The 69,009-nt window shown below is 42.6% G+C and overlaps 8 protein-coding genes across 10 annotated transcripts in view; 5 read left to right on the top strand and 3 right to left on the bottom strand.

Annotated features, from left to right (window-relative positions):
- Positions 1–11,501: 11,501 nt before the first annotated feature.
- On the bottom strand, positions 11,502–23,866 carry gata2a (GATA binding protein 2a). 3 transcript variants are annotated; one of them, XM_084542312.1, is made up of 6 exons: positions 23,681–23,866; positions 19,507–19,901; positions 18,195–18,758; positions 15,470–15,615; positions 13,331–13,456; positions 11,502–12,664 (listed from the first exon to the last, which is right to left on the bottom strand). In XM_084542312.1, exons 2-6 carry the CDS (start codon positions 19,733–19,735, stop codon positions 12,371–12,373), a joined length of 1,359 nt encoding a protein of 452 aa, XP_084398438.1. In that variant the 5' UTR covers positions 19,736–19,901; positions 23,681–23,866; the 3' UTR covers positions 11,502–12,370. The 3 variants fall into 3 exon arrangements, with proteins under 3 accessions (XP_084398438.1, XP_084398437.1, XP_084398439.1); XM_084542311.1 differs by lacking the exon at positions 23,681–23,866 and adding an exon at positions 20,152–20,238; XM_084542313.1 differs by lacking the exons at positions 19,507–19,901; positions 23,681–23,866 and adding an exon at positions 19,031–19,268.
- Positions 23,867–32,107: 8,241 nt separating this feature from the next.
- Positions 32,108–37,020, bottom strand: rpn1 (ribophorin I). Its single transcript, XM_084542300.1, has 10 exons — positions 36,667–37,020; positions 35,859–35,923; positions 35,190–35,496; positions 34,888–35,097; positions 34,603–34,795; positions 34,391–34,490; positions 34,159–34,297; positions 33,534–33,653; positions 33,140–33,385; positions 32,108–33,054 (listed from the first exon to the last, which is right to left on the bottom strand). The coding sequence occupies exons 1-10, from the start codon at positions 36,904–36,906 to the stop codon at positions 32,872–32,874; spliced, it is 1,803 nt and encodes a 600-aa protein (XP_084398426.1). The 5' UTR covers positions 36,907–37,020; the 3' UTR covers positions 32,108–32,871.
- Positions 37,021–41,015: 3,995 nt separating this feature from the next.
- rab7a (RAB7a, member RAS oncogene family) lies at positions 41,016–45,843 on the top strand. The gene is made up of 6 exons (XM_084542320.1): positions 41,016–41,338; positions 42,793–42,855; positions 43,021–43,147; positions 43,712–43,930; positions 44,073–44,201; positions 44,315–45,843. The coding sequence occupies exons 2-6, from the start codon at positions 42,803–42,805 to the stop codon at positions 44,408–44,410; spliced, it is 624 nt and encodes a 207-aa protein (XP_084398446.1). The 5' UTR covers positions 41,016–41,338; positions 42,793–42,802; the 3' UTR covers positions 44,411–45,843.
- Positions 45,844–45,868: 25 nt separating this feature from the next.
- On the bottom strand, positions 45,869–48,431 carry hmces (5-hydroxymethylcytosine binding, ES cell specific). Its single transcript, XM_084542317.1, has 7 exons — positions 48,195–48,431; positions 47,873–48,078; positions 47,321–47,464; positions 46,996–47,217; positions 46,547–46,701; positions 46,276–46,468; positions 45,869–46,198 (listed from the first exon to the last, which is right to left on the bottom strand). Exons 2-7 carry the CDS (start codon positions 48,059–48,061, stop codon positions 46,013–46,015), a joined length of 1,089 nt encoding a protein of 362 aa, XP_084398443.1. The 5' UTR covers positions 48,062–48,078; positions 48,195–48,431; the 3' UTR covers positions 45,869–46,012.
- A 475-nt stretch (positions 48,432–48,906) lies between these two features.
- LOC311486444 (tubulin monoglycylase TTLL3-like) lies at positions 48,907–55,342 on the top strand. Its single transcript, XM_084542299.1, has 13 exons — positions 48,907–49,542; positions 50,675–50,778; positions 50,887–51,073; positions 51,167–51,222; positions 51,325–51,453; positions 51,534–51,648; positions 51,922–52,026; positions 52,124–52,316; positions 52,404–52,552; positions 52,631–52,874; positions 53,853–54,112; positions 54,259–54,434; positions 54,536–55,342. Exons 1-13 carry the CDS (start codon positions 49,437–49,439, stop codon positions 54,983–54,985), a joined length of 2,274 nt encoding a protein of 757 aa, XP_084398425.1. The 5' UTR covers positions 48,907–49,436; the 3' UTR covers positions 54,986–55,342.
- A 477-nt stretch (positions 55,343–55,819) lies between these two features.
- On the top strand, positions 55,820–60,961 carry uqcrc1 (ubiquinol-cytochrome c reductase core protein 1). The gene is made up of 13 exons (XM_084542309.1): positions 55,820–55,957; positions 57,157–57,297; positions 57,425–57,511; positions 57,604–57,733; positions 57,967–58,165; positions 58,302–58,381; positions 58,489–58,604; positions 58,867–59,010; positions 59,648–59,808; positions 59,903–59,988; positions 60,077–60,165; positions 60,254–60,329; positions 60,426–60,961. Exons 1-13 carry the CDS (start codon positions 55,895–55,897, stop codon positions 60,488–60,490), a joined length of 1,437 nt encoding a protein of 478 aa, XP_084398435.1. The 5' UTR covers positions 55,820–55,894; the 3' UTR covers positions 60,491–60,961.
- A 3,280-nt stretch (positions 60,962–64,241) lies between these two features.
- On the top strand, positions 64,242–64,619 carry LOC311486461 (urocortin-3-like; the record flags this gene model as incomplete). The annotated part of the gene is made up of 1 exon (XM_084542323.1): positions 64,242–64,619. One exon carries the CDS (start codon positions 64,242–64,244, stop codon positions 64,617–64,619), a length of 378 nt encoding a protein of 125 aa, XP_084398449.1.
- A 2,475-nt stretch (positions 64,620–67,094) lies between these two features.
- Positions 67,095–69,009, top strand: part of cidec (cell death inducing DFFA like effector c) — a 5,983-nt gene continuing 4,068 nt past the window's right edge. Inside the window, exon 1 of the mRNA XM_084542319.1 lies at positions 67,095–67,138. The gene's annotated coding sequence lies outside the window, so the exon portion shown is untranslated. The remainder of the gene's footprint in view (positions 67,139–69,009) is intronic.

The raw sequence follows: 69,009 nt of genomic DNA, 5'->3' as shown, positions 1-69,009 counted from the left end.
CCTGCCATTTCACACCTAGTAGACATAACTGACTAATAGCTAATAGATTGCCAGCATCATTTAAATGTGTTATATGACCTACATCACATACTGGGACGCTAGATGCTATCAATTAAGACACATTCTCATAGTTTGCACATGGATGATTGAAAGTTATGCAGTAGCTGTTTATTGGGAGTTATGTAGACATGGCTTGGCTTGGCTGGGACGCCCCACCACCTCTACCAATCCATCCCCCAGGGAGCCCTGAAGGATCAGATAAGACCTGGTTCCCAGATCAGAGTCGGACTGACAGTTGACGGCTCGAGGAAGAGTGATGGGCTTGGGACTCGGATTGGGAGGAGAGTCCCTTATACCAGAATGCCCCAAAGGGACTCACAAAATATGTTGACCATAATGGTACTGATTGCTTGATTGGAGAGAAATACCTATATTGATGATTCAATAAATAAAATATGACACATTTTTTATTATATGAGCATTCAGTTAGTTATTTAACTTTGTGGAACTGAGTGGTGGTTATACTATGGTTAATTAGTCGGATCATGTCCAGTTTGCTCCTGATTGTGAATAAGGTGAGACTGGAGCTTGACAAGAAAACTGATTGTAATTAAAGTCTCCTGGGACTTTTCCTCTCCTCCTCCTGTTCCATGATAGAACAAGATAGTTGAATAATGAGAGCCCCGGCTGTGGTTGATTCCCACATACATGTATCAACCATGGATGCAACAACATGTTAAGCGGAAAGGTCAAAGGGTAAATGCAAGGATTTTATCTAGAAAAAGCAAAAAGAAGCAGGAATCCCCCTCAGGGTCTAAACCAGACATGGCTGAATTATCTTTATAAATGATGCTGTGATTATAGGTTTTGATCAGCAGTAAAATTGTCACATTTTGCACTTTTGTTGACGTGCCTATTTCTGTTTATTGTGGATGTGTGATTGGCTGATTGTGTTTGGTAATTTATTCATGTTCTAACTTACTCTTTTTAGATAGTAAACTAAAAGCAAAAGTAGCTTCAACCAGCTTGCCAAATTCATGCGTATCTTATCTGAGAGGGGTTTGTGTGTTGTGTTATATTTAAAAAAAAATAAAAACAGGATATTCAGGGTTGCTAGAAAAAGAGGCGATGCGCTCTGAAGGCCATCGAGGACTCCTCCGGGGCTTCTGACTTAACCAGAGAAATAATGTTGCTGCAGACACAGACTGCATTATTGTCCTTAGCCTGCAGACAACCTTTCACATATTTTCCCTTTTGGTTGATGGAGCTTTGAGACTCCATGTCTCTGCTCGACACACAAACGCTGACACACACACACACACACACACACACACACCCACACTGGATTATATACACACACTCATGCCCCTTATAACCGTGAAGCGACCTATTAACCCAGTACACAGCAGCATTTACATTCAGTCACACACACTCACGTATGATTACACACTCATGGACTGTGTTGTGTACACAGAGTTATGGAAGCACACGTACGCTCACGGATTGTTTCCTTGTGGCACACACACGAGCTGGATCGCACACAGTGTTGGTCAGACAGACTAACTGGCTCTCAGGCTAATTGAGTAGAGTGTGTGGCCCTGCGTGGCCCCAGTCTGACCCCTCTGTAGTCAGGGACACCACTGAGCCCCCGCTTTGATACATTTGATATGGTTTAAGTTAGGAATGAAGACCTAAGCCTGTTTACATTTAAAGTGGATTAGCATTGGGGTGACAATGCAGTAACGAGCGAGAGAAAGTAAAAAAATGAAAGTTGGGGAAAGCAGAAGTATTGGAAGGCACGAAAAGAGGAATCAGTTGCAGGTTGTCATTGTGCGTCTTTGTTATCTTTTTATTTCATCTATTTTGTGCTCACGGTGCAGACATCAGTCAAATATGTTGCTATTTCTGCAGTTTCACTTGAAACTGGCATTTTTCTTTTGAGTTGCAAAACATTATTTCCAGTTTTGTGTGTGCCACATGTACACTTGTAGGCCTACTTACAGTCCAGGGAGTGTGTGTACCCAGTCTTGGTCGGTGAATTAGTTTTTTTGTTATCATAGGTATCATTCCATTATGTACTAGTAAAAATGCTACCTGCACATTATTGTAATTGAGTGACTGAAAACAGGAGAAATCCGATAGCTCTCATTCTGTGTATGTCTCTTATCCTTTTCTCTCTCTCTCTCCTTTTTCCTTTTTCCTCGTGTAATGATTTGATGTTGCTAATGGCTTCCTAAATTTTGTAGAAAGGGCAGAACCGGCACTGTCTAGAGTTTCAGACGTTGGAAGTCTGCCAGACGAGGAGGGAAATTATGGAGGAGGGATTCATGGGAGGCTAGGCTGGGTTGGATACTCAAGGTAAGGAGGTCGAGTAATGAGTATGAGGATCAACAGGGTGTTATCCTCATAATGGCTTCCTGTCAAGGTATTAATATTTCCTGTTGTTCTGACATCCATATGTCATCAAATGGAGAAACCCCCTAAATAAATCAAAGAGTTTGAAGCCTGAACTGTTTTCTCTCTCAGAAATATTAATGGCAACGGAGTCGTCAAGGACAAACCATATAAATAGTTTGGAAAGACTCTGATTCATAACTAACATAAATGAAGTTGTCACATAAAAAAACAAGTGACAAATCTTAGATTTTGCAACTACAGTGTGTAAGTGATAACATTTTGCCTCAAGGTGTGTCTGGCCACTGCTGGGCCCAGCACACATGGACACAGAGCTTGATGCTGCCAGTAGAATGGATTCTATTGTTGGATTGCTCTACTGCTCATTCAAGTTAGCCCACATGAAAGAAATCAATGGAAGGCAGAATGACGAATGAATGTGATGGTTCTTGTAGTTTACATGCTTGGACATCTGCTGATGTGTGTGTCTGTGTGCGCGCGTGGCATCGTGTTTGTGTGTGTGTGTGTTTGCTTGTTTGTCACATGATGTCCTGTGGCAATCCCTAACTAACCGTACAGGCGCCAGTAGAAGGTGGGGGGTGGGGGAAGAGACGGGCATGAGAAGACGCAGAGCAGGGAAGAGGAGCTATGGAGCCGTGGAGGGGGGCACTCTGGCTGACTGCTGTCACATGATGGGTATATAATGAAGCCAAACTACATTCAAACTGTTGAGTAACTGTGCAAATGACTCATGACCTGGCTTAGCATTGTGTAAACATGTGGCTTCAGTTCAGGCTTCTGAATAAACCAACATATCAGAGGATACGCTTCTGACAGCGCAGAGAGAAAACTTATGTGAACTTCATGATTTTACACCTTTTAAAATCTACTGCATACTGAGAACCACAGACACAGACTCAGGACTTGTTAATCTTCTCAGTGTCTTTGTGTGTGTGCCCTAGAAACTTGGATCTCCTGCCAATATTCAGTATAGGTCCTGTAAAGTATAATGTTGGTATTAAAAATTCTTCACTGAGGCAGAGCATTTCATCACTATCAAATTAAAAATGAAACATTACGCCAAGGTGGTATTTCTGAGCGAAATACGTAGCCGGCTTGACAAGAGTTCAGTGGACAAAGGATGGACACAACCGCAGCCGTAAAAGACCCACAAAGTGTGTGGGACACTTTATCACAGAGGCTTAGTAATGTTGTCATTTCTAATGCTCACACTCCATTAATCACGCGGCCTGTATGTGTGTGTTGTGTGTTGTGTGGCACTCTAGGAGTGTGTGTGAAGCTCCCATGTGGACGAGGTGGTAGTGTTTACCCAGTGCATAAGCAGTGGTTGGCCGCAGGCCTGGTACGCCTGGCCATGATAGGCCACCGTGAAATGTGGCTGACAGAGGCAGCCCGTTGCCCTCTACACTGTATTTGTGTGTGTGTGTGTGTGTGTGTTGTTGTGTGTTTATTGAGAACCGTGCATGTTCATGAGCGTGAGCACTTTAATGTGAAGACTAAACTGATGGTAGCTTCCACTGGGTTTACCGTGTAGTTTGCATGTACACAATGTTTCTTACTGTGATGCACAGATCTCTCTTTGTATCAGCGTGCAGAGAGCAAACACTGACTGTCCTTTTACTCCTTCCGTCAGGTCAGATGGATTATTTTTAATGCTGAAAGGAATATCAGGCATGTAGCTAATAGCTGAATAGCTACAGGATGAATGAATGTCAACAGGGTGGGAAAAGGGGAAATGAATCAACTGAAGGCTTTGCCATTCTGACTTCAGCAGCAGCAGGCCTTTCTCCACTAGTCTGTCATCTATTTTTTCCCCTCTTTTCGTTCTTGAGCTCTTGATCACTTCTCTTTCCCCTCTCCACTGCATTCCGCACGGTTTTGTCATCCTGCCAAGGAAACGAATCAGAGGGCCCTCTCTCAACCACCACACTTTTCCTTTGTCTCATTCTGCCTTTCTGTGCTTCTGTCCACTCGTAGTTCGGGCTGTGCCCTACTGTCTCAGCTGACTTCACTTTGACCAGCCGCAGCCTATGATGTCACACCAGGAGCAAGGGGTGCTGGGTAGTGACCCAAGGTCAAATGAGCTTGTGTCCAGCGAGCATTTCTGCTGCCTGAACGGGTGTTGTAAAATGCTCATTCTTGCTTTTCCAGAGTGCTTCCCTTGTTTGGAGAAATTGTCTCCTGTTTCAAGAAGACTGTCTTGCCCTTTCAAAGAGTTTCAAAGTGGCTCCCTGAGTCCCTATTTTCTTCTCAGCTAATTTGATGCGTCTGTACGTGCCAGTTATCACACCACAGAGCTCGTTATGTGCACCAATAATTGAATGAAGCCGTTCACAGTGCTGACTTTTAATTAATTTTCATGTGTTGTTGTCTTTTTTTCTGGGATGATCTCCAGTGAACCATGGCAGTGGTGAAATGTTTTAATCAGACGGTTAAATGGAATAATTCTATCAGTCCATTTGGTCTTGTCTTTATTTTTACATGGGTGATTAACCATGTTACCAATTGTTCAACTGGCTGGGTGGATTAGCCGGATTAGATGTTCTGTATTTGTGTGCGTTTGTGTATAATGTGTTTATGTATGTGTGTGCGATGCCAATTAAGGATGGCTTGGCATGCTAACAGGCAATCAGAGGCATAAACATGGCAGAGAGAAACAGAGTCAACTTAACCAGAGCAAGAGAAGTGAAATTACACCTGCCCGTTGGCCTCCTTAACTGCCTCACTCTGCGGGAGGACAGGATTGGATAGCCGAAAGGATCACTTGAGCATTTCTGGTTGGCAGTAAACAGGTGTGTTTGTGTCAGGAACACATAGGGAAAAGCCCACCTTCAGTGCCCTTTGCTACCCAAGTCTGATGAGCATGTCGGTGGTAAACGTGTCGCTCTGCTGTCTAGTTCTTATCAGTCCAGATAACCCTTACGTAGACACCCATACCCGCACAGTCAAAGGCTCAGGTAGCCACAGCATCTGATGGTGCTGATGTAAAGCCACTCTGACGACAAGAGGACAGGGCTTTATCTGTCGTTATGACGATAACCATGATGGAATGACGACAATCTGCTCTTAGCTTCTTGGTGTGTTTTCTTACAGGGTGGCATGGCTGCCAAAATGTACACCTGTGCAGACATGCAAGCGAGGTCAGTGATCAGGTCTCCCACGGCATCCACATGCAAGAAAACTGAAGCACCGAGCATCCATGATTTAGGTGGACGTGTTTCTTTTGAACATCTTCTCAACCAGGGAGTCGACAAGCGAATGATCACGGTCATGCAGAAACCGCAGGGAAGTGAGTTTATGTCACTGGCCCGTTTTTTTTGACTCATCGCACTCTCACCGCGGTGTCTTTCTTTCCGACAAATATGACAGATGCATATCAAGCTGTGCAGTCTGCTCAGGGGAGATAAGGACCGGTTAGGTGCTGGGGTTGCAACATCCCACTGAGCCAATGAGTGAGCACAACGCCTTTTTCATACCGATCCTCAACAGATAGGGCTGAAGTGAGTGTGTGCGTGTGTGATGCCACTGATAATTTCTGTCTCCACTGAATTCTGGCATCTGCTGTGTTATGGTTGCAGGTCTGCGCACATGTCTTGTCCCGAAACTCATGAAACAGAAGTTGAATAAGGTGAGAGCGTTGATGTTGCCTGTCCAGTCCATGACTGTAAAGGATATCAAGGTAAAACACTTTGCAAACTGTAGTCTTATTGACCTTACTGATGATCAATAGGAGGTGTCAGTTACAACGTTATTAACATCTTTCTTTCTTTCATTTTTTTATCTGTTGTTTGGATCTAATGAAACTCATCACTTCCACAATTTTGCCACTTAGAAATAACACTTTCATCTCTCTCATCTCACACAAAAATGTCTCTGTGGTGCTGTAATAGTTTAATCATATTAGGCTTTTTAACATGAAGCACTCTCTGTTTCGCTGGCCTGTGTGAGCGTCTGTATGTGTGTCTTTGCCTGCCTATCTGTATTAACTTGATAATAGTTGAGAAAAGTCGTTGAGGAATGCCCTCATGAGCTGGACTGGAATGAGGCCTATCTGGCCGGCTCCTTCCGTGTGGTTCGGCATGTATCAGCATTTCTAGTGTACCTCTGCATGTCGGCAAACTTGTTTACCGCTTGTAGTGTAAGCAATCTAGCAATTACCCAAGTACCGCAATACATAAGGAGTTGCTATTCTTTGTTGTGAGGGCAAGTTGGTCCCTGAGAACGAAGAAGGCTTGAAAGTGAATTCAGGGCAGCCATAGAGCACCTCTGTCACTTAATCCACCTCCCAAGCAGCCATCGTTACTCTACAATAGCAGGCCGAACAGCTTGGGAGTTTGAGGAGGGCACGTCAGGTCTCTGTGGGCTTCTACTGTCCTCCACTACCTTCCCGTTCTCTGTCTGGTCATCATTCCCTATGGGAGTGTCCAGAGGATCCATCCAGTGGTAGGCACCTGGGTCTTATCCTCTCCCTCCTGGCTGCGATCCAAGATGCCCTCCGCTCCCCCACTCATGCCTTTCTCCTGTTACCTGCCAGTGAAAGCGAGAGGAGCGGGGCGGGGGCTGGGAATGGTGGGGGACATTGTATGGGCGCGGAAGAGGATGGCAGGTCCAGACGCCCACTCCCCTGAGCCCTCCCAGGCATTAGTACTGTACTTGCCCCCCGGTTTGTCAATGGGAGCCTCCACATGAATGGGCTCGTTTGTCCTCAGACAGTGGGGATGAATTTGTCTGTAGGAGCAGGTGAGCAGGAGGGCCTCAGCACAGCAGAACAAGGCATGAATGAGACCTGAACATTACCTGTCCCAGGTGGACATCCTGAATGCTCCCTGTCCCAGGTGAGAGGAGGCTGACCTCATTTTCAGGGTGAGTCGTGGGAGGGGTGCTCTGCATGTCCACACCCTGCTTCTTTTTTTTTTTTTTTTTTTTAGCAGATAGCACACTGGACTGCGGTAGCAAAGAGTGTGTGAACAGAAAAGAACGGGTTAACAATTAAATGGCCAACGCTAATTCAGTTTGAATTACAGAAATTTTGTTCATTGGGGTTTGGTACTCGTATTTCAGCAAAAATTTAGACTAATCCAGGCACATTATCATGGCAGCAACAACACCAGACAACAGGCTGGGGGACGTAGATACCTAAATAGAGAGGGGATAACCATTGGGAAGTACAGCATATCAACCACAAAAACCTTTAACTCCATGGACAACTCATAAACATCTTTCATTATTCATGCGCTTTACTCAGAAACCTGAAGAACACAAACTATGACAATATGATGCATCTTTATCCACTGACGACCGTATCTGTTTTTCTCCCTTCTTTCAGTTCTAGTTTCATATTGACAAGCTACCTAAAGCTAATCACGCCATCTCTGAGTTGTTTTTGTTTTTTTTGTTTTTATCAAGTTTCGATTTATTTTCAATTGATGTTTAACTGATGCATGTCAAAGTTTTATAATAACTTACACGTCAATATGTGAAAGACGTATAGACGTAATAACATTTCAAATTTAGCTAGTCAACTTTCATAAGGTTAGCCCTTGGGAGAGTATGTGAGAAAAGATGTTCAAATAAGTGAGAAAAATAAAAAAATATATATCTTTTAGCAGTGGAATGGTTTTAGCAATGACTGTAGTGGAAGGTACTCTCCCGGATGAATCATTACAAAGAATTACACTTAATTACACTTTATAACTAATCCCTTTTTACTGTCTCAGTCAGACTTCTGTGGTCTTAATTGGTCTTAATAGTACAACATAAGTATTTCCTGTTTGAACTTCTCACTTCCTGTTTTTCTTGTTTTTTTTTTTACTGCTTTGAAAGGCCCTGTCCTCAGTCAAGCTTGGTATGCAGCTGTAACTAGCTAGTAGCCTTTCAATGCCTGTAGTGGAAGGGAGAGAAAAGTATAAAGGTCATGAAGGAACCAAAAAATTACGCAGAATAAAAAAAACACACTTTCTGACTTTTTTTTTTTTTTTTTTGACATACGGAGAGATCATCAGTGAGATTTGACGTTATGCGACTGCTTCCTGTCAACAGAGGTCATCACTGATTATCTGCTGTCAGCTCTGCATCCCTCTGACTGTCAGTTATTACTTTCACGGCTTTGCCGATCACATCATGACTACGTGGTGTGGTTGATTAATTTTAGAAGTGTTAAGAGTTGTTCAAGTGTCAAATGCGGCTCATCTGCAGAGGCTTCCATGAATAGTGTTGACCAGGTGTTTTACTGAATGTACCCACCTTTTTCCTGTCAAGCTCTATTAGAGGGGTATTTCTATGAATTTCTTATGATCCGTGAAAAGAGGAAGTTCACATGTAGGCCTCCTCATAACACAAACACTATGACTTGATTCAAACAGTTTAGAGATGAGTCAGTTTGTCATCCTAATGTAGTGTTTTTTTTTTTTTTTCTCAAAGACAACAATTAAACTACTTACTTTCAGAACTTTATGGCAGCTAAAAGGCAGGAATACATGTTCCAAGTCTGTATTATCTAAATACTGTCCTTAATATCCTTCTAAGGGTCTGAGGAAGGAGGGATGCTTTTCTAGCAAGGCCCAGACAAAGGTTAACCCCCACTGCAACACACACTCTAAGGGACCTGCATTTGAACCACGCTGCACTTCCTTTCATCTCCTACGTCTCGCTCTCCCTAACTCAACTTTGCGAGGGGATGGCCGGGATACCTTTTGATTCCGCTAATTCAATTTGATGGAAAAACAAATACGCTGGGGGAGTGGGAGACGAGAAAAGAGTGGGAGTAGTAGGGGGGTTAAGAGGGGAAAAATGCAGAGATGGATAGTTACATGGAGTACAGAGAGGAACTGAATGGTGGCGGCAGTGGTGGGGAGCGGAGCGGAGGGGAGAAAGAAAAGGAGGTAGGGAGTCGAGATGAGTTGAAACATCCAGTTCCAGGTTGAAGTCGTAAACCTCTCGGTGCTCTGATCTAGGTGGCCACCATGTTCACCCCGCCGAGGCATCTGAGATCTCTTCTCTTCATCTCCTCTATGGAATGCCACTCTGATGGCGAAGATAAGTAACATCCTATTTTATGGCTTTTTTTTTTTGTCTCGCATAGTTTGTGAGTTAGGGGGAGATGTCTTGTTCAGTGTAGCTGTTGGTTTAGTCGGACCTGATCAGTAAAACATATACAAAGCTCTCAAATCCCCTTACCAGCAAAAGTGGCACATGCTGACAACCAAAGAAATGTGTGGCGCGATCACACACCTTTCCAACCTTGAATGTATATGCACTTGCATGTCCGTGTATGTGCTCTGGGAGTCGATGGCCTGGCAGACTCCTGTATTATTTTTGGGAGGGTTGTTCCTTCCCTCCGGAGGGCCTCATTGAAGAGTGCTGGCTCTCTCCATCTCCCCCCTCTCTGGCTCCGGGAGTCCGGCCAACCCCAGCTGAGCAGGCTCGCTGGCTGCTGCAGCGCACGACCCGCTGGAGTCGTGGCCTGTACGCGGCCCAGCTCCCACAACACTGCGCTACACACAGATGGCTAGACTGCTCACTGGCAGACGAGCGTTACATTTTCACTAGTGTTCAGCAAGTGGATCAAGAGGATCCCACCCCTCTTTGAAAATACACACTCAGTTGCAGTCCAGTATCCAAGTGTATGCAGCCAATCGGTGTTGGAGGTTGCTACGCTATAGCATAAGCTAACTACACAGCACTCCTGCTACCCTGGATAACACAACAATATAAATCCCTAAATATTATTTCCAATTTGCATTGATCCAACCTCTGGGAAACCCCAGCAGATCAACCTTCACAGCAGTCCAACAGATGTGAACAGGGTGGAGGGTGTAGGGAGGGGTAGTAGTCCACTTTTAGCTTAGACTGTTTAATCGGATGGTTTTTGCTGTGGGTGTGTGAGGGCATGTTGAACTCAGCGATGATGACCTGAAATTGGCCCTAATCGAGCAGACTCATTAGTGGCTGGCTCTGTTCAAAGTTTCTTCAGCCTCTTTATTTTACAGTAATCGCCCAAATGGGAGGGAGAGACAGAATGACCAACTCGCAGAGAAGGGGAATAAAAGACAAACACAACAAATGGGGAGAGCAGAGAGAGGGAGAGGGAAAAAAGATAAACAAAAAGAAAGAAAAAGAGGACGAGATGAGGGAGAAACAGAGTCGACGCCTGCTTCCTGGCAGCCTCAGCTGCAAGCACATCTGTGTGTGAAGGGTTTGAGCAGACCCCCATGTGTTTGCTCAGGTCGCCTGATTGCCTTTCCTTCCTCTTCTCTCTCCCACTAAAGACCCGCTGTCCTTCCTCTCACTCCAATCACCACGGCCAAGAGAGAGGGCTACTCCGACACACGCAGGCAACCGCACTCATGACTCAGTACTTTTAACACGCAAATTCATAAAGAATTTGGCTGTTAGAGATAAAAAAGGGAGACCTTGCATGGATTATGTAGTTAAATGAGGGTGTGAATTAGTGTTTGTGTTTGTGTGCGTGAGCTTGAGGGTATGTGCATATGTATGACTGTGTGTGACTCTGGAGCCCTTCGCTGGAGTCTGCTGTCTGGGTACAATGGTCCAGCCTGGGGCCTTAGCTCCACAAAGAGACCTTCTCTTAACAACGCGCCATCACAGATAAAGGAGGAGCCTGACCAAAGCATTACCACGCTTAAGGGATCACAGAGCTTCCCTTGATACATCTGATATCACTTATGATTTTAATAATCAAGAACTCTTCATTAAAAGGAGAGTTCAGACCAACGCTGTGTCTCCATATGTGCTTTCAAGCATTTTAGACACTTATTTAGATGTTTAGATTCTTGTCAGTCAGGTAGAGCCAACACAGAGGCACATGATCAATCCCATCTACCTCAGACATACAGCTGGAATTATAAAGAACTATCTCTAAGACGCGAAGAACAAGGAGTCTTTCAACTCTATGGCAAGTATTTTTTAAAAACTGTGCTACGTGCCGTTTTAAAAGCAAAGGGTGGTCACAACAAATATTTGTTTTTTACTTTTTTTTCTGTTCACTGGAGTTTGACTAAATACTACAGTGTACAGAAGAATGACGGAGACAGCCTTAACTTCAGTATTAAACTTTATTTCCTTTTCTTTGTGAGATGGAAAAATGATAAAAACGTACAGCTCGGGGACTTTTCATCTAAGACAGGTCAGTGTTTTCTTTACGTAATAACCATGAAATTAAAATCATAAGTTTCCATGTGTGTTTGGAGAAAGCTTAAAGAGTGAAAATAAATTATCGTAGCAATAATTAGAACATCAAATATAACAACAATAATAGCAATTAAGCATTTATAAACACTCTATTTACTGTGTTTTTTTTTTCCATAAAACTCCATTATCAAAAACAGGTGAGCATTGTGGTGACGTGAGATCCAGCATGTGAGGAGAGCACTGGTTTGTGGGTACTGTAGTCTGATGGGTTTGTAACAGAGGCTCACGGCTTCAGTCACGGTCTGTGTTCTGGCACTGAGGAGTCCGTCTGTCTGTCCATAGCGGTTGTGGGCGACAGCCTGGGGATGGACGGGGTGCACATATCTCAGTGTATGATGAGATGGTCGTGAGGTGAAAACAGCGGTTCTTTTTAAGACCTCTCATGAGTCTCCTGTTACAGGGTCAAGGAGAGGTGGGTACCAAAGTGACTTAGTAAAAATAAGCAAAAAGAATGACAAGCATCTCCATTCACTCCATTCCTGCTAGGCCCAGTCCCAGGACTAACAAACCCCACATCACATTAGCTCTTCACAGAGTCCACTAAAGTCCTGCTCTCTGCAGTGTCCCATCAGTGAGGTTAGGCATGAGGCGACCTTCAGTCATTAAGTCCAACTGAAAGTCTCTCCCTCCAATCACTGTACATGACTCAAGTCTGCTCAGCTTTTAACATGATGTGGAGGCCATTTAGTGTTTATGGCGATGTGGTGGCTCCTACATACGGAGGATTTCTGACTCTGGAGGCGCCTCAGTGAGGCTCAGCCCAGACTGGTGAGCGATTGGAGTGGTGGGGGTGACCGAATGAAGGGTGAATGGGCGTGGGAGTAGGCAGCATGTGTCCCGAGTGGCTGAAGGGGGGCAGGTGACCCATGTGGGTCATGTGGGTGAGGCCGGATGCGCCAAATGGAGAGGCCTTGTCCTGCATGCACTTGGACAGCTCGTCAAAGCCATCCCCTGCTCGTTTGTTTCTCTTGGACTTGCTGGACATCTTGCGGTTGCGCGTCTGGATGCCTTCTTTCTTCATGGTCAGGGGTCTGTTGACCTGCAGAGAGCAGCACATTAGCTCAAGGCAAGCCAGACAAAAGCAGCACTGACAGTGTGAAAACTACATTATAGTGGTTTAAGTTTATTTGGCAGTTAGTTCCAGCTCATTTACTGGCTCATAATTCAACTGGTTTCCAAGAATATGTCACATATCGCACTGCCAATTATCATTTACATGCATTTCCTTCATGGTAGCAGAGTAGAGCAGTGTGAAATACATGCTATAAATAATGAGCAGCTGTTTTGCATATATAGCTCCGTCAGGGGCGTTTTTAGCTTTTGTCTAATTGTTAAAGCAAACTGAACCGTCCTGGTCAATATGAATACATGGGGATGAGGACCAGGCTGGTCCTGAAAAGAGCAGCCTCAGACAAATCCTCATCAGTGTAACCGACGCCGTTACACTGAATGACAGTCCCACCCGGCTGCCTCTCCGGGGAGTAACGCCCCCCATTGAAACAACGATGGATTAATAAAAAAGACGACCGGTGGGTTCTGCTCGACAGGGTGAGCAGGCTTTGCCTCCACACACTCAGTTTCTCTTCTCCTAAATCGATACGAGCTGTCCGCCCACTTAACCAGTTAAGGACCAGCAACCCTCCCCTCCTCTTTCCATCCCAAACACACACTCGGTTGCACCGTTTTTCTTTTCCAAGCTACTTACATTGTGCAGTTTAAAGTAAAGGCCGCAGGCGTTACACACCGGGTCTCCGTTCCCGTTGCGCCTCCACAGTGTGGTGGTGGTGGTCTGACAGTTTGCACAGCAGGTGCCTGCACGTCTAGCAGCGGACTGAAGGAAGAAGGGGAAAAAAAACATCATAAATAATGTTGCACAGAGGTCAGCGCGGACATACACCGTATAGGCTACATTTTATAGAAATACATTTTATAGAAATACATTTAGCTTATCAGTTACGTCGATAACGAAACACTGACGCTGCTTTTAAATTCCTCTGTAAAATTCCGCAACAAAATCGAGAAAGTTTTCTCTAATTTACAGAGACACGTGATCTTTAATCGCAGACCGCGTGCAGAAAAGCATCAAAAGGAGCGACACTAAGTCTGGAAAAATTATTTAACTCGTCTATTAAATCAGTGCATGTATGCTGACCGCTACGCTTCTTAACGCGCCTGACTGCGATGATCATATGTCGTTATTAACGCCTTTTAATGGGAAGCCCGCATTTATCCTGACCCAGGTCTTCAAGTCGGTGTCCTGCCTGACAATGCGCTCCTGCGCCCATTGCGGATCAATTCTTCACACATAATAAGAAACATTAGCTTTATATCCAAGAACCCTCCGGTTTATTTTTTATTTTTTCTTTGCAGGCAGTATTCAGGTTTTTCTTTTAATTAATTTCAGGTGGTTGCTGTTGACCCGGGCAACAACGGCAACAATAGCCCTGGACATTTTTATATATTTTAAAATGTAGAATAAAAGGCTGTGCCACTGCCCACCGAGCATGGCAAACAAGAGAAGAACATAAATCCATTTATTTTCCAATCCCCGCCCCTCACGGTCTGTCTCTTCACACATAAGCGGCTCCTCCAGTGTTGTGATAATCTCTTTACAGTATATGTCAGTCTGGCCATAGAGAATGCAGCGCGCTGGTTGAAGGCGGAAACAGCCGGGAGCCTGACTTCCTTATCTGGGCCGGCCAGATATCCGGATAGGAAACAACTGGATGCCCCTTTGAACACAACTCTGAAAAACACTTGAGCTGAAAATGCAAAAGCTATTGCCGCATGGACCGAGCCAGTGGAAAATGTAATGGACTTTTCACGAGACGTGGAAAGGAACGACGCTGAGGTGGTCAAGGAACCGCACGAAAAATAAAAATAGTAATAAAATTTTATTTTAAAAAAGCGTTTTTTTAAAAAAAACAAACAAAAAACAAACAAACAACAACAAAAAAAAACAACCGAAATATTTTAAGCGATTGTCTGATAGCGGCTAATTTGTAGGAAAGTGAAACTATCAGCTGTTGTTAATGAAGAGCATTTGATCCGAGCTTCAGTCAGTCATAATTAGCCTGGATAAATGAAAAAGCCCCGAGCCCTTCTTACTGTAGCTAAAAGGTTAGACACTATGACACTTTTTATTAGCTATCTGTTTTTGGTGTTAAAGACAGTCAATAATTCATTATTATTATTATGATATATATATATTATATTAGCATTACTAAAAATTAAAACAAAACAAAAGCTATAAAAATACTAAATAAAATGAAATTAAATATAGTATTAAAAATCCTTGAAAATATAACTGCTTAAGAGTAGTGAAAGGCTTTTAAAATATCAAAATATTTTTTTATTGATTGAGAGTACACAGATAGAGGGACAGATAGATTTAAAAAAAATAATTAAACGTGTGGATATATAAAATGTTTTGAAAGCTGTAAAATAAATTAAGTATGACACAGAGCATATGTTCAGCCTCAGTGGGATTAAAGTCAGAATTGTCTGAGCAACTCTGAACATGGTACAGTCATCACAAGAACGCTACGTTTCCTTGCTGCTTTCCATTTACTCGAGCATGGTGTTAACTAAAGCAGCATGGGCATTGGTATCAGTAACAGTATCAGAAGTACCAGCAATAATGATAGCAGGAACAATGGCAATAGTAGCAGTATTGTAACAGGCCATGAAGGCGGATCATCGGGGGGTGAGAGGGACAAACAATTCCAGGAAGATGATAGGGAAAATATAACTTTCCTGGAATTGTGCTGCCGGCATCTGCTTTGTGCTCATATTTGGGTGCCTTCTCTTGGGGTAAAGCGATGGAGTGAAAAGTAAAACTCACCAGTCTCCGTTTGGGCTTGATAAGTGGCCGGTTCTGGCCGTTCATCTTGTGGTACAGCCCGCAGGCGTTGCACAGGTAGTGGCCGGTACCATCCCGTCGCCACAGAGGGGTGGACGTGGCACCGCAGTTTACACATTCACGGCCCTCTGCATATAGTTCAAGAGGAGGAGAGAAGAAGAAATTTTATATAATTAAAAAATTCACCCTCTGTCGCGAGCAACACATAGCAGCTGTCCAGCTTAATCAGGCGACTACACGGTACTGAATGACCCCAGATGGCCCTGTAATATGAAGTCAAAATCTGCCTCATGATAGTGACTATGTTCATATCAGCGTGCAGGTGTACTGCAAGTGTGCTTGGCTGTCATGGACACAGACACCTCCATGTAAATCGATCCAGAGTGGGGAGGCAAGAGACAGCCAGAACATGTCCAGAGGTGTCCAACAAGAAGAATGAGACACACCATCAAATTAGGACTACATTATTCATCAGCTCAGTGGGCACCCATGAGAGGAAACATAAGTGTGTGTCGGCAGTATTAAATGTGCCGGACAGTGCTGCTGTCTTGGATGAAAAGCTTGCATGCCAGTCGGCAGCAAATAATAATATCAAAATGCATTCAAACAGCATTCAAGAGCGTAAGATGCCTATTATTGTGAGGTAGGGATCGAGTCAGAACTCGATTCCTTGTGCATGGTCACTCTTTTCAGTATGAAACCTGCTTTTTTACCTTTTCACACACTCTTCTCTCGCATACAGGTTCGTCTGACTTCAAACAGCCTGTTGCTAAACCGACTGATTCATTTAATTCAAGTATCCCTCTCTCCCTAGAGCATCATCTCATTATTCCTGTTATAATGCCAGCGACACCCAAAGACCCACCCTCTCTCTACAATAGAATCTGACCTGAGCAAAAAGCTATGCGCCTTTTGAAATGCATCTTGGTGCTTTTTTTTTTTTTTTGAACCTCCCTTCTCTTCCTCTTAAGTGTTTCACAAGGTCTGCAACCACACTGTGGCATGTGGACTCATTAATGTTTTAAATATGCATCAGCAATGACTTATATGTTAAGTCTTGTGCAATGGTTAGTGTTGAAATAAGAAAATGTGAAGAAAAAAATCTTTGTGCATAAAATAAGCTAGATGGGGGAAGGAGTTCTGGTTTGAGACTAGTTCCACAGGAAGCCATGGTACCGTAAGGTGTATGTGCTGACAGCTGAAATGTCATTGTGGCATTTTGTACAACAATCAATCACCATTACTGGCACTGGACATAGACTTTGATAGATAAGAACCTTTTTAATGCCGTAGCAGATATGTTTGTGTTACTGATTCGGTCTCGGTCTAGCCAGCTTCTTTTAAATGTCACAGTGTAACATTTCTCTGCAACAACAGCTCATATTCGGATTATCAGACAGAGAACGTTCCCCAGGTGAGTTAAAAAGCACAATGGAGGACAGTGTTGATAATTACACAAATACATTCATAACAACTTGTTAACAGTCTACGGCTGTTGTTTTTTCCCTGCATTAGTTCAAAGCCTTAAAACAGCTGGAACAATGAGGGGAAATTACAGACTCATTACCAGGCCCGAGTTATTTTTCAAATGTCTACCCATTAGTGTCAGGCATTAAGTCTAAATATTACTCCCGGCACATGCAGTATATTGAACCAGGTGTCCGCCCAGACAGTCAGAAAAATATGTTTATTTTCAACTGTCTCAGTGACCTTGAGAACTGTTTCTAGAAAAAGGGAAACTAATTCTATGCATTATTTATCAGGATTACTCAATGCACTGGTAACCAAAATGCACACTCATCCTGCAGAGAAGCAGATCTGCTGGGGTCTTGGTCGCCTCCACTTCATGTCAGTGCACTGGGCCAAGGCTATGCTTAAAAACACAAACAGCAGGGCTCTGTCGCCTGTGCTTTGTTAGTACAGGGGAGAGCGGTGGGGAGGGGTGGAGGTCGTGATTTGTTCACTTGGAGGTATACAGGATATGGCAGGAGCCAGGGCGTCGTGACTCCTTCATTTTTAAAACGCAATAAAGGCCACATTAAAAAGAAAACAATACCATGGCACGAAGAAGCAGCCACTTGATTGTCTGAACATCACCTATGTTATTTAGTCAGTGTCACAGAATGAGTCGATGCAAAATTATTGCGATAAAAAATGGCGACTTTCCACGTTTCGTACAATATTGCTTAAACCCTGACGCGTATTTCTCGCCAAACTATGAGTTAAAAGCAAAACCTTATGAATAATCAATTAGTGTAATTAGGTCTAATCCCACTGTCTGTTCTCTCAAGTCTCCGCGATGAGATTGACTTTCATCTAAAAGGTGGATTCCTCTCTAAAGTGAGCCCGTTTAAACGGATAGGGCTACAAGTGGCGAGGAGTGCGATGGGACGACGATAAGACTTGTCAGGACAGGTCCACAGAGGAGAAAAGTTCCCGAAATGTAAATTTTAACTCTTTATGCATGTGACTCACTAGAGCAACAAGTCATGCTCACTAAACTGGCATGCGTATGACAAATTTAATAAATACGGGACAGAGCTGGGAATAAAATGAAAAATGTCCTTAAGGCGATGCCCACGCACTTCACAGCCACTTTAAGCCCATATTGACAATGCTAATAATAATTGTATGTTAACCATTTTATTAGGATTATCTATTTAATCTACCATTATGAGAGAGAAGGTCAAACACACGTGAGACTCACCTGAGCTCGACCTGGCTTTGCTTTTGCATTTGGGCGTAAAGCTGGAAGAGGACCCGCCGAGCAGGCTGCCCGGGTGGAAGAGACTGCCGCTGTATTCGTGGGGTGTAGGCAGAGAGTAGGCCGGGTACGTCGGGATGGGGTGATGAGTGGCCGGGGCCTGGCCGTTCATCGAGGCCATGCGTAACGGACTACAGCTTTCCATTTTCATGCCGTCCGTCAGCTGCACCTGGTACTTGATCGACTCCTTCTCGTCCATCCTGGTGGAGGTCGGAGAAGTAGGGCCGGGGTCCGGGGACACGTCTTTCGGAGGGGTAGGGGGGAAACTGTAGAGGTGCGGGCTGGTATGGGACGCCGGAGTGAGGGAAGACACGGGAGCTGTGCCGGTGCTGCTGCTGCAGGGGTAGCCGGAGCCGGCGGGGTGAAGGCCGGGTTTGCTGAAGTGGCTGACCGCCCATGCGTTATGGTGGTGCGCAGCGGACAGAGCTGCTTTCCCGGGGTCCAGCCAGGGAATACCGGGGCTGTGGATGAGGTGTGGTCGGCAAACCTGGTTCCCGGTGAGGCGAGCTGAAACCAATAATAATCTATTAAACATATATTCGACTTGAATTCCTCTTTAACTCACCAGTCTCTCTATTAGTTGGCAAAAAAGATATTACTTGTTAAATTTCCGGAATTGCTTAAATCCGACATTTAGTTTCCAGATGTCTGCTAGATAAAATTCTGGTTAATTTGAAACAACAGATCTTTATCACAATCGGTAAATTCTCCAAAAAATAGATCCCATTAAATGGCAGTAGCCTCACACATCTCGCATATAAAGAATATATTGTTAAGACCTGCCGACTTTCGAAAAACAAATAAAAATGTCTCCTCGTCTGGGCAGTATCTTTTCATCAGCAGCAGCTCTCAGACTAAAGATTGTCATTAGTAAATTTGCGGTTTTTATTTTATATCCGGGAAGTGCCTCTCTCTCCCTCCTGAAACCCCTGCCCCAACCGAGAGGGGTTAAGTGACATACTTCCCTTTCCTCTCGCTGTCATTTGCTAGAAATTCCTTTTATGTTGGTGAATTGCCCAAGGAAAGGACTTTTTTATTTACACATGGGAATATTGATAGTAAATACTTTTCAAACAAAAATAATAAAGCTTTTGAATCGACACACATGCAATTCAGATTTATTACATCATAGATTAATAATATATAAATTAGAATCTTAATAATAAAAGGTTTATTAATTTATTATTAAGATTTTGCTCATTTCTGTTGACACTGGGCAGACTGGACTGTTATCATAAACTATAGTTCATCTTACCGTGTGCTTGGCTGTAGGTGACCCTTGCCCGGGAATTTGTGTAGTAGGGGTTCCCTTGAGAGTCCAAGTGGTTCAGAAACATGTCAACTTCGTCCTGGGGCAGTAAAGGCGCCATGGGCTCCATGTAGTTGTGGCTCAGACTGTGGTGGTGAGAGTCCGGGTGCTGGCCGTTCAGCACAGCATGATGGTGCGCCATCCACCGAGACTGGTCTGCCGCTGCGACCTCCATGGCTGAGCTGACTCTCTCCTCTTAATGCGTCTCTGTTTGCCTCCGAGTGGAAGTTCAATCCAGCTAACAATGTAGTTCCTGAGCTGTGAAAGTCTCTGCTGTGTTTATTTACTTCAGAATTAGAATCCTTAAATAAGCCGGTCTCCTCCTTTCTCCTCAGTGATACCTGCAGAGGAACAAAAACAAAATGTTAGTTTCACAACACCGTGGCCGCTCCAGCTCCCCTCCAAAGAAGACGAATCATCTTTATGTTTATCTAATCCTAACATATGACACGTGAAATCAGCTCTGCACAGTTTAGGCTCCTTGTGATTACAGATAAAAAAAACGAAGTAGTGCACAGCTTTTCCACGTCGAAGCAATGCATCCCGTGTCCCTTTAAAGAAAAAAAAAACTACAAATTCCCCTCTGGATACCTGTTGCAGTTTCGATCAGCTGACGGCAAACACAGCTTGGATGTGTAAACCTCTTGATCCGTGCAGTGCTCAGGCCCATTAATGAGATGTGGCGCAGACTGATGCGGCTGGCGCCAGTAAATTCCCATATCAAGCCACGTGGGGCGGGGCTTCTGTCCGGGCCAATCATAGTGGGCCCTGCTACAATTGGCTCGCTGCATCCCTGCTCTCCCTCTTTCAATTTCCATTTCCCTGCACCGAAAATCTAAAAGACTTATCAATCAGCGCTGTAATTTCTCGGGGGTCTTTCTCTCTCTCATGAAGCTCAGACGGAATGAGCAATCGGCCCACGATAATCTGCTTTTTTAGTGGCCGTTATAAGCCTAAAGACAGACATCTAACATGGAAGGAAATTCAGTTTGCACAATATACGGCTCACTAATATAATGATTTTAAAAATGAATGTAATAAGTCGTTTTCATGTGTGAAAAAAATCTTAAACCATAGAAAATTTTCTTTATGACTTAGGAGTAATATTTTAAAATTCACACCAACTTGCAAAACGTTTTTTTGTTTGTTTTTTGTTTAAACAAATTAAGTTGCTGCTTGAGTCGCTTACAGTAATTTGAAAAGTGTTGTTTTTCGCATACTACTGCTGTTATGTAAATAAACAGCGATTTCAGCACCTTTAAAACCAACAGAGGAGGAGTCGATTTATGACCCCGAAATTGGCCCCATTGTTGGGATCGCCTAATTGTCTTTAATTAGTAGCAGAGCATTCTTCTTGAGAAAACAGAGGGCTTGTCTAGGGGACAGGGCAATATAAGACAGTTAGCATACTAATGGCGCCTGTTTCTTACTTGGTGAGGCCAGGGATGGGCACAAGGCCTCACTTACGAAAACCAGTGGGTGACTGTCAAAGTGTCTCCCAACGCCCTCCTGCAAAGCTCACGATACAAAAAAAAAAAAAAAAAAAAACAATCCACAGTTGTTCAATACACATTTCTGATAAGCTATATTCTAACCGAATGTGCGTGATTTTTACGCATACATCCATGCGTAAAAATGATCAGTACATGTGTGCATTTTTTGCTTGTGCCAATCTGCCAGTAAACACATATATAAAGTTTGTAGGGGGTGTCACGTGAAGCTTGCATACCTGGGCAAATTCTCCACGTAAGAGCCTTCATATGCCTGATGCAAGTCATAGGGCAGCAATCCTATTCTAATACTATGTTATACCTGCTATGTGTGTGTGTGTGTGTGTGTGCGTGTGTGTGTCAGTCATCAGTCATTAAATCACTGGCATGTTGCCAGGGGCAGTGAGTTGATGAGCTGAGCCCTTTGAGCTTGTCAACTCCTAAAATCAACAAATTAGTGCATGTGCCGCAGCCAGTTACTCAAATAACTGACATTCCAGTGAAAAGAAGCACGACAGAGGGCAGGTGTAGCGGGAACATGCTCATGTGTATTGTCCTTTAACAAATGCTGAGTTATATTTCACACCGAATTAATCATCAATAATACACCCATTATGCACAATTTAGTGCTGCAAAAGAAGTGCTGTCACATATGTTGAACTTGAAGCAACAAGGACTGCCTCTGTTTGAGATCTCGTGGCCAGCAGTGAAAGGATACTTTTTTTTTTCTACACAACGTAACATGTCACTGTAGTGGTCAGCCGGTGTTGCATTCTGGCTACATTAACCACTGGGCCCTGGAGAGTGGCTCAGGCTCAAGATAGCTGCTGCAGCATGCCCATTGTTGTTTGCATGTTTGCCAAATGGATTACTCAGCAGGATTTAGCTTTCTGTAATTTATACCTTCATTAATCCCATTTGTATCTGTGCTGGAACAAAAGATGGGAGAGGGTGACGGAAGGTTAGTGGAAAGGATGGGATGGGGGGGGGGGGGGGGGGGGTTCTGTTGCTTTCCCTCTGTCTTTCTCAAGGACACAGCAGTATTGTTTCACCCAAGGATGCTATCCTAGACTGAAGAACACTATCCCTCTCACAACAACTCCTGAGCTGGGTGAGAACTGTGTGCAGCAACTGTATCACTGTGCAGCCACAGTGGCTAATGAACAACAAGATTATCATTCCGATCCATGCTGTTATTAAATGGGATTGGCTTTATCTACCTGTTTGTTCCCATTGGGCACAGTCATCCATCATTATCCAGAGTGGAGGTGTGTGACTGTGTGCCCCACTCTATGTCCGTTTGGGAGGGGTTTGTGGGAGTGTGAAGAGCCACAGTGGGGCTTGTGAAGATAAGCAGAGCCAGAGAGAAGAGAATGACACAAACCAGCTGAAGCATTATTGTCCCCTTTACTCACGGCTAATTAGATCGAGCCAGGGCACTGGGGGCTTTATAGACACAAGCACCCAGACACAAGAGCATGTAGCTGCTCAGAGAGGGGCCTGTATGCTGCTATGAGAGCAGCACTCACTCCCATTTAAGTAGTTTGAGCTCAAAATAACAACATTTCAGAAAATGGGTAGGGCACATGGACTGCACTCGTAACAAGGGGGATTATGGACAAATATATAATCTGATACATTCATCAAAAAAGAAAAAAAAAAACTCATTGAAGCTATAAATAACAGACCATTTCTGGGAATTTTTAATTCTGCAGTAAATGTGCGTGGAAACATCTGCTCAGCAGCAGAGTTAAAATCGGCTCATTCATCACAGATAAGATGCGTTTGAATTTCCACTGTTTTCACTTATTCATACACACTGTGACATACACACAGTCACTCCGTGTTATAACAATCATGCATATTAAACGCAAACAACAGCACAGGTATAGAGTGGTGTAAAAAGGTGCCATGTATTCACTGCATGCCTGTGGAGACCCCCGCCCGCCCCTGTCTCTGCCCCACCATTGTAGTGATGTGATTGCTCTTTCTGCCGATGAAAGAGGATCGCTCCAGTCATTATGCATTTTAAAAGCGTAACAATTGAACACTTTTGTCGTGGCTAATATCATGCTGATGATACACTAAACCATTTCGCGATCGGGGTTGGTTTTATTCCAGGACCCTGAGCACCTTGCCCACGGCGACACGAAGCGGGACATTAAAACGGATTATATTTACATGGTGGCGTCAATTTTACGAACATTTTACAAACATACAGACACACACGTCGGCTCACAGCATTATTAATACTATTATTATTATGAGTAGGGTTATTCATTTTCAATTTGGATTCAAATATTCAGTTATTTTTATTGTTCCAAATAATGGGTTTAGTGAAAATAACAAAATACCAATCAATTTTTAGTTTTATTTATTTTTTATTTTTCGTTTTTTAGGTGATATCATCATAATAATATGAGAACTATAGCTCAAACAAGGTCGCGCAAAATAACCTCATGTTTTTCGGTGAAATAATAAGGAACGGTTAAATCATATAAACCTAGCCTCTTATTGTTTCTTATCCAGCTTTAGAACAGCACTAAGTATTATATTATAATTTAAACGCTAACGCAATTTTCAAACAATGGCTATTTTCAAAGTGCTAGAAATGTCAGTAAGTCACTTACCTTCCTACAGCCTTCTTATAGTAGGTGCGTGAGTCGAGTTGCTGCGCTTTTCAAACCAAGCAAAAGTCTGTCCATCTGATTCCCTGCGCTGCTCCGACTATTCTCTCCAAAAGAACAGCGCACAACGAACGACCGACGTGGAAAAGGTGTCCAGACCAGTCCCGTTTTTAAGATGCTCTCGACGCCGTTACGGAACAAGCTGGCCTGTAGTCGCTGGCTCGCCCGACAGAGAGCACTGCGTGTCAGTGTCTCCCTCCTCCCTCGCTCTGTCCAAACCTCTCTGAATATGAGCAAAAACTTATGTGGCTGCATGAGAGGCTGTAGGCACACAGCAACGTAATGGCACGTCAGCCAGCAGCCTGCCTTCCGGGTCCCGAATAAATACAGAAACTGGCAACGCTACCTGTTCCCAAGTGATTAGCACAGTCTAACATGCCACCCCACAGAGGTTTTAAGCATTTGATTATTATTTTTTGTGGCGAAGTCTCTCGTTCAACTTCACAACTTCTGCCACACCTTTGTGTTTACTAGCATATTTAATGCATAATCAGTAAAACTGATAGTACCAATAGCTTTCTCATCCATAGTCCAAATCCAGTAAAATAAGAAAAAAAAAAAAGCCAAATAAGGGATACAGAGTTTTTTCTGGTGCAAGATGCAAAAGGTTTCGTTTCAAACTGGATATGGTGAATACGCCATTTGTAAACAAATGTTATTTGTCAAGTCCTAAATAGGGCCAACAGCTACACTGTTGTTTACATTCACTTGCCAGTTCATTAGGGACACCAGTGAAAACGAATGCATTCTTGGTAACAGTTAAATCAACAGCTCTCGCAGTTATTTTAAACAAATGCTGAATGTCATAACCTTCATGGAGCTAAGATTTAGTTTGCAAGACTCTTAGATTGGACACTGGTGTTCCTAATGAACTGGCTTCTTGTGTGGGTTCCCCGTTGTTTTTCCGTAAATTTTGGAAAGACTGCCAGTCAGAGTGCTAATTAACTTACCGAGATTTTACTTCATGACTCTCTCTCCCCCTTCCTCCCCCGCCCACTGAGTTAAATGTGTTAAAGAAGAAAAATACGCTTCCCCCCTCCCCTTTTCCTTTGCTTTATATCCCCACACAGCAACAACAACTTTGTAAAACATGCAAAGCCCCTAAAATCTCCTGCACGCGACCTGGACTCGTGCGCGGCGCCGCAGCCAGGCAGGTGCAAGGGGCGCGAGGACCTCTGCAACTCGGGGCTCGTGCTCCCCAGAGTGTACACGCACACACAAAGAGAAAGAAAAGAAAAGAGATGTGAAGTCTGACTGAATTATTTGTTTCAATGTTTAAAATGGCCAGAGAAAAGATGTCAGGGTTTAATATTCAGCACAGAATTGAAATATGTTCACTATATCGATTAGTACAGCCAGAATATATGGCTTAGCACTTTCCTAAAAAATATTTAGAATTATGAAGCATAAAGCAGAAGCTTTTTGAGATAAGAAATCAGTTTTTAGATTGATTGTTGATTTTAGATTGTTGTGATGCATTGTTATTATCTGAGCTGTGAAGAAATTGGCCTGTATTTTAGAAATTGCACTGGATCACATACTATAGCTATTTTTGCGTTTTTTAAAAAAAGGAGAAAATATTGGATATTAAATATTCTGTGGACTAGTTTACATTCAGTAGGATGTTAGCAGGTATGACTGGCCTATCCAAAGACTATTCATTTGAATCAGGTTTTATACCTTTTAATATAGCCTAGTTAAAATCTAATTATTAGAATTATGACAGAGGAGTCTTTGTGATCTGTCTTTCAAACGCAATCCATCGCTGAATAAAAGAAAGAAGAAAGAAAGAAAAAAGCAAATATATGAATAGAAGTTTCAGACATATTTTATATCAACAGTATTTGACATGAATAGGATGTAACTGCCACTCAAAAAAAATAATATTATTATTATTATGATTGGTATTATTATTATTATATCAAAAATAAATATATGTCTATATAAATCACACAACAGTACAGCTTAGTGTTGTATTTGTGTCTACTTGCACTTGTTTTGTTTATCAATTTCCTGCATGTTCTGCATAGACTGCGCGTGTGTGTGCACGGGAGATATTATATGCACACTGCATTAGATGCCAGGGCCCTTCTCCTTCTGATTATTACCAGGGGTAATATTTCATCGGCACCGCGCAATCTTTGTTCTCTGTGAAGATAATAAATGGCCTAATCGTTATCAGCAAACTGCTGGGGGTGTCAGCACCGACCGAGGCTGGAAGCGGGGTCCAAAGTGCTGCTGAATAAATTGGTGTTCCTTATCTCTCACTCCCAGATTATCGCCGCCTTTTCAAACTTGCACAACAAATACATTCAATGCATCTAATGCATCATTTGGGGTGGGGGTGTGGGGGGGATGCCGCAGGTTGATAGAGGCAGATAGGCGCAGGGAATGAGACATATTTACACGTTTTACGCGCTGCAGCCGTGCAGCCACTATAGGGTCTATTTGGCATTAGGGGGAGTTTATTGGCTAGACCATTGGTACACACACTTTGCATATCAATACAAGCTATATTAAACATACATCACCGTGATATGATGCCTATCTGTCTGATTAGTCTCATTAATCGCTCTTGGATAGATGAATCCCATACGACGCCACATTTTGTAAATTTAGATCATTCAGGGTTTTGATAATAAGACAGTATTGTCACACATTTACGAACTTTCAATTTCTACACTTCATTGATATTTATATAAATATGATTTAAAATGCTTTATGCGCAAAATGCAGATAATGTGATAAGCTCAATTTCCACCTATAATCGTGCTCGTGGAAATGATTCCGTCCTAATAAACACATCGAAACATGATAGCATTATCTTCAGTTCCACAACAGGATAAGCGTTAACATGCTCCGTTAGTTTTCTCTGATTTCGTTTTGTGTGGTCAGCAGGCCCTCTTCTCTCCAGAGCAAACGGGCCTCACTTTATAGGCCCGTGTTATCATTTAAATAAACTGCTGTGGCATTTGGCTGGACGGCCTGTGTCTGCTTCAATTTAAGACGTAGTAGACGTCCTCGATTTTGTAATTGATGTCAGGCCACTGCAGTTTAATGTAACGAATAACGACCAGAGCATGGCGCCCTCATTCTCTTTTTTCACAACTGACCTTTTCTTGTGTCTTCGAAATTGAATTTATAATTTCAACGTGCTTAAAAAAAAAAAAGCAAGCTGCATAGGAAAAATGGTTGTACGTCCATACTGGACCATGATATATAGTGCAGGGTCCATGAGTGACACTTATGACAAAAAAGGAAAACATTTTTTCCAATAGACACACACAAACACACACTCCCCCTTTTAATACCGTGGCATCTCCACCGGCCCCGGTGCTCTGATGGTCTCCTAGACAACTGAGATAACGGTGCAGCAGTTTTCCATATCGGTCCCGGAGTCTATTATAGCTCGGGATTAGCTCTCTTTCCGAAAAGGTCATGCACAAAGTCACCTGCCTTTTCCCCACCGCCATATGGCCCCTGTGTGAGGGCACATTCATAAACATGCATGTGCCATTTCATTTAATGCCATTAGACTAATAGCACTGCGCATTTTCCGGCGCTAAAAACTAATGTAAATGAGGAAACGGCAGAGCCCTGCATCCCTAGTACTGAGGCGGTGAGTTTCACACTGCAGGAGAGAGAGAGACAGAGAGAGAGAGAGAGAGAGAGAGAGAGAGAGAGAAGGTTGTGCAGGAGAAATTTGCTGTTATAGAGCGCCCCCTGGCGATGAGGGGAAGCACTGCTACGCCACAGAAGTAGTCGTCGGTTTGAGGATTTAGAGATAAGTCAGACCCTTCAAATTTTAATTTTTATCTCTATTATCCTCTCAATAACCCATGGTCTAAATTCGAAAGCAGGTTTTAGATATGTTATATATATTACATACTGTATATATGTACAGAAATCTTGACAGACTTTGCATACCTGGATGCTTCCAAGGTCTGGCTGGATGTGAAGAATCGCTGAACTGTCATCTCCAGGTCTATGTTCTCTGGGGTTTAAGTCCTTGGCTTTGGTTGGGGCATTCAAGGACAGTCCCGAATGCACTCAAAGCAGGTTTTGGTTCACTGTAATGCTGGAGGTGAGCTGTCGAGTCTCTGGTTGCTGCAGTCTGGAGAAGGTTTTCTTCGGCTAAATTTTTTCTACTTCCAGTTCTGACCTGTGTCAATGTCCCTGCCACTGAGAAGCAATCCAATAGCATGATGCTGCCACCACCGTGGTCCAGCCTTAGGCATGTACGTAGGTAGTATCTGGTGTTCTCAGAAAGTTAAGTTTTGTTTCAGTATTGTTTTTTTTAATTGGTCACTGTTGTTGATGGTAAAATAATTAGCCAACGTGATTTTTTTTTCCATTTAATATTAAATCTTCAACTCCAGTAAATGCAAAATGAATAATACCGGAGTCCACTGTATTTGCATGAATTTCTTTGAAGGACTGAGCAACAGAGAAACTGTAATCAAGCAGCACAGCCAGGAGGTAGACCACAGTGCACAGCTGGAATGTTGCAGCTGGGATTCCCGGTGGCTGGACAGGAAGTTAGAGGAGTTCTGACAGGAAGTGTGTTCTCAGGGAGGGCCAGCATCGGGTGGAGAAAGAACAGGGGAGATGTTTCCTGTTGGTTCGCCCCACATGTTCAGACGCCTCTTTTATACTGACTGACCCCCCACCCCCCACTCCCCTTTTTTTTTCTTGTCTCACTTCACACCCAACATGAGCACATACCGGTATGCAAATACTTTAGGTAGCACCCGCCTGTGTTCACAATTATTGGAATGCTATTAGAGGACAGTGGTAAGCCAAGAGAGTAAATCATGCACACAGGGAAGGATTGTGTCACAGGATGCAGATGTCACCACATTAAGTGAAACTTCCTGCCCATCAAAGCAGTCAGTGCCAGTTTAATGGACTCACAATCTTCAGCCCACAACAGAAAGTGAGTATGGGTTCATGGAAATTAGGAAAGAAAATTCAAGAGGGAGAGAATGTAGTGGAGGAAAGGAGGAGAGAGCAACTGCGGAGGGATATTGTAGGAAGAGATTTTATGGAGAGATATGTGGATTGCAAGAGGAAAAATCTCTTTGTCTCTCCTGAGCTCAGTCGACAATCAAAGTTTCCTATCAGCTCTAGAGTAGGGGAAATTGGCTGCCCTGGGAAGGAGAGGGCCACTCTCACAGCCAATGGGAAGTGCCCCTGTCACTCTAATCAGGTCCGATAGAGAGAGAAGGAAATGTGTTTGTCAGTGCACGCGCTCAGAGGAGAGGGCTTTTTAACAGAGAGCAGCTTTGTTTCACTTGCCTTCTTGTGATCCAAGATGATACAAAGTCTGAAGTAGCGTTAGGCCTTCATCTGCAGCTTATCCTGTGCACTGAGGGACATCCGTGAGCCTCATGGGTGCGTTTTTTGGCAAAACTTGCCCTGAGAGGCATGACCATCACTGCTTTGATGGAGCGCCATGTGGCAGAGATCAGTGGGTCTTAGTGGGAGCTGTGGACAGTTGCACACAGGGGCGGCAAGGGAAGAGGATTACTGTCTCATCAATACAAATCCATTCAGAGAGGGAGGTTGACATCAATATGCACACAGATATAGGCAGAGCACAGAGGCTCAGAGCCAAAGTGCACAGGATGTAAACATCCGCACGAGAGGAACACAAGCGTGGACTTTGGTTCGTGTGTATTTTGTGCCATCCATCTTTCCTGCCTTCCCCTTTTGCTACCTCCTCCATGCCAGACAAGTATGCATCCCTCTGCACCCAAAGCCCAATCCTCTGTTTGAAGTCCCATCTTCACCTCTGCACTCCGTGTGCTGTCCTTCCCTTCCTCCGCCTGTCGGACTGTCTTATCTGTCAGCCCCGCTCCTCCCCGCCTTCTGCAGCTGCAACAACGGCTACAGACGCCTTCATTGTCCTCCTCTTCCTCACCCTCACGCTTCTGCACCCGGCCACATCACACCTGCCACCTGCACAGGACGCTGAGCCTCGGGACTTTCATCCAGCCCTCACCTCGCCCTTCACAGACTCTCATCCCCTCGTCCCGGCGCCCTGTCACTGAGGAATGGCCAGTGCAGAGGGCCGCGGCAGAGTGGGATACAGAGCTCCTGTTGTAAAAGATGTGTGTTTTAAGCAGAGCCAGAGGGAATCAGCGCAGGTGAGGTGTGTGTTTGTGGGCAAGTTTTGTGTTTAGATTCGACTCATATTTCTTCTTTCTGATGACATCCTTTTATGGCAGAGTAGCAGGATTGGATGAACTGAATGAATGCATGTTGTGAGGACCGTAGACCTGAGGGTGTGTGCATAATAACATGCTGACAGTAAGGTTGGTGGCTCTGTCTCAGTGATTTATGAGAGTGCGCTGTGAAGGGTCTTCTGAGCAGGATATTGTTCCCTGACTGGTGACTTCTGCCTGACTGTGTGTGTGTATTTCAGAGCAAGAAAGATTAAGAGGGAGAGTGGAGCAGGTGAGCCCTCAATGTAATCAATCACCACCACGTCACAAGGCCCAGGACTCGTGGATTACCCCTTCAACTGATATCTCGCTTGACTCCACATTTTTTTTTTTTTTTTTGCATATTCATTATTTCTGGCAGATAAAGAAAGAACTAACTCTGCATCATTACTATACTTCAGGAAAGGAAGATAATAATCAACCCCATGCCTGAGGGGGACCATGACAGCTCAACCACATGGCCCAGCTAGTCCAACACCCTGCACAAACCCCACCATCCACCTCAGACATACGCACACACACACACACATACACACACTCACGGTTTGCCACATCAGGATACAGTGCTGCAGATGAATTCCGGTTTAAACTGTATTCTGCTCGGTTGACACCAACAGATAAACCGCAGTTCTTCTGCGACCGGTAATCATATCCTGGGCTAGAACTGAAAAGACTGAAAGGCCTCCAATGAGCCACAACAAGACAGTGTCCTCTCAGTGATACAACAGCCATAGGGGAAGCGAACTCATCAACGGACTGATATGTGACATAGGCTACAGGCTGCAGCCACTTTCAATAATGCCTCCTTAGGCAGGTAACAGTTGGTGTGACACCCACAAACAGAACTAACTGACTTACGCCTACTAAGTAAGTCATTTTTTTGTGCAAAAGTTTTATAGAACTAGAAAGGAGGGCTAATCTGACTTCACTTAAAGCTTTTTCCCCGTTTCCAGAGGTATAATGAATGTTGGTACTCCCGTGCTTTAGTAATTGTATTACTTAACTTGTTGTGTATCTTAAATCATAAAGGAGACTGGCGACCTGTCCAGGGTGTACCCCGCCTCTCGCCCGATGACAGCTGGAATAGGCTCCACCCCCCTGCGACCCCAAACAACAATTGGGTAGACCTTTCCACGTACAAGTAAGTTTTTCATTTCTTTATGCATCTTGATAAATTCCGGCTGCGGTCTAAATCCTGCTGTTGATGTTTAACATAATTCTCCATTGCACCACAGGGTGTTCCTCTGCAGGCTGAAGCTTTCTGATGCATTGAGTTTTTCCATTTATTAAAGAAACATAAATTCACTCTTAAAGGCCCACAAGGTCTGATTCCTTTTTGTTGAATCAACCGTTTTCTGTTCCGACCTGATAGCATCGCTGCAGAGTGCAGAGCAGACGTGAGCTCAGTGGTTTGTTGAGCTCTGGCGTTGAGGTAGACGTGTGCCCGCTGTTCTCTGCTGTGAGAATGACTCGAGACCAAATCTGCACTCACGTACAAACACCCAAACAAAAATGCCATTGTGTGGCCTTTCACCAGCACCGAGCATCAGCGCTAACAGACATTGTCTTTGCTCTCTCCCTGCTGTGTATTTTCAGAATGATTATTGTATGGCACATACAATATGTGAACGCTATCATTGTGAGGCGAACGGGGCTGTTATTATGGAGCAGGAAATGACCTGCTGGGACCCCTGGTGACCTCGGAGGGAAAGCGATGACCTCAGACTGACCCTTGTGTTTGTCCTGGAGTCAGACTGTGATGGAGGCATTTCAGCTGCTCTACTGACTGCAGGGGAGACCGTGGTAGGTGGAGAAACTCTGAATCAAGGAACGCAACAATGTGTAGGAAATTCCCTGTGAGGTGCCGGTTTTAAAAGAGGCACAGTGAAAATATGGCTTATTCTTAATTTGGGATGTTAAGATGTCATATTTTTATTTTTATCTATTGGTCAACAGAGTATTTAGTGGCACTCATGGTGATGTTGTGTGGGATTGTTAAGGAAAAAAGAAAACCCCAGTATGGTTCAGTTGTGGTTCTTGACACAAGCACGCCCTCTTTTGATGAACCGGGGGTACTGCTTCCCAAAATAAACCGGACACATTTTTAACCCACCAGCCATCACTTGAATAAGCATGCCGAAACTTCAGTTTCTCAAAACTTTTATTTCAAATTTGACAGCTTTCCATATCATTGCCCATTTCACGGCACTGTCCATCTTTCATGTCTTTTTTCACATAAAATCTAATCACGTTTATTCTTTAATCTCAAAGTCAAAAGAAACTGCTTACAAAAAAATAATCATACAAAATGTAGAAAATATGATGGAGGAACATCACAAACAAGCAGTTGGGTTGACGCATAATCAGAGCTTCAGATGTAATCAAATGTAAAGGTCAGTTTGGGTTGAAAAGAAAAAAAAGTTTAAGTGCAAAACAGATAGGATTGGAAAAGGTTACCATCTTCATACTTAAACGCTAGAGGTGATTGAATTATATGTGAGTAAAGACATGAGACTGAAACACTGGGGCCCTTCAGCTGTTATTTTCAAAAACTGTCCCTTAACCTTACATACATTAGAGTGAAAAAAAAATCCAGATCTGAACATGGAAACAAAAGAGTCAAGTCTGAGCCAACGGTGGCAAAGTTTAAGAGAAGCTCAACTGAAAAACGGACAAACAAAAAAGCCAAAATAAGTGATGTAGCTGCTGTAGAGCTGAGCACGCAGTGACCTCAAGTTTATCACAAGGCACACGTGTTTGGATAAACCCCATCACTACGGTAAGATGTGATGTTAATTGTCCAAGTCTCGATTTAAGGATGGTAAAAAAAAAAAAAATGTGTAAGCATGTATCACATTTCATTTCATTCTCGAACATATTCGGGTGTAGCGGTGCTGCTAGAGGAGCTTAGAGCGCATCCAGCAGACTGTCAATGCGGCTGACCAGCTCCTGTCTCCTGCTGGTCAGATTCTTCTCACTCTCAATGTAAGCCTCCTTCTTGACTTTACCCGCCACCAGTCTCTCGGCCTCCTGGCAGGAGCGGCACACCAGCTCCTTCACCTGGCCATCCAGCTTCTGCACCTCTCCCACCTGAGCACACATTTAGAGTTGACTTAACATCACTGCACATCCAGGGGATTGACCTTTAAACACTACATAAACACATGCCACTCGCCTTATCAGCCAAGTCGGAGCCCTCTGCCTTGAGGCGGGCCTGCAGCGAGCTGATTTCGTTGGTGAGGGTGCGGTGGTCAGCCTCCAGAGTCTTCCGACCGCTGTTGAGCGCCCCTGTGTCGCGGGACTGCTTGTAGCGGTTGACCACCTCGTCCATGTGGCGGTACAGGCCCAGGCGTTTGTTGACCAGAGTCAGCACCTGCTCTGTGATGGAGGCCACCTTCATCCGCACCTCGGCTGCAGGATCCTGAGCGAAAACAAAACAAATTAGTAAAGTGACAAGAACTGGAAATATAAATAATGAGCAGACTAGATGCTAAATTAAAGGAGGAAATTAGGGTGAATTAGGACGACAGAAGCCAGGCTGTCTTTAGAAGCAACACGAGTCGCCATACCTTTGTGATGGCAAAGTCCAGACGCACATAGATGATGACGGTGAAGAAAAGTATGTAGAAGGCCCCTACAACCAAGAGAGGCTCCTGCAGCATCAGGATCTTATTAAAGTTATAATGAACCTGGAAATAAAAAAAAGAAGGTTATTAATTTGGACTGAACTGTGAAGTGAGAATAGGCTGATGTCTTTTACCCAAACACAGTACATATTTAAAAACTTACGTCTAAATATTTACGTCTATGCAAAATGTTTTTTATAATTTTATGTGCTTATTAGATAGCAAAAGTAAAAAACTAGAAATATGGGGAGAGAAAGGAAGGACATGCCACAAAGATACCTGTAGAACTTAAACCAGCAACTTGGTATTTGACGGTGTCTTAACCTGCAAGTTTTGTTTAACTTCGCCATCAAGATGGTACTTTTCTTTTTGAATACTACTATTACAGTTGATGCATCAACTCATTGCATACTTTAATTTGTAAAAGTTTGACTGCAGCTGGGACCGTGTACAAGTGTTTGCTAACATTTGTAGTAGCTACATGTTTGATCGAAGTAGCCAAAATTGCAAATAAGTACGTGTCCTGTAACATGCTCAGACTTCTGTCTTTTCCCATGGTTCATCTTACCACAACATCCTGAATGTGCTGCTCTACCAGGTTGTCCTTGGTGGCGACCAGCACAGGTCGGCCAAAAGTATCCAGGTATGTGTAGTGCAGCTGGTCTGGCATGCGATCAATTTTGTAAGGTGTGTCCACATGGATGTTTCTGTAAGAGAAGACAGGGACAAGGACATATAAACACCAAACACTGCCAATATCTCTTCTCTGCATGGCATAGTGTGGATTTGCAAACACTTACCTGGCACCCTCTGGCAGGATGATCTTTACAGTCAGAGAGTCAATGACCTGGTCATCATACACATGGTCAACCAGTCTCATCTTCAGCGCATACTGGTCACCTAGGACATAAAATGATAAAGCATTTCAGAAACACATCCTGGGACTGTCCATTTCTGAGGTAACCATTCACATTAAAGATTTACACCTAAGAGTTTTCAGAAATGAACTCACCCAGGGTATACAGGTACTCATAGCTGGGCAGATTGTAGCCGATGATGTAGTGGGTCTTCCAGCCTCCAAACAAGGGGAAGCGAGGCCTGACCTCCACCTCCACGGAGTCATCCAAAACTTGCAGATGGGAAGTGGAGATGTTGCCGATCTCGTCCCTGTAGTAAACATCTTGGGCCGAGGCGGGAAGGATAGTCTGTTAAGAAAGAACAACAGTAGTCATCAGAATTATCACCCAGACTGTAAAAACAAGTCAGGCCACAGTGGCTTGCATGTAGAACAGCAAACCTTGAAGGACTTGACAGATGAGATGCCGCTGTCTGACTGACGCTGGTAATCGTAACGAGAAAAAGGGCCCTTCAGGGTGGCTCCTGTGTGCCTCAGGTCGATGGTTTCTTCCACAGCAATGTTGCCCCAGTGAGACACCTCAATGATGCGTGTGATGCTGCTGATGGTGAGGAAAGGTGTGTTGTTTTCGTAATGGATCTTCATTGCATCCTGAATGGTGGAGAAACATACGCAACAACAAATTTGTCAGCAACCGTTTTGCAGCGTCACTTAAAGCTTAAAAAATCTGGTCAGAGATGTACCTCGCTGAACGGAGCGACGTCACGAAAGGGCCCGTACTCAATTATCTCATCCGTCTTGCTGGGGTTTCCCAGCTTGGTGTAGCTCTCCGCAGTCTTGGAGGCCAGACGGACACGTGTGGTCTGGCTGCGGGTGGGATACGGGGAGTACAGGTAGTGGTTCCCCTGAAAAATCACCAGCTGACGCTCAGCCTGGGTGATCTGTGTAGGGAAGGGCTTCAGGACATGGCTGAATGTCATTTCCACCTTGGTTTTCAGCTGAGCACCTGGAGCCAGACTGGAGGGCAGCTGTACTTTGTAAAACTCCCCACTGTTACAGAACAAATGAAAGACAGGCGCTTAAGAGACATTTGCATAATGATTCTCAGGAAATGCAGTTGTGTTTCCAGAAATTCTAGGGGAGAATGGTTCTACCTTAACATTTGTTAATAATTCAGTCTGTGTTATGTGTTATTGATTGCTGGAGGTACAAACTGTGGGACACAGATGCCGCTCTTGGAATTTCCTGATCTAAAAGTTCAACAAGTGTTAAAAGCTTTTTTCAGATATGCCACTTATGTATTTCAGTTAGCAACTTTGTCAGCGAAACACTGGATTCAAACGCAAATCTCATAAATCTGTTTGAGTTCATCAGTTTAGTTTGGATGTCAATGTAAGAGTCCAATCTTCTACCTTTGCCCCGGAATTGTTGTCTGCTGGATTTCAAGTGTGCCATCCTCTTCTTCGTCACCCTTCACCTGCGAAAACAACTGTGTTTGAGCATACTCCTTTTTTAAATGAATACACATGGCAGTGAAAAGCGGTGAATGTGGGAGCTTTACATTACAGTCGGTAGTAAGCAATTTAAGGACTGACGTGTAGCTTATTATTCCGTCTACAAACAGTATTGCTACGCTTTCATTCATTATAGAAGTGGGCAGGTCTGTGCGCAGTCACACACGGAAGTGAGCAGCCCAGCGCATACGTGTCATTCAGCCACTGACAGAGCGTGGAGCCCTGCGGAAGTTAACGTCTTGCACGCATCCTTGACAAGTCAAAATCAATTTCCCAACTGTGGGCTGAATTACTAACTCCATTTCGCGAATAAAGCGTGAACATGTCCCTGGTTCGATGTTTATATCTTGCACTTAGCGGTACACAACATGCATTGTTAGCTATCGGAGGCTAACTGTGGCTATTTGACTTCCAAGCTTGCAGAGCTCATTACTCCTGTGCCCATAGCATTTCATAGCTAGTAGCTTAGTTCCCGTGCATTCAATCAATGACCATGTTGTATGGTACCATCGTGTGTTCATATGATATTAACCTCTGCGCTTTTGCTGTTCACACCTGAAAGTTCAAACAAACACATGCGCCCTGCATGACTGCCCAGTCAATATATATGCAGCTTAGTACAATTAGCTAACAGGCTAAAGCTAGCTAGGTAGCCGGTTACAGGCAGAGCTGTTGGCTTAATTTCATTCACTGTTGTTCGGCTCACCGTAGCTCCGATGTATGCCAGGTGCGGGACCAGGTCAGCCTCTACAGGTAATATAAAGCTCTGGACAGCAGAATGTCCCTGGTTGGACAGCACGATCTCCGCAGTGATTTTGGCCAGATGAGTACTCAGGTCCACTGTCCTCTTTACATCCTCGTTCACCAAACCGTCCGCCGAAGCCTCCGAGCTCAGAGCGGCCAGAAGCAGCAGGCAAGCGGCGAGGAAGGGCGACCTTCGGGTCATGGTCAGGGAAAATCAGAGCTGAAAACAAATGGGTTAGGGTGGTAAGGTTGCAGGAAATGTAGAGCAGCAAAGAAAGGCCGCCGCGCCGCTCTACATCAGAAAGGATGACGCCTCATTCAGACAGACGTGATGACGACATCGCGCGTCTTTGCAACGTGCTGTGCGACGGGCGCGATGTGTGACACGGCCAAGCTGTGTCTGAAGACTGCTATTAAAACATGTACATTTAAAAAAATAATAATGATAATAAATATGAACCACTTTATCGTTACACCTTTCGAAATGTAGGTAATAATGTAGCCATGTGAAACATCGTACGTAAGCTTCCGGTTTGAGATGGCACATGTGGTTTTTTTCACTATATGCCGAAATAGCTCAGTTGGGAGAGCGTTAGACTGAAGATCTAAAGGTCCCTGGTTCGATCCCGGGTTTCGGCAGAGTGATGGTGGATCCTTTTTATACATAACATTGTCAACTACAAACCTTCAATGAAATTACAAAAGTGTACTGTAGACCACTCAGGAGTGAAGATTCAAGTGAATTTTAATGACACCTCTACAATATGTTAATATAAACATACAGAGTTGTGAAATACTGTTTCTCTAATGACTAAACATCATTATTGACATATATGCAGACTGAGCATTAGTTTTACTAGAATGGATACTGATGACAGTACTAAAGAGCTCAAACTGCCCACAGATGCTTGTAAATGTAAATGTAAATGTACTTTATTTATATAGCACCTTACATCGACCGATAGGTGAACCAAGGTGCTTTACAACAGATTAAACAACGATTTAAAACAACACAACGGAAAACAAGTACAGTAGTAAAACAAAGCTAAAAAAAGAAACTAAAAACAATAAATGAGAGGATAAAAAGTAAAATAAAAATAGAATAAAAATAAATATAAAAGTGTCACCACACTACTGGGTACTAAAAGCCATTTTAAAAATATGCGTTTTAAGTCTTGATTTAAAAAGGCCCAGGTCAGTAATGATACGCATCTCACTGTGTATGATATTTAGCTTGTAGTGCAAAATATCATAAATGTATATAAAAACTGCACAAATCGTTGCGCAGTGTTTGTCGTGCAAGTGCTCATCTTGGCTGCAAGTGGCTTGTGCAATGTGTGAAGTTGTTGCTGAGTCTGAGCAGTGTGAGTTCAGCATCATTCATTCATTCATTTTCTGTAACTGCTTGCCCTCCGGAGGGTCGCAGGGGGGTCATTGGATGAGACACGGGGTACACCCTGGACAGGTGGCCAGTCTATCGCAGGGCTAACACAGAGACACAGAAAGAGAAAACCCATGCAGACACAGGAAGAACTCCACACAGAAAGGCCCCAGTTGGCCAGAGATTGACGAGGCATGAATTCATTGGATTCAATGGGGCAGACTGATGGGCCTTTATTCGCCGAAATAGCTCAGTTGGGAGAGCGTTAGACTGAAGATCTGAAGGTCCCTGGTTCGATCCCGGGTTTCGGCAGATTAGGGTCCCTTTTGACTGCATTGACCATACCTTACTTGACACAACTACATTAAGAGATGACTTTGATAAACTTTTTCTGCATACTCATGATCTGTCCTCTGCACACTCATCACAGACAGTTACCCTTTAAGAGAGATGAGATAGAGGGGATAAGATAAGACGAGAGAAACTATATATAAGTAAATATGTTAAGGTACAAAAAATATTTGCATCATGTTTAAGTAGCTAACCAAAAAGTTGACTTAACTAGTCTTAATTAACTAGTGTTAATCAAAGGTTGAAGTGGTAAGGAGGCTAAATATACATAATGACATTCATGAATATCATGAATAAAGGAGTTGCACCAAAATGATATGAGGTTGGTACAGACAGATGTACTATGTTATTTATATGTCCAAGAAAGAAGCTCAGCAGCAGTGCTAAGAAATGCTGATGTTAAAGAGTCTGACTACTGAGTGGAAAAAGGACCTCCCAAAGCACTCCTTCTTGTACTGTGGGTGCAGCAGTCTCTGGCTGAAGGAGCTACCTAAAGTTCCAACTGTCCTGAGGGGTTCTTGATGTTTGCCCAGTCTTTTTTTGTCCCTCTGTGACTCTGCCACACGAGCAGACCACATTGTAAAAGACTGAAGATTCAACCATAGTGTCATAAAAGGTCCTGGGTAGTGTCCTGCACCCCCCAAACTTTGGCCCTTCTTCTACAGGACATTAAAGTTGTCCCACCACTCCAGTTTATTAGTCAGATGAACACCAGGTATTTATATCTATCCATCTTATCTGACCTTCTGAGCACTAGACTGATGATCTAAAGGTCTGTGGTTTGATCCTGGGTTTCGGCATATTGTTGATCCCTTTAAAAACTGTAAGATGAACGATTGCCACTATATTAAGAAATTCACATTGTTCCTTAAATTTTTGAAAAAACAACAATAGTGATGAACCTTTACCAATTCTACTTACTTATAATCAGTCCTCTGCCCATTTTACAAAGGGACCACAGAGAGCATCCTGAGCAAATGCATCACTGTCTGGTTTGGGAACTGCACCATCTCAGATCGCAAGACCCTGCAGCAGATAGTGAGGACAGCTGAGAAGATCAATGTCTCCCTACATTCCATCACAAACATTTACACCACATGTTGCATCCGCAAAGCCAACAGCATTGTGGATGACCACCCACCCCTGACACACACTCTTCTCCCTCCTTCCGTCTGGGAAAAGGTACCAGAGCATTTGGGCCCACACAAACAGACTATGTAACAGTTTCTTCCCTCAAGCCATTAGACTCTTGAACTTGCTGAAACTGGACCAAACATACACAAATAGACACACTCACCCACAACCACAATAATATCATAACCTATACTCATAACCTGTCGGCCCTTTGCACACATCTTTGCATCTTTTGCACACATTATGCTGCTAATCAGTCAAATGTTTACAGCCATCCTAACTTATTAGTCAGGGCTGGTCTTCTGAGTAATGTCTTATTGTTGGTGTATTGTCTCCAACGTGTTTTGCACTGTCTATATTGTATTGTTTGTCTTTGCCCTGTCTCTCGTTCTTGCACTGTTGGCACTGTTGTCTCCACTGTCTGCACCGTTTGCACTGTTTGTTCTGTTTGCACTGTCTGCATAAGCTTGCACATACACACTTTATGCTCAGTCCCTTGTATTGTACTTAGTACTATGTGTTTATGTAGCTCCATGGTCCTGGAAGAACGCCCTATCACCTCATTATGCATTGCACTGCTATATGTGTTTGAAATAACAATAAAAAACCTCTTTGAATTTGAGTTACCACTGACAATGGAATTATCACTGAGACAGCACAGTTAGATAGATAGATAGATAGATAGATCTATCTCATCCGAGTAGCTTCTTCAGTTCTCAAGAAGCTACTCGGATGAGTGGTGAAACGTCTTCTCAAAAAACTCTACAAGTCCAGTTGCCTTTTTTGAACCTTTGTTGGATACAAGATATTTATAGGTCTGCACGACCTCCACCTCCTCCGCTCCTAACAGAACTGGTCTGGGGTTGGGTCTGTCCCTCCCAAAGTCAATGACCTGTTCCTTGGTCTTTGAGGTGTTGAGCTGCAGGTTGTTCGTGTGGCACCAGACAACAAAATCCCTCACCAGGCACCTGTACTCCTCCTCTTCGTCGTCTCTGATACACCCCATGATGGCCGTGTCATCTGCGAACTTCTGAATGTGACACGTTATTAGCTAGCCTAGATGAATGGGAAAAGTCTTGATGTCAGCTGAATGGAAATTCAAACTCATATTGTTCATCATAGTTGCCAGTAGAGCTGCTAGAGCCCTGGAGACCTCTCTTAAACAAGATTAGCAGTTCTACATGATTACTCAGAATATAGGTTTTTATTTCTAAAGCTGAAGCAGTGCTACTGTTAATTGCATCCTTGTCAGTCGAGCAGCAATTCAGCAGTATTAGTTTTTATTATTATTATTTATAGTATTAAGTATGACGATGCATATAATCTCCACCTTTCTACATTTATAATTTACTATATGTTTGTGTTTTGTTATTTCTCAGGTCCTGTGCAACAAGGCGTGTCCTACGTGTGACGTCAGCCCTCACCGACAGCTTGTTTTGGAGGAAGTGAGCAGAGCTCGGCTAGTGGCTAGCACTTAGCTTGGCAGGAAAAGCCAGCGTCAACGGGAACTGGACGAAACAGACTAATTTATCAAATTGTTACGTGGGCAGTGGTTGTATTGATATCGACAAGAAGGGTTAGATGAGAGTCAGCCTGTCAAAAATAGCATCGCTGTCGAAGCTCTAAACGTGTTGTTTTGTTACGGCAGTCATTTAGGAGCTGTTAGCCTGTTAGCTAGCCTGCGCGTTAGCTAGCGCTTTCAACCGAGGCAGAGGAAAAGTCCAGTTTTGATTTTTTTTTTTTTTTTTACCCCAGGATCGTCGCTCAGGTTAGTTGGTGTTGACTTACGTTTTTGGTTTTAGATTTAATATATCTAAGCAGTGTAGCTGTCGTGATATATTTGCTAATGAACCTTGCATAGCTAACGAAATGTTAGCTCAAAATAAGAAGTGTCACTGATGTGGTAGCTAATTGTTAACCGGTGGACGCTCTGAAAAACGGCTTGATTTGATTGTGTTGAAACGATTTTGTATTTCCAGTCTTTTTTTTGTTGTTGTTGCATTTTCTCATCCAGCAAGTTGGCTTTTGATCTCTAAATGGCATGCTTGTTGTTCCTTGCTAACCTTTTGCAGGTACCTTTTAAGTGATTTGGACCGTTAGGTAAATGTAGAAACACGGGTTTCTGTTCTAGTCTTTTAAGCAATCACAGTCATGGACAATTTGATCTACGGATTAAGCCGGTGGGTAGGTAGGTGTAGCGAGTACAGCTACGGCATTTGCTGGGCTAATCATGCTTGCCCAGTCATGGTTCCGTTTGTCCTGTGTTTTAAAACCATGTGATCAATCCCTGACACAGTGTCATGGGGTAAAGATTATGAGAGCCGCACCGATAGCGGTATGCTAGTTTAGCCTGAAGCCGTGGCTTCTTCTCCACAAAATAGACTGCCCGTGAGAGGTTTGTGATTGGAGTCTGTAACTTCTTTCAGCGACGCTCTCCATAAAGACTGATTATTTATAAAGCCCATCAGTAATAGAGTTTGGACTTTGGTCGTTACAGCTGTATGAGGAGGTTATTATTGTCGTGCACACTCGGCCAAAGTCAAAAATGCTTCGTGATGTCCTGAGCAAGCGCAGAGATGAGGGTGTTTGAGCAATGGATAAAAGTACAAAAACAATCTGCACTTCAGAGTCTTTCATTAGCTGCATAGTGGCTGCAGAGCTTTTCATTAGTGAACTGCATTATAGCAGATCACACAATAATGGCAGCGTTTTACTTGAAGAGGAAGAATGGAAGATGACAGTTATAATGAATGCTCCCAGTTCCCCAAATTTAACAAACCAGATGTTGAAGCTGCTTTTTAGTAATTTTACTAGATATTCATATTCATGTGTAACACCTGCAGGTTCGTTTGACAGATATATTTCTTAGATGACTTAATGCACATTCCCATGAGAGTGGTGACTTGGGAATGAAACCGTATGGTTTATTTTTGTTTGAATCATTATGATATAAATATCACAAAATCAGTGCTTTACTGTGGTATTTCAATGACCTCCGAAATGCATTGTTCAACCAATTCTGAGGAAAAAACAGTGAATTGTTACAAGAATTGTATTTACAGTGTTGTGGTACAATGCAGTGCAGCATTGTTTATCTCACTAGTCTTCTTAGTGAAGTATATGGAAGCCAAGCATGGGAGACATTGTACTTGGCCCTATTTTCTTCCCATGTCTTCGGGAGTTTTGTTCCTCACTCTAATTTAGTTTTTTTTGTCTTCACAGCTGTGGCACTATGACGTCAAGGAAGAAAGTACTACTCAAAGTCATCATCCTCGGAGACTCTGGGTTGGTATAGCTGAGTACTTGGCTTAACACAAAAGGGATCTGATTAATGGTTCACTAATAAAAAGACAGCAGCTGACGAGGGAGCATTTTTCAGCTTAACTAATCACTTCATCATGGTGACTTTCTGTTTAATATCATCCTGTAATCTTTTTTTTTTTCTTCTAGAGTTGGGAAAACCTCATTGATGAATCAGTATGTGAATAAGAAGTTCAGCAACCAGTACAAAGCCACAATAGGTGCTGATTTCCTGACGAAAGAAGTCATGGTGGATGACAGACTTGTCACAATGCAGGTACTGATGAAACAATGCTCACACGAGTGCTGTATTAACTTATTTATCTTTGATACACGATTGTCGTATCTTAAACAAACAGACCAGACTGATGTTGAATAAAATGATTTGAACCTCTACAGAAGACTTATTGCAAGTCCTTGAATGGTTCAACAGTGAGAAACTTTCGTAAAATTTGTGCATACACAATGATAACGAGTATATTGAGCCTGTCAATGCATTTACATTCATATCCTACTACTGTAATCACCAGGTTACTTCAGTGAAGTATTACTTTGGTTGATCTTTTTTTCACATAAATTTCAGCACAAGTGCAACAAAACTCAACCAGCATCAAAACAAAAAAGAGTGATCATGTTTGGAACCATTATAAAGTCTCCTGTACGATGCCAGTCATAACTCCTGAGTTAATAACAAATATCTAAAAGTAATTTGGGAGACCTGGTTAATTTAAACCACATAAACATTAACGTCAAAATATATATAACCCTTCATGTGCAGTGATTCAAGTATTTTGTCTTCCTTAAGATTTACTTACTTCGCCTTTGTTTGTCTGTAACTCAGATTTGGGACACAGCAGGTCAAGAAAGGTTCCAGTCTTTAGGCGTAGCATTCTATCGTGGAGCGGACTGCTGTGTCCTGGTGTTTGACGTGACTGCACCCAACACCTTCAAGACCCTAGACAGCTGGAGGGACGAGTTCTTGATCCAGGCCAGCCCACGAGACCCAGAGAATTTTCCCTTTGTGGTGCTGGGCAACAAGATCGACTTGGAGAACAGACAGGTAGAGGGAGATGATTTGAGTTTGCCAAGCGTGTCATTTGTCAGATGAAATGCTTTGATTATTTTTCTTTTCATCTATTTCAGATAAAAGTCAGTGAACACCATTTATCTATTACAGTAATGTCAACTCCTTTGTGTTTCAGGTAACAACCAAACGAGCACAGGCTTGGTGTCAGAGCAAGAACAACATCCCATATTTTGAAACCAGCGCCAAGGAGGCAATCAATGTGGAGCAGGCCTTCCAGACTATTGCACGCAATGCTCTCAAACAGGTAATGGTAGGCAAGAGAGAATAACTGGCAGGCGGTATTTTTAAACATGTGTTTCTGTTAAAGCGGAGACATGTAGAACCGGGCACTCACTCCGTGAATTGTCTCTATTTCAGGAGACCGAAGTGGAGTTGTACAACGAGTTCCCTGAGCCAATAAAGCTGGACAGGAACGAGCGAGCCAAGCCATCAGCTGAGACCTGCAGCTGCTGAGGACTCTGAAGATCTTCAGGGGGTTGTCATTGCCCTCACTTCCCTGTCTTGCCTTGTCTATATATCCTCTTTCCCATGACCCACTGTGTTATTCCCTAATGCCCGACATACAAGCAGCATCCCACTCATAGAGTATACTACTACACACACAAACATGCTGCAGTCGTGTCCTTATGTATACAAAACACACATTTTCTATAAAATATGAGTCTCCAAGCCCAAAGAACACTTTAAGGAAACATTGTGGCATTTACTTGTATGATGCTTATTACTTCTCAGTGTTTCCCCTTGTACTCTTTCACAGCAGTGGTGGTTTGGGCTACTCTTGTTTTTGGTTACCTGTGTATCGCTGCTTTCACACCCAGTTTTTGTTCCAACGGCTTTTATTTGGAGACAATAAGTGGTAAATCAGTGCATTACTTCAATACATATTTGTGTTCATGATTTAAATTAGGCAAACTAATGTATTTTTTTTTTTTTAATCAAATTTACAGTGGCAGTGGTGGTCGCCTCCTTGCTTTCCTAGCCCACCACTGCTGCAGGAAGAGGAAACACTGCTCCCCTTATTTTACTCATTTGTGTTGTGGCTTAAATAAGTTTCACTCTCAAACACTTGTTACCATGGTTTCACTTTACCTCATATAAACCTTTAAAAAAAAAAAAAAGTGATACTTAAACAGAGGGTCATGTGTGTAGATGCACGTGTAGATCACATTAATGTGCTGCCTGCTGATTCTTGGTAATTGGCATGGAATTGAGAAGTCCATCAGACAAGTGTGCAGTTTTTTTTTTTCTTGCACTTTTTCTGTCATCCTCAGTAACTGAAGACTTGTGGAGACATCTCATTTTGGAGCAACAATAAATGTAGTTGTAGCTCAGGTTGAGGATGTCATGCGAATACAGACTCAGTTTCTTGATGTAAGTGCTGTTCCTGCATTGCTGAAATGAAGGTTTGTCTTGTAATCTCTTATTCTCGATACAACATTTGACATGGGAACGAATCAATCTACCTGATAGTTCTGGAGAGATTATTCTCACATATAAACATCATTCATAACTGAGTACTATTAGCTAGTACATTTCTTATTACTGTCAACTATTGCAAGACTTTGTATATTTGCAGACCTTTCAATCATTGTGCAGAGGAGGCATTGTGTTGTAAATCTCCATATCTGACTTCGCCAGTTGCTCGTGTTGGCAAACAATTAAGTGCTTGACATTCTTTTAACCGATCAGATCTTTACCTGTCTGTTCGTATTCTGTTAAAACTTCGAAATGCTTTATAGATTATGAGATAGCATACATACTGTAACTCTGAAAGACGAAAAAAATGTGTGTGTGGGGGTATCAGCATTCGTCATTATTATATTAGTATGATAAATGCATAGCATCTACATTGTTTCAAAATGTCTTTGCGTTTCAAATAATAAGGGTAATAAAAATCTTGAATAAAGCATACAGTGTTAATGACATTTATTGAGAAATTTGAAGTATTTTACATTTAACATCAGAATATACGTTTTTTTTGTAATACTTGTCAAGATAGTAAAGCAGAATAACAATAAGGCCTTTCATTCACTGCACAGTTTTCAGTTCATGTATTCACTTGGTTCTTGGCTTCTTATTGGTTCCCTGCAGCCACTGCTTCAGTCCTCCTACAGGCTTGGGCTGAATCTTGTCTTGTTGCTCTTCTTTACGGTCACACATGTCAGAATTCTTCCTCTTTAAAGGGGAACTGCTTGTCAGCCAGCTCTTCATCATCTTACTGCTTGCTGTGGGCTTGGGCTCCTAAAAGTCAAGGGTCAAATTTTTCAGCGGAAAGTCTGACTACAGCAAGTAAAATACCTTATTAAATGATCTAATACCTTTTTGCTGTTGAGATCCACTGGCTGGAGGCACTTAGGAGAGTTGTTGCGTGTGTTGTTGACTAACGTAGACACAGGGTGTAAAGTCAAAATGTTTTTTGACTGAAGCAGCTTCAGAGCATCTAGAGACTTCACTTTTCCAAAATCAAGCCATCGCCTCACTTCTTCCTCTCCATCCAGGACTGCTGGCATCCTAAAATACAATCAAAAGGTAATTTACGATTCGAACACAACTGGGAAAGAAAGCATGTTCCTCATCATAAATACTTACCTGTGATGGATGCTCTGTAGATTGGGGGAAGCATTCACAGTGATAATGCTGTATGTGTAAAGAGGTTCTCCACCACCGGGTGGTGTCCAGCAATCAAACACTCCAGCCATTGTCAGCAACCTCCATCCAGTCCACTCATCTGGTGCCTCTTCTCCCTAGGTAACACACAACAAAGAAAATTGGCACATTTCATGAAAAAGTGATACTTTGTTGTTATGGTTACGATTTTTTCCTAACATCAAAACATCATAGGTTTATATGTAGTATGACATTTTGAATGCCAGAGAGACACCTGTTGAACACATGGACATTTTTGACTTGCTTCATCTGCCACACAGGAAATTCTCAGCAAGTACAATTTCCGTTTAAAGCTGCATTCTCTCCACTTCTCTTTGAGATGAAAGAAATCTTCATGGCGCTTATAGCGTTCCAGAAAACCCAATACAAACCTCTGTCAAACCAGGGGAGGCTGCTGCAGGGTGCACTGTCTTTGATTTCTTCTTTTTGCAAGCTGAGGTTGTGGGCTCATCCTGATCCTCTTTTTTCTCCTGGCAGGGCCCCTGAGTCTGAGGGAAGTAGATGAAGAAAGGCTGCTTCTCTTTTTCCACCTTCTGCCACTCATAAAAACCATCAGCCAGGATGACACAGCGCTGCCCTTTTATGAAGGGATCCTTTAGGGAAATACAAACAAACTGATAAGACACTTCCGTGTGCAGAAACCCAGAACGAAGAGCTAGACATAAAGCACAGGAAAGGTAATACAACTGCACGCACCTTGTACGACTTCTTCTCCAATATATTCTCACTGCGGCAGTTGCTGGTACTGTACTGCATCTTGCTGGGGTCATTCTCCTTGAACCAAGAAGGTACCAGACCCCAACGCATGGAAGTCAACACACGCTCATCCACAGGAGCATTCTGAAGGCACACACAAGGGATGGACACAGCAACATGAGCATTTATATTAAATAATGTTTCTAAACGTACAACCCAATATTTTCGAGGCTTACTGTGTTTTCATTTATTTGGGACTGTAACAGAATTGCTTCCGAAAATAACATGGTTTTAGTTGTCACTGGATATATTATGTCAGTGCTAAAGGTCACTGAAGATAGACTTACAAACATTTTCGCTATACAAGTAGAGTGGATTTTCAAACCAGGGTTAGGTATTTATTGCAGGTTATAGAAGATTATATTCTGCACCTACAGTTTTTGGTTTGGCGCCTTTCACTCGCATTCACGCATGGAAGGACACACTTGAACGCAGTTTGAAGGTAAGTAGAGTAAAACACAGGTGCGGTGTTGGCTTGCTAGCTGTAGTTACCTTGTCCAAATGCCTCTGTGACAGCAAGACCGGATTCATGGAATGGGGGTTCTTGTTGTAAGAAGGTTGGTATTTATCTGCGTCTCCATCCTTCCAGCGGGGCTGTCTCCACTTCCCCCCTCGGTTCCTGTACGAGCAGGCTCGGCTCACCTCGTCCGGAGCAAGTGTGCAAGCAGTCCTTCCACACATTTTATCTTTCCCGCAACCTGAGAGAGAGAGACACAGACTGTGTGTTATGAAACCCCGTCTTCCGCATTAGCGTGCAAGCTTGACTTACAAAACAATTCATGTTGACCCCATTTAGAAACACTGCTAGACTTACCAGTATTCTAGTGTTGTTGTGTATATCTAAAAGTCGCACAACTGTACTTATTGTACGTACAGTTTGTGTGCAGCTATGTCTTGTGTTTTTAATGCAGTCGTGCAGCAGGGACTTGCCTGGGCAGGAGCCGTGGTCGCGACGGCGCATGGACCGTGACGTGCCGCCGCCCCCTTCCTCTGTGTGGTGGAGCCAAGATGGCGGCAGAACCGAGAGTATTCAAAACACAAGCAAAATACCTAACATCTGATTCAGCCATTCTACAGTTTAATATATAATATAACATTATTTATATTAGGTCTTATCTTTAATACGCCACTGAATGTAACAATACCACAATGCTCAATTAAGGTCGCTCAAAAATGATTAAGTACTGCAAAATAGGCATAATCTAAAATAATAAAATGTATGAAATGTTGCATTCCATCTACGTTTGGCGTCAACCTCCAACGGCCGTTGTTTTTTAACACTGACAGAATAAATATGGGAACAGGAATTATCTGTTGTATTGTATTAATAGTTCAAGACCAAAGCCATCGTCGTGTAGAAAATTCGACGTTTTGAAGCTTTTAATATTTAGCCACAAATAACGACGGTAAGACACTCATTAGCTCGTTGGTGTTACCGGCTATCCAGCTGTTGCCACGGCAACCGTAAACAGGTATACGCATCGTGAGTTCCTCCGGTGAAACTCAACCGGCACCGATCGTTACACAGCTGTGGACCTCGGCAGGTGAGGGGAACATACACGATGCTTGATATTTAGCTTACTGTGACCTTTAGCGTCTTAATGGAGGAGCTGGCGACGGTTTGGTGGAGTTTATCAATGAGAGGGCTATGTGGTTTCTTTTGAACAATCAGTGATGGTAAAGTCACAGTTTCTTGTAACCTGTGGTGACTTCTTAACAGAACTATAACAACAGGTTTTAATCTGGTTCTGGGCTCCTGTTCAACAGGTAACTGAAGGAAAGTATCACACCCTGCCTGGGGTGTTAGGTACAAAGCTAACAGGTGTAGCCAAGCTGTCTCTTGCAAAGCAACTTGACCCACGTCATAGCCTTCTGCAATACAAGACCAGTAGTCAGAGATACTTGAAACATTCAGCTGTTTACAGAGTTTTTACCATTGTCTTATAATTGAGCATGTCTTTACAGGGTATATTTGTCTCCCCATAAATGCTAATGTCCTCTACAGCAGTTTGTGTCTAACCAAACCATGAGACTAAAGGAAATGTCCTCCTGAAGTATGAGCGCCGATGTCAGCAGGGAGACCACCAGGTCTGGACAGTCTGTTCAGGGCCAGGAAGGACACCAGAATACTACTGGAGTCTTTGCAACATGTCCAGATGGAGGTGAGAGGCATGAAGCTGCAAAGGAAACACTGTGCCTGTCTGTATTTCCTGACACCAGTCAAACTAATCTGAAAATCTGCTCCATCACAATGATTCTCGACACATTTAGAACAATCTCCCACTCCCACACTGGTGTCGGTAACATAGTCATTAATGTAACATTTTAACATCTGTCAAACACCACTTTAATGACTTTATTGTCAAAAAAAATGACTGTTTACTTGTTGTTACTCGCTGCTGAGGGACAATTTTTTTTTTTGAACTGAAACTTGAAAGGCCACAGGTGTACGACTTCACACCTCCAGACGACTTGGCCTTTGCCTTCATAGACATGGATTACACTGAATTAATCATGCGGTCACACTCAGGACAGATGGCCAAATGTTTGAACACAAAGGCATGTATTAAAGTTTCATGAATTTGCTCTTTATGGCTCCATGCTGCAAATGTCAAGCCTGATGCCTCTGGTTATATTGTGTCTGTGATTACTGTGGCGTACCCACCACTTTTACATATTCAGTTGTACATCGTACTCAAAGGTTTTTTATATATATACGTATATATATATATATTACAAGAAACTGCATCCACACATCTTGCTTGCCCCCATTAATGTAATGCTTTTAATGATAGAACCATTACATGACATTGTATTTACACGAGTCTTTACTAATATAATGCATGACCACAATCCTGCTGTTGCTGTTACTGCAGGAGTAACCAGAGGTACATTAAAGGTCAAGCAATGCAGCCTAGACAAAGCCAAAATCCCGCAAACCAGTATGTGTGCCCTGCAATGCAGATACTGCATGAGTCATTGAGTGTTGTCTTCTGCTCATACTTTATATGAACAGCATGAACATTATCATCTCTATTGAGCTTAATAGACAACTAACAGTACACTACAAATTTTGTGTGTGTTTGTCATATTACTCACGTTGTAGTGACTGAAATCTGTTCTAACATTATTGGGCCTCCTGATCTGGACAAAATGCCTCAAGTCCTAATAATGTAAAGGATCACATATTAAGACAAAAAAATGTTTTACGGTTAGGGTAGATTAAAGTTATTTTAAGAAATTAAGTCAGTATATCTTCTGTGAGTGAAACATGACTGTGGGTTTGTATGTCAGCTACACGTGCCGAGCTCAGACATTGCCGTGGTTTGGTCAGCCTACCTGTTCTTAACCCAGACAGAATCAGGACAGCCAAGGCATTTGCAGATAAAGCTGTCAAGGTGAGCTTATGTTGCTGGATATATTGAAATCATTTATGTAGTCACATAAATGTATGATTGCCTCTAGAAGGACTCTATCATTTGTGTGTTTGCTGTCTGTCCTCACAGATGCGTAAGGTATTCTCTGTCCAGGGTCCTTACCCTGTCATCAGGGCAGCACTGAGGGCGAGAGGTTGGGTTGAGCGACGTAGGTACTCCTCTAAACAACCGCTACACCATGGTCAGACCAGTGACAGCAGAGCCAGCTCAAATGATGCTGATGACAGCAATGATGATGACGGTGAGCTAGAAGCAAGGCCGATTCAGAAGTAATATTCTTGTTATTACTGACTGTGGCTGTGATCTGTTTATAACCCTACGTCTTAATAAAGTTGGTCATTCTTCTCAGACACCTCAGACGATGCTGAAAAAGAGCAGGACCCTCACAGACTACATGATATCATGGTAAAAACAAAAACAGCTTTTATTGTTTTTATGTTGTAAGCCAGCTTGAGGCTGAGACAAATAGATTTAAGGTTAGTAAAAGCAAAACTTTCAATCCCATAGTCTCGCATGGTGCGGAATGAAATGGTTTATTTCTACTGGACAAGCCGTAGAGAAGCCATCAACATTAACAACTTGCAGAAAGAACAGATCACCAATCATTTCACAAGGGCAGGCAGCTTCACCACCAAGGTATATTTATAAAGTATGTTTTTATTACTTTCTTACAGTCAAAGGTGTCTCCTATCATTACTTCTGTTTTTTTCTGACAGGTGGGATTGTGCGTGAACCTGAGAAACCTGCACTGGTTTGATTCAGCCGACCCAGATACCTTCTTTCCCCGCTGTTACAGACTAGGAGCACAGGATGAGAAGCATGCATTCATTGGTCAGATCTGATTTTACTTCTCTTGAAATGCAATCTTTGGATTTCTCTGGATATCTGGATCTGGGAAGGGAAATAGAAGGGAAAAGATCTTTGTACTGGAAGCTGTTTGGCTTCAATTTGTGGTCAGAGTAGCACTGACCAATCATATTTAAATGGGTTTTGGTTTTATGCAGTTGGTAAGGAGAGTAAAAGAGGCAGAATGTCCAGTCTTACCCTGTCAACAAACCTTCTTCTTTACACATAGACTGATTTCTGTCTCCATCCTCTGTGTAGAGGACTACAGGAGGACAGCCTGCATCAGTCTTCTGAAGTACATCGTGGAGAAGGATCAGGGTGTTCATAGAGAGGAAACAAGCCACATCATTAAGACTGTTCGAAGTATGGCCACCTTTCAAATCACTTTGCATTAGTGTATCAGTGTGGCATTGTACAAACAACTAGCAATTAGGTTGTTTTTTTTTCCATATACAAACAGGTCAGAGGAAACAAAGCAAATGGCGGTCTAGACCGGTGGTCCTTCCTCAAATGATCAGCATCGCACTCAAAGTGTGCCAGGATTTCCTTGAGAGTCGGGAGCACAGTGACATAGACATAAGCTTGGAGACACCGCAAACACTTAAAGAAGAGGAGTGGACAGAGTTTATTGACAGTTACTACCTTGTTGTTCAGTGAGTGTGCATCAGTATGGGTGTGAGAGAACCAACGGGGTCTTTGGTGACTTACTACAGTGCCACACTTTCTGCTTTCATGCTCAGCGGTGGAGCAGAGATTGGGAGCAGCGAGCATTTTGTGTCCCGCTGCAGGGCCATGCTGCAGAGACTGCGGGAGGTCAGTCCACAGCTGGACATAGAGGGCATGCACAACATCTGGATCATCAAACCTGGAGCAATGTCCAGAGGCAGAGGTGAGAATTCAGACACACTCAGACAGTTCACATGATAGCTCACCAAGTTCTGGCTGACTGGCTCCACCTGACTTATAGGCATCAAATGCTTCAAGCGTCTAGATCAGATCCTCAGGCTGGTGGACAGTGATCCAACCCTTATAAAGGAAAGCAAGTGGGTGGTGCAGAAGTACCTGGAGCGCCCCTTGCTGGTCCATGGCACCAAGTTTGATGTGCGTCAGTGGTTTCTGGTCACTGATTGGAACCCTCTGACTGTGTGGTTTTACAAAAAATGCTACTTGCGTTTTGCCACTCAGCCTTACTCGCTGGACACACTGGACAGGTAAGACATCAGTATTACTAAACACATGGTGGGAACTGACAGGCAAAAAGCAGATATGAAACCAGACTGATATAGAAAAACGAGAAGTGAGAGACGGAAAAATTTTGTTTTGCATGTCTTTTTTGGCGGGAGATTTGATTTCACATCTGTATGTGATCTGCTGTTAGGTTTCTCCTTTGGGTATATTTAAATCTCTGTGTGTTTGCTGTAATTAGCTGCTGCCCCAACAAACCTCAAGTCAACTCAAGAAACTCACACCATATAAAAGTTGTAGATGAAAAACATCAGTGCTTTACAATTGACCGTATGACAAACTATATCAAAGTGGGAGAAAGACAAAGAAGAATAGAGCAGGGAAAATGAAGAATTAAGAGTTTTGTTAGCAGAGATGAAGTTGTTGTTTTTTACTAGGCTCTAACTCAGGAGTTGTGCATTGGCCAGCTGCTGTATATGAAAATAATAGGCTCTTATGGCTTTGTAACATACAGTAGATAAGTTTTCATTATCTATCTACTGTTCTGACTATAACAGAGAAGGTAAACAGGGAATAAGCAAACAATTGACCGTAGAATTCACCCACCATTCATAATTAATTTAAATGAAGAAGAACACGATGAGCCATATACTTTTCAGGATTAGATTTTGAATAAATATGTCTAAACTTACTCTAGTCCTAACCACTCAACCTGCTCCTGAGTGCTGAAATCTAATGTTCACAATCATCATTGTCACACACACTATAGCAGTATTAGAGCATCCTGGTGGCCTAAAGGTTAGGGCAGGGACTAGGAAGCACATCCTCAGTTTGCAACTAACTAAAAACATTAAATTATGCTGAGTAAAGCTGAGTGAATATTTAAAGAGAACTGTAAATTTCTGTGTCATTACATTCTAAATATTTTACTTTGGAGGTATCAACCAACAAGGTCACTGTCCACTTTTTTTTTAATCAAATTTTCATCCTTTTGATTCTTTCAGCTCAGTTCACTTGTGTAATAACTCAATCCAGAAGCACTTCAGGCCCTCCCAACAACGCCATCGAGCCATACCAGCAGACAACATGTGGTCGGATGACCAGTTTAGGACCTTTCTGTCCAGCCAGGGACAGGAAGCTCAGTGGGAGACTGTTATAGTCCCAGAAATGAAGAAGACTGTGATCCACGCATTACAGACATCACAGGATCTGATGGAGTCACGCAAAAACACATTTGAACTGTATGGCGCTGATTTTATGTTTGGTAGGATGGTCTCTATGTATATGCCTTATAGTCTATGTTAAAAGCTGTAAAACTATATTTATAAGTAGATAACACATTTAAATAACATTTTGTATTTTAAATATTTTCTGTGTACCTGATCTTATTTTTCTATGTTTGTTTCTCAGGTCGAGATCTTCATCCATGGTTGATAGAAATTAATGCTAGTCCCACGATGGCCCCCTCCACCCCTGTGACAGCCCGTCTCTGTTCTGCTGTGCAGGAGGACACATTACGAGTCGTCCTCGATCGTAGAGTTGATCGCACCGCAAACACCGGAGACTTCCAGCTCATATATAGGCAGGTAAGGAACACTTGTCCCTCCTCTTTACATAATAATGTACATTAAAAGCATCAGAATACTGAGGGCAATACAATACTTTACATGTAATTTTTCATCTCTAGACAGCAGTAGAAGTCCCCCAGTATGTAGGAGTCAACCTGCTTGTTGAGGGATTCGCAATGAAAGGCCCCTGCCCACTGCCACCACTGAGGTCCTCCAACTGTTCCGCACCAAAACACAGAGGCCTTGTCGAAAAGAAGGATCCTGAAGAAAAAAAAGTAAAGCCACTGCCCAAGATGTCTTTGAAGAATGCAGAGACTCAGCATAAAAACACCAGCAATGGGGTTCTTCCTCTTCCTCCTGACCTGCCTGGGCTTGTGCCCACTCAAACATTCACATTATATCTGCCAATGAGTGTGCACAAGTCAATCCACACACCTGTTAGTGACCAGTCACACGCTGTGCTTTTGTGGAAGAGGAGAGCAGAGTTATCGAAGGTGCGCTCTGAGAAAGTAACTGCACCGCAGAGAAGGTCTTCTTTGCCTCTGCAGTCACCCGTCCCTCAAGCCTAAAAAACATTAAAATGGAGGGTTGTTCACCAATGAACTGACGCACGTCTTTTTGCAGGCTATCTTGATCTACCTCATAATAAAACCACAATTAAGCCATGCTGTTTGTTTTTACTTTCTCAAAAGGCCAAACCAGTAATACTCATCAGTAGCTCCACTACACATTCACGGTGAAGTGTGTGGACGACTCAGAATAAATGTAAAACTTTCTGAGTTCTGAAGTCAAAAAGCCAGTCACACTTAGATGAGTGCTGAACTGATTGAATGTGAATATTCACAGACTACACAGGATACTTTTTACAGTCTGTTTTTACAGTCCCAATCAATTACCTAATATTTTTTCTCAGACTTTGAGTGTCTGTACTGAACCTGATAAAGAGATGCAGCATGTAATGAGGTGGGTTTGTATGGGGAGTATATAGCACAGGGAAAGACAAGGAGGGCAAACACTTCAGTGCAAAATTGTAAACTAATCTAAAAACTAAAATTTTATTATTAGAATTTTCACAGTGAAAACATCATCATGAACCAACGATGTGGAGAGAAACCAAGTAAGTCTCTACAGTATGGGCTAATATGCTAATTTGTACATTTTTGCTTATACTATTTTTATTTTTTTTTACTAGATTTTATTTTATTTAATCTTTCTTTTATCTGTGGTTCTTAAGAGTGTTTTTTTTTTTAATGTACAACTAAGCTACTGCGACCAAGCAATTTCCCTTGTGGATGAATAAAGTTTATCTAAGTCTACCCACTGTGAGAGTTCTGGAGCCAAGCGTCAACAGCACACAACGAACACCAGGTGGCGGTAACACCAAGACAAAAAAAGGTAACGGCACATTTCCACGCGAAGAAGAGACGATACAGGAGAACAGCAGAGTCGTCCTGCCATCTGTAAAACCCTCCTAAGAAATGGCGGCGTCCGTGTGCCGAGTCGGAAGCACTGTGGGTCGAGCCCTCGCCAAAAGCCGCAGTGTAAGTGTATGTTTAAATGCTAGACAGGGTGACTGTGTAATATGAAACATGTACGCGCCATGCCGGCACAGTTATTGTGTTTGTTACAACGCTAAACTGATGGACCGCTTGCTAAGTTCTGTAGCTAACTTGCTAGCTAGCTTCGCTTTACAGAAACGTAAGGGGTTAGCTCACCGGTTAGCATTAGTTAGCTAGCAGTGAACGCAAGGTCAATTGTCAGATGAAGCAAGCATGTCTTATACCAACCACGTAACGTGTGACGTCCACTTTATACATGCATTGGCAAGATGAGCTGGTCGCCGTTTCAGTCGTCTTTAGACATTAATAAGATCAAAAGCTTTGACATTTAGTATTTGTCCTCACTTGCCCTCAAAGCTCCCTGGCTAGCAGCGTTAGCATGTTGACTTTGGAAAGACAGATGCTGACAGTGTCAATCCTATGCTGCTGTTAAACTTCCTGATATGTTTGATTGTTAAATAAGTTCATCTGGATCGTTTCGAAATAACCTGAAAATTGGAGAGTGACAGTAAAGTTAGATGATGTTTGAAATGGTGCTGAGCAATGTCTGCTTTTTCACACTCGCCTTTTGTAAACATCAGTCGTGTTTTCCGATTTTGTATCGGTCCCAAATCATTGTGTTCAGTTTGGTTTAATTTGGTCTTCTCATCTGAATGTTATCGTCAGAACAGAAAAGGCTCCACAGTGACACCTCTTTGCTGTAAAGTGCAGTGAATTGACAACTTGAACTGACTTTATATTGTCTTCTGGTTTAGTCTGGTTTTAGTGGCCACCCATAAGTTTAGGTGTTGATGTCTTGTGCCAGGAGTTGCATGTGATTGGACCAACAGCAGTAGGTATAAGGCACCGAGTACAGTCTGGCCCACATACAGAGCCGAGACATATACAGTAGTCACTTACTGCATTTAGCTTCTTCTCTGTAGTCCCTGAGACCAATTTCAGTGAGTAAAAAAGAGACGGTCCATGTTTTTTATTGAGGCACAGTAATAAATGACATAACTGTTTTTTAGATTTATTGCTAATTATTAGATAAACCAACGGTATAAACAGAACATCTACAACTTTTCATAAGTCTTTTTTATTATGTTGTTTAATATGAAAGTGGTTCTTAAGAGTTAAGTGTGAATGTAAGGTAATTTATTGATTACTCTTATTGTATCTTTGCATCTGCATCCCTCTAGCCCATCCTGCTGTCTTTGAGGCGTGGACAGGCATCAGTCAGCTATGCCCAGAGCCTGTTGGGAGCCCCGGAAACCCGTCTTACTGCCCTCGACAATGGTTTGAGGGTTGCTTCTGAGGACACCGGACATCCTACATGCACTGTAAGGACACATTAAATGCCTGATAGTCTTTTTTTTAAACATGTATTAACAGAAGGTTGTTAAAATGATAGATATATCATTCGTATGTACTTAAGCATATCTCCAATGTATCGCTTCTGTGTCACAGGTTGGACTGTGGATCAGTGCAGGAAGTCGCTATGAGACTGACAAGAACAACGGAGCCGGCTTTTTTCTGGACCATATGGCTTTCAAGGTAGACCTCTTTTTTTTTTTTTTTGTCAATTTAAGATTTTTTTCCAATGATGCCAAATGTTTACATTACGTATATCAATTTTCCCCCTTCAGGGAACCAAAAAATTCAGTCAAACAGCTCTGGAGCAGCAGGTGGAGTCAATGGGTGGTCATCTGAGCTCCTACACCTCCCGGGAGCATACTGCATACTATATGAAAACCCTGGCCAAGGACCTGCCTCAAGGTGAGAAGACTTGCTGAGAAGTAAACTGATTACTTTCTAGTCTCAGTGATAATCAAATTTAAAAGATATCCTACAAGTTATTTTGTAGTAACATGTTAACCCATTTATTCTCTATTACAGAATCCTAGTTACTCTGCCCTTTACTGTGTGGGACATGGCTACAGTTGTCAGTTTCTTAGCACAAAGTGTGTTCTCTTAGTTTTAAAGAATAATTTATCTTTGGTGGTTCCCAGCTGTGGAGCTGCTGTCAGACATTGTGCAGAGCTGCTCGCTGAACGAGGCGGAGATCGAGCAGCAGAGGGCTGTGGTGCTGCGAGAGCTGGAGGAAGTTGAAGGAAACCTGCAAGAAGTCTGCCTGGACCTGCTGCATGCCACCGCCTTCCAGGGCACTTCCCTGGGACAGAGTGTGCTGGGCACTTCCAGCAGAGCCAGGTGTGACAACTCACACACTTTGTGCATTTTAATAAGTAATTGTTTTAGAACTCAATCAACATGTAGTTGAAATAGTTGTCACAAATTATACATGTTTGTCTAAATTAATGCTGATCGCCGTGTTGAATGCTCCCAGGACTCTGACCCGCCAGGACTTAATGGATTACATCAACAGCCACTACAAAGCCACTCGCATCGTTCTGGCAGCAGCTGGAGGTGAGTCCTCTTCTTGCTAACGCACATTATTAGGAGGATCAGGTAGTCTGTGGATTTCTGCTTTTCCTGGAATGGCTCTGTGTTTACCTCATGTTCCTCCTCTACAGGTGTGAACCATGAGGAGTTGGTTGGTTTGGCCAAATCAAACTTGAGTGGAGTGTCTTTCGAATACGAAGGAGATGCCGTCCCTGTGTTGCCACCCTGCCGGTTTACTGGCAGTGAGGTGCGATGTAATAGGTTTTACACATAATAAACACAAATGTGTTCAATTTAACTTGGATTTGCAGGAAGGTTGAAGCCAAAGTTTAATGGAATGGACTAGATGTTGGTATAAGATATAAAATAAAATTTTAAACAGCTAACCAGATCATCTTAAAATAAATTAAAGTCTGTTTTACAGTGAGTGTCTCGTACATTAGGTGAGGTAAGTAATTCACTCACTGTAAGTAGTGTTGTTGATCTGTTCCTTATCTATCTCTGCTCAGGTCCGCATGCGTGACGATGGGTTGCCTCTGGCACACATTGCAATCGCTGTGGAGGGTCCAAGTGCTGCCAGCCCAGACGTTGTGCCCCTCTTGGTGGCAAACTCCATCATCGGCAGCTATGACCTGGCTTGTGGTGGTGGAAAGGTTGGTAAAATGATCTCTCTGGCTGTGTTTTTGTTTGTGCCTCTTAGAAAAGACCACAACTATGAAACCCTAACAGTAATATGTTCAAAATAAAATAATTGCAGAACTTCAGCAAAGTCCCCTTTTAAGCTTTGCCCACTCGAGGCTGTTAATGTCTTGAGTGGCCATTATGGAGGGGTAGAACATGGTCCTCTCTGAAAACCTGGGTCAGGGGTCTCACCCCTGTCTCTGGACCTTTCGGGAGGAACACAAACTGAAATGACTCTGAATGATGCAGAAATGTTGTTTTATTTATGTAGTATGCATTCTGGGGCATAATATCAGCTCTAAATGTTGAAATGTTTAGTTTATACTTAACACTTGAATACTTAAACGATACATGCTGCTCTGTCATCTTTGCTAGCAGCCCCATGTGAGCAGGGTTCTGCTCAAGGTTTCTTTGTGGTAAAAGGAAGTTTTTCCTTGCCACTGTAGAGCTCACTCTGAAGGTTTCTGCTCTTGGTTTTGTAAAGCATTTGAGAAACTGGTGATTGTTCTAGGTATATGAATAAAACTGAACTGAATTTGTATCAGGTTAAAAGGACGTATTTTTAGTCAAACACTGGAAAACAAGTCTATTCATTCCTCCCACATGCAGCACCTGAGCAGCACCCAGGCTCGCCTGTCAGCGGAAAACAAACTGTGTCACAGCTTCCAGACCTTCCTCTCCTCCTACAGCGACACTGGCCTGCTGGGCATTCACTTTGTGACTGACAAGCACAACATCGACGACATGATGTACTTGTCCCAGAATTCCTGGTCAGTAATGATTTCCGGACAGAGAGGGGTACACAGAAATGTAGTTGAGATGACATGAATGAAAAATGTTAATGTCTGTTTTCTTTGTTCACAGGATGAACCTGTGCACCACAGTGACGGAGAGTGATGTAGCCAGAGGCAGGAACGCTCTGAAGGCCAGCCTGGTCAGACAGCTCAATGGTGTGTAATGTGTTTATTGTGCGTCTCTGCAAACACAAATACACAAAACTCAGGAATCATAAATCTACACACTTTGCTAATCTTCCAGGAACAACTCCAACTTGTGATGAAATCGGAAGAAACATCCTGAACTACGGGCGGCGTATTCCTCTGGCTGAGTGGGATGCTCGGATCGATGTAAGCTGACTTTCTTTTAATGTCCTAAAAGTCTTCTAGTCTGTCTCCGGGATCAGAGTTCTGATTTCCTCTACATCTCTCCGTTCAGGCCGTGACCCCTAAGATGGTGCGTGACGTCTGCTCCAAGTACATCTACGATAAGTGTCCCGCTGTGGCAGGTGTCGGTGAGTTCTGCTGTGCTTTCAGTCCTTTTACAGCATGTTCAAGGAACATACCGTAATGATTTTCTCTAACATGATCCTCCGGCTTTTCTCCACCAGGTCCCATCGAGCAGTTGCCTGACTACAACAGAATCCGCAGTGCCATGTACTGGCTCAGGTTTTAAAAGAATATGTTGCGTTGCTCCAGGAGTGTCCCACATTTGCTCTTCGTCATCAAACTTGCATCACTGCCCTCCTGTCATCGATGCAAGACTGAACACCTGAGCATTGTCCATGTTGGTGTAACGGCACTGGCAGCCATGCATCCTCTCTCCTCTCCTTATTTTATCCCACACATTCATTTGTCTTAGTTAGCCGTGAGCAGGGCTGCCATTCTCCACAGGGTCCTGAAATTACACTCTGGTTACACAATGATTGTACTGCACAGGTACTCATCTCCTGCTATTAACTTGATGGGGGGGCAGAGAGGACAGACTTAAATATTAAATCATCATCTTTGTGGCATGATACAGCCAGTACCGAATATAACTAGTATGGAGCAAGAGTATATTTATAATTTCTGTAACATTTGTTTCTCCTCACAGTTGTACATAAGAAGCTGTCATTCTGACAAAAATAAAAAAACAGTAAAAGTTTTGTCTGGTGTTTTATCCCATTCATACATTGCATGCTGCTTTTCAAAAGACTAGTACCCCACGTTTTGTTTTTGTTTTTAAATCAAAGTTAAAACACTTTCTTTAGAATTTTACAAGTTTATTGAAAAGTAATTGTCAAAAGTAAAAAAATGGCTTTATTAGTTTCCATTCTAACTGCAAGTAACACTCAGCTGGTTACTGTTGTTTCTTTTTACTGACACTCAGGTGTTTTTTATTTTGAGGCACGATTGGTCACTGCACAATAAAATGTCTGAAATGTATTAATCCCCAATTCGAAATTTAGTTGCTACAGCAGCAGGGAAAGGGTGCAAACATACGCGTTAGATACAGGAAAAATAGAAAAAGATTAAAAAATAAATAAAACAAGTAAATTTGTGGGTACAAAAAGTAGAAATTAAGTGAAACCCAACAATAGTGCACCCTTGGATTGTTGCACGTCTTCATGACACTATTGCCTCCATATTTAAATCCTCATTAAAGAGTTTCTGTGCAGTAGTTTTAGCTTTTTGTGAAAACGGGCACATTGATGAGGTGAGGTGATATTTTGGGTTAATCATCGAGGTACAAAGTGTATGTAGGGCATCTACTCATATTTTGCCACAGTGAAAATGTCTTATCACGATTTGATTTAGTCCTCTAGTGGGCTGTCCCTGCTATCAGTATTCTTTTGTCTTACAGGTCTTTCTTTAAAACTTAAATGAAACATGAATAGGCCAAACAGTTGTGTTGATCTCAGTTTTTATTGCTAAGTCTCCCTCCCCACTTGAGTGGTGAAGGAGGACTTGCTCTGACGTGCGTTTTCCGTTGAAACACAGAGATAACATTTTTAAATTAATGCGTTGTCCTGTCATGTTGTATCTTTGACAGTTACTCTGGTGGTACAATTCAGGGCATCTCTGTTTGCAGCTGTATTAGATCTGTGTAACTGGATAACTTGGACAGCTCTTAATCCCGAGGCCCTGAAGGATATTATAACCATGCTCTGCTCGTAATGTGCATATCATTAGTCAGATGAGGACAAGTCCCTTGATGGGCCGCACTGGAGGTGACTCAGGATACGAGGTAGGCTTGTTCTTAGTCCCACTCCTGGGCCTCGTCTTCATCGTCTTGCTCCGCAGGGCTTTCTGTACTTGCTGCTCTGTCCAAACTCTCAAGACTTCCTGCCTCTGTGTTCTGGAAATGGACCCATTTACTCATACAATATGTTCCTTTAAGGGCTGTCATCGTTCCCAGCAGGATGTTTTGGGGTTTTTTTTACCCAAAAAGCATGCTAAGCTGTCACACAAGAACATACACAAATCTGTCATGCATAAAATCAGATCTAAGAAGTTATAACAAATCAATAAAAAGAACCAATAATAATTAATAGATCCGACGACACCCAGGGAACCAGTTTCTTTATTCTGCTTTGTCTAAAGTGAGGACAGTGGTTGTGGCTCCCAACTAAATCTGCCTGTAGAATTTAAATAACTATCACAGTGAAGACGAATGATCATCATCTAGGATAAAGTTAGGAATTCATTTGTCTCCCTTAATACTTGTTTGATTCTGACGTAGTGGGTTTGTTTTAGGGGAGGAGGGAGGAGGGAAGAACTGAGAGTTTGGACAGAGGCTGTTAGGCCCAGGAGGGAGACTTAAGAACAAGCCTACTTCGCATCCTGAATCACCTCCAGTGCAGCCCATCAAGGGACTTGTCCTCATCTGACTAATGTCTGTAGCCCGGCTGGCTGATGAGAACATTTATTAAAACTGGTTTACTAAAACGTCTAACCAAAGTATTGAGTGTGTGCAAGATATTTTTGACTTGAGAGCTCAACTTTACCTGAGACTGTCCCATTGGAATAACGATGAGAAGCCATTTTTCTTTCTTTGACCTTGTTACTTATTCAAAGATGCTCTTTTACTGAAATTGTTGTGCTGTGTTTGAGACCAGCTGGATGATGTTGGATGATCATGAGACAGAGACACAGTCCAGTAACTGAAGGGTATCAAGTCCAATGCCTCTGTGTCTTTGTGTCTTGTATGCTCATAGCATGAATGCTTTTAAAACTGTATGAGCACATTCAGTCATATTAGACCTGACAGGAATCACAACAAACACCAAAAAGAGTCTGTCATAATAATCTAGCAGAAAAACAGCCGTATCTGTGATAATATTATTGACGCTGTCTGTTCTTAACATGCCAAATGCTTGTATGCACTCAGTCTACATGGTTCTTTGAGTTAGGGGACATGTACTAGTATCTGTCTTACATAACATTTTTAAAGGAAACAGGGTTGGGTTGTGCTTTGACTCCTAGCTATCCAATTCATCATAAGGATGCTATTGTGATTACCACTGTGTTATTTTTAGAAAATGAAAGACGGCAATCTGTGCAGAGGAAGTGAGATGAAATGAGGGGTGGGCAAGATCTAAAAGACAAACAGAGTGGGGAAGGGGCAGCGTCACGGTGAAGTGGACGAGTTGCTGACTGCCAGGTCCACTTGAACATTTGACTGCGTGGCACAAAGGTTGCTCCTCCAGCAGCTGAAGAAGAAGAAGAAGAAGCCGAGAGACAGAAGACACAGGACATTTGAGAGTCAGAGACAAGAGATCACTGCCAGAGCTGCTCACTCCAGAACAGAGGAAGTGCCTTTTTGCCAAGTTACCAGCGGTCTCTTGAGGGAGGTGACACTGAGTAAGTACTGATTATGACGGTGAACCCTTAAAAATAGGGAAAACCATTTCATCTGTTCACAAGTCAGAAAATATTACTTAATATAGCTGGACAAAATAACAGACGCTTTAAATGACAAGTGACAAAATCCTGTTTTAAGTCTTTAAAATATATATATATATATTTTTAATTTAGTATCAGCTGTTTATTTTAGTGTGTGTTTAAAATTTGTAAAGCTATCTGTATTTATTTTGTTTGTTATGATATTTGCAATCATAATTATAAAGTACATGTGTCTAGTTTGTTGTTTTTAAATGTGCTTTTGAAATTTGATTAAATTCTCTTGAGAAAACTATAAGCTGTACAGTATTTCTACATAATTTTCTGTCTAAAATATAAAGAATCTTTTTCCAAATGCTATTCTGTGCATCAGCTGTGAATACCTAAGTGTTAGATTAATGTTAGGATGTTGTTAGTGATGGATATTGTTTTGGGGGGATTTTTGTAAAGAAGAGCGTTCCTGTTACATGCCATCACTGACCGAAGCCTTGCAGTGTCACAGTTGTGTAATATAGTTTCTGTCTCTGCAGACAGTGCTGACCATGAGAAGTGTGCGTGTGTGCTTCTGCCTGGCTCTGCTGCTGCCTTGGTGTGTGGAGAGCCAGAGGAGCTTTCCAGCTCTTGCCAAACTCGATGAAGACACGCGGAGGGACATGCTGGCTGTTGACATCTTGAACCGCAGCGGCGTCTTGAACTCACTGCTCCAGTCAGAGCATCACCTGGTGCTCAGGCGAGCACGAGCCCAGCGTCCTGCCTCCCAGGTGCCAAAGAGAGCTCAGCAGGGCTCCCGGTTTGCCCTGTCCCTTGATGTTCCCACCAGCATCCTCAGTGTCCTCATAGACCTGGCCAAGAACCAGGACATGAGGACCAAGGCGGCAGCCAATGCGGAACTGATGGCACGAATAGGCAAGAGGAAATGAAAGCCCCTACGAGCAGTCTGGAGGTTTGATAGAGAGAATCCGTGGAGTTGACACACTGTGGGACTGACACCTGGTTAGAAACTGTGTTAGTTCAGGTGAAACCAGCCATTGCCGTCATTATCTGTTCTTTAGAGCTTAGATCTGCTGTACTTTTATACTTGTACTACATAATTTATTAGATCTCGTTATCCTAGACACAAACCACTCCATGGACAGACTAATTCTAATAAATACATGTCACAGTCACATAACCAGGACGCTGCAAACAATGTGAAACCATGTAAGATGAAGCTGGTCTTTTGTCTCAGAGATTATTCACCACTGGGCCAGACACCGTGGTTTGCAAAGCCGTTTCTTGTGTTTGTTTGTGTAATCTTGAATTCAAAGAAAAGGTTGTTCAATTAAATCCAATATGATAATCATGTTTTTCCTCAAGTCTAATTCCTTTCTGCACTGATATCAGGCACGCGTAGTATAATTACAAGCATCAGCAGCCCATAAAGCACTAATGAATGGGTCCGGGCCAAATGAGCCTGCGTCACCCACAGCAGCCTCTCTGATGTGTGATAACAGGACAAAGACATGTGCAGGATATTGACCTCTGAAAGAAGAACAGATTCTTTCTATAGACCTTTGTTCACAAATACTTGATACATTCGGTTGCAGCTATTTTAAGTCTGATGCATTATCTGCTCCAGATTAGACTAATATCTGCGTCATGATTCATCTGTGCTCCTACACTGAGCAGGAAATGTGGAGCAGCAGAGTGAAATAAACTGCTCATCTGATTTCAGTTTGTTCTGTTTTACGCTGGTCATGACCTTGACTTATTCCATGTATCACTTCAGACCACTGCAGCTTTAATAATCGAGGGAGATGGAACCAAAACTTTATATAACACGCAACACTAACACAGACATTACTACCATTACTATGATTCAAATACAACACATATCAGTCAGCTAGGATACTAGTTGAGCTGCTGAGCAACATATAGAAACTATCGAACCCCAGAAACATTTATTGTCTATGATTTTACTATTTGTTTAATGTGGATCAGTAAAGCTTTGTTTCCCGTTCCACAGCTCTGTAGTCTGGCATGTGTCTGGCGAAGCATACTTATAAATCTGAACTTTTAATGCAGTAAGTGAATTAAACTCCACTCATCATCAGAAGATAATTATCACAATAAAAATATAACTGGAGGCAACTCTGATTTATGTAACATGTGTCCTCCTCTGAGACAACACAATCTTTATTTGGCCTTTTCAGTTTGGGTGTAGAGTGCATTTCACAGATGGGCCTGGGCAGCAGATTGCTGATAAAGCAGGAAATAAACTGAAGGGTGAAGATGCTTCCAGTATTCACTAAAGTGCTTTAAATTAAGTACAACTTTGAGACACCTCATTTGAGTTTTTTGCTTAAATATACTTCTGCTCCACTGAATTTCAAATATATTATTATCCACAACAATCTACAAGATTTATTTGACACATACTGTATAGCTTAAGAACTGAAGTTTAAATCAAAATTATTTCATTAAATGGGATGCCTTGCAAAAGGCTACACAATAAACAATATACAGTATGTTGTGGCTTCACCCCATGACTTGAGCAAGTACCTAACCCTCAAACTGCTCCTCAGGTGCTACACAAGTGTACTGTGTGAACAAATGGTTGGACCAAATGCAGAGAAATAATTGTGGGATCATCACTCGTTCACCTTCTGTAACCGCTTGTCCTGTGAAGGGTCCCAGCTGACAGACAACCATTCACACTCACACTTACACCTACGGCCAATTTAGAATCACCTATGAACCTAACAAGCATGTCTTTGGACGGTGGGAGGAAGCTGGAGTACCCGGAGAGAACCCACGCAGACACAGGGAGAACATGCAAACTATTATATACAATAGTTCAAATGACTTTACCTCAAGAAAATTTAATATTAATATGAGTATGTAAGCAATGGTTTCACATTCTGGCAAGGGTAATTCTCCATAATGAGAAGTTTTATATACTTATAGTCACCTACATTTTATATCCAAGTTCTGTTAATTTACTTAAGTTTGAAATTTAGATATACAACTTCCTTGTAGTTAAACGGGCTCCAGTTTGTTTCCTACCAGCTAGGTTTTCTATATATGTGGTGTTACTAATTGAACCGATGAAAGCTACGAAGAGTGACATCAGGACGTTTTAACCTGCAGTTCGTCGCGTGTCCACAAGATGTCCTCGTTCCTTCTCTTCTTTCATAATTGCAGTCTTCAACCACGGCTATGGTTTTAACAGTCGAAAGATGGATTCTCATAATGTATAGTCGTTACGCACACAAAAAAAAAAAAAATAAAATAAAATAAATCTTTAGATAGCCTATTTCTTAAAAGCTCGACAGGAAGCAGTGAAGCAGAGAAACAGTCAGTATTGACGTAAATTGATGTCAACCAGGTGTTGTTAATTAGCAGCGGGGCAGTGACGGTGCTCAGGCTGAGCAGCTTCACAGCAGGAACACACGGAGAAGTAAGTCTGAGAGTTTCCAACATTTCCACTCCGTTTATTCAGGTCTCATAGCCCATTGAACAAGGTGGCGCACACATGTTGTAGAAACTAGAACTTTTGTTGTATATTAGCCCTCTAGGATTTACACTTAATCCAGTTCAAAAGGCTTGACGTGTTTCTGGAGGGCTAATTAAAGACCAACTGCTGCAAACAAGCACACATGTCCAGTTTAGAGACACAACGGAACAGTAGGACAGGAGTTTAGGCTCACTGACCTGAGGGAGAGGACAGTCTACAAATGACCAATAACATCCACAGCATATTAAAAGTCTAACTGCAGGCATTTATGAGTAACAAAGACCTACAGAGCAGTATGCTGTTGGTTCAACACTTACTTGCCAGTTCATTAGGTACACTACTGAAAACAAATACATTCTAATATAACATGTATAGATAGATATACTGTATCAATCCCAAACTGGGAAATTCCACTGTGGCAGCAATGTACAGGCACACAGCGTACTATACATAATCTATAAAGAGAGAAATAAACATATACAAAATAATTACAGAAAAATTAAATTATTGAATGTTACAAATGAAAGTACACTAATCAAAAGCTATCATGTGCAAAATGTGCCAGTTACTGTCATCTCATCCATTTATTTATTTATTTATTTATTTTAGATTAAATTCTCTTGCACTAAATCGCAGGTCATGACTGTCCTATGTTCAGTTTATGTTGAAACAGCATCAGAAAGGTGGTAATTTTACCATATGGTCATTTGGGAAGATAGAGAACTAGTGTGATGTGCTGTTTGAATTAAACACTTTAGTGTTTCTGTTATTTAGCCTCGCCCACTGACTAGAATGTGGCTGTCAAAAGTAATCAAAACACGAGTCCCAACACAATGCAATTCAACAATGCTTCAATATGAGAACACAGTTGAATCAATGGCTCTGTTATTTTAAAGAAATTCTGAATATTGTAACCTTCATGAAGCTATGCTTTAGTGCAGGACTGTTCGTTTAGAGTGCGTTCATTTTTACTGGTGCACCTAAGGAACTGATAAGTGAGAGTATGTTGTTTATGTGGTGACCATTTTCCCATTTACTTGGTTTTCTCCAAGAGGTTTTGTTGTTGTTTCAAGTTACTAATTACTGCTTTTTTAAAACTGAAGTCTTTTGAGCAAAGTAGGCTTACGTCACAGTACGTGGGGCTTTTAGTTCTCTGTCTATTGTTATGCATGCTGTCTGCAGTATTCATAATGTCTGTCACTCTTTCACAATCCTGCAATATAATTCTTAAACCCCTTTCCCTTCAGTGTTGCCATTCTCCCTTTATACTGAGATAGCAGATTAAAAGAAATCCTTTATGTGAGGATTAGCGCGATCAAACAGTAAACGATGTACTTGACGTCAGAACTGTGTGTGTTTTCTCCTAATGTGAGATGATCATTTTTTACTCCTCTCTTCCCTTCGTGATGCCTCAGTCGTGCAGGACGCTGTTGAGTGTGAATGATGCGCTCTCAGCTGTGAGTAAACTCTAAAACCCACAGAGGGGCTAAAATATGGCCACTGGCGACGGCGAGTTGTGTAAGAGAACAGCAGTGGGACCAGAGTGTAATCTGTGGCCTTTTGTCTGAATTCGTTTACTTTTTAAAGATCACATTAAATACAGAAATGCTGGGAATAAGCCTTAATTTTGTATTGACCTTTTGGCTTGTGTACACAGGTGATCTCAGACTACCTGTACAGTAGATAAAGCTGTAGAACACAGTATGATAATGCTGGGAGGTCTGGACACTCCTTCTCTGCACAATGCAGCAAACTAGTGTTTCAGATAGTATATGTGAACATTGAACGATGACGAAGTTATGACAACTTTGTGT

Source organism: Chelon labrosus, assembly GCF_963514085.1.
Source record: "Chelon labrosus genome assembly, chromosome: 4".
Lineage (NCBI taxonomy): Eukaryota > Metazoa > Chordata > Actinopteri > Mugiliformes > Mugilidae > Chelon > Chelon labrosus.
This window is presented reverse-complemented; position numbering and strand designations above follow the sequence as displayed.

Bases quoted from the DNA above. Each gene is read 5' to 3' on its own strand.
- hmces (XM_084542317.1), bottom strand. From the start codon at position 48,061: ATGTGTGGAAGGACTGCTTGCACACTTGCTCCGGACGAGGTGAGCCGA. The intron at 46,702-46,995 runs GTTTGTATTGGG...TGTGTTACCTAG, and splicing joins CCTCCCCTGGTTTGACAGAG to GGAGAAGAGGCACCAGATGA. The intron at 46,469-46,546 runs GTAAGTATTTAT...ATTGTATTTTAG, and splicing joins CTACAGAGCATCCATCACAG to GATGCCAGCAGTCCTGGATG.
- rpn1 (XM_084542300.1), bottom strand. From the start codon at position 36,906: ATGACCCGAAGGTCGCCCTTCCTCGCCGCTTGCCTGCTGCTTCTGGCC. The intron at 35,497-35,858 runs GTAGAAGATTGG...GTTCTGTAACAG, and splicing joins ACAACAATTCCGGGGCAAAG to TGGGGAGTTTTACAAAGTAC. The intron at 33,654-34,158 runs GTAAGATGAACC...TTTTATTTCCAG, and splicing joins AGCACATTCAGGATGTTGTG to GTTCATTATAACTTTAATAA.
- gata2a (XM_084542312.1), bottom strand. From the start codon at position 19,735: ATGGAGGTCGCAGCGGCAGACCAGTCTCGGTGGATGGCGCACCATCAT. The intron at 18,759-19,506 runs GTAAGATGAACT...TATTGGTTTCAG, and splicing joins CACCTACAGCCAAGCACACG to CTCGCCTCACCGGGAACCAG. The intron at 13,457-15,469 runs GTGAGTTTTACT...TTCTTCCTTCAG, and splicing joins TCAAGCCCAAACGGAGACTG to TCCGCTGCTAGACGTGCAGG.
- LOC311486444 (XM_084542299.1), top strand. From the start codon at position 49,437: ATGAGCGCCGATGTCAGCAGGGAGACCACCAGGTCTGGACAGTCTGTT. The intron at 52,317-52,403 runs GTGAGTGTGCAT...TTTCATGCTCAG, and splicing joins AGTTACTACCTTGTTGTTCA to CGGTGGAGCAGAGATTGGGA. The intron at 54,435-54,535 runs GTAAGGAACACT...TTTCATCTCTAG, and splicing joins TCCAGCTCATATATAGGCAG to ACAGCAGTAGAAGTCCCCCA.
- uqcrc1 (XM_084542309.1), top strand. From the start codon at position 55,895: ATGGCGGCGTCCGTGTGCCGAGTCGGAAGCACTGTGGGTCGAGCCCTC. The intron at 58,382-58,488 runs GTGAGTCCTCTT...CCTCCTCTACAG, and splicing joins CGTTCTGGCAGCAGCTGGAG to GTGTGAACCATGAGGAGTTG. The intron at 60,330-60,425 runs GTGAGTTCTGCT...TTTCTCCACCAG, and splicing joins TCCCGCTGTGGCAGGTGTCG to GTCCCATCGAGCAGTTGCCT.
- rab7a (XM_084542320.1), top strand. From the start codon at position 42,803: ATGACGTCAAGGAAGAAAGTACTACTCAAAGTCATCATCCTCGGAGAC. The intron at 42,856-43,020 runs GTTGGTATAGCT...TTTTTCTTCTAG, and splicing joins ATCATCCTCGGAGACTCTGG to AGTTGGGAAAACCTCATTGA. The intron at 43,148-43,711 runs GTACTGATGAAA...TCTGTAACTCAG, and splicing joins ACAGACTTGTCACAATGCAG to ATTTGGGACACAGCAGGTCA.